At 42.0% G+C, this 72,089-nt stretch overlaps 2 long non-coding RNA genes across 4 annotated transcripts; one reads left to right on the forward strand and one right to left on the reverse strand.

Annotated features, from left to right (window-relative positions):
• The first annotated feature begins 4,247 nt into the window (after window positions 1-4,247).
• LOC128417881 (uncharacterized) lies at window positions 4,248-20,171 on the forward strand. Of its 3 annotated transcripts, none has more exons than XR_008331586.1 (3): window positions 4,248-4,600; window positions 13,265-14,025; window positions 19,914-20,171. It is a non-coding gene; the product is annotated as an uncharacterized LOC128417881 (long non-coding RNA). The 3 variants fall into 3 exon arrangements; XR_008331585.1 differs by having other exon boundaries at window positions 13,265-13,452; XR_008331587.1 differs by lacking the exon at window positions 19,914-20,171 and having other exon boundaries at window positions 13,265-13,452; window positions 13,801-14,581.
• A 15,765-nt stretch (window positions 20,172-35,936) lies between these two features.
• On the reverse strand, window positions 35,937-40,600 carry LOC128416903 (uncharacterized). The gene is made up of 2 exons (XR_008331344.1): window positions 40,347-40,600; window positions 35,937-36,628 (listed from the first exon to the last, which is right to left on the reverse strand). It is a non-coding gene; the product is annotated as an uncharacterized LOC128416903 (long non-coding RNA).
• Between the last annotated feature and the right edge of the window lie 31,489 nt (window positions 40,601-72,089).

Below are 72,089 nucleotides of genomic sequence, written 5' to 3' on the forward strand. Positions count from 1 at the left end.
CAGAATTTTCAAAGGCTCTGTGCACAGGGCAATTAAAGTAGAGATGGATGAGTCAGTCTCTTTCTGGCCCATGTCAATTTCATATGTTTTCATCTGTAAGTCTACTCTATAGTGCAAGTCAATTGTATAGTCTGCATTTTTTAAAAAAAAAAATCCTTTGACATAGTATCTACATTTAAATACATATTTTAAAGGTATATTTAAATGTTTATGAACAAAATGTATTTATATACATATTTTATCTTGATGTCCACCTAGTTGTAGAATATACTTTTGATTCAGTTCACATTTAAAGGCAAATCTAACTAAAGCAATATGTGAAATGAAACACAGACAACCATCAAAATTCAGACTTATCTGAATTTTGTAATGAGCTCTCCAACCAAGCAATGAGGACAAAAATGCAAATACTTGTGTAAAGTGGATATCAAAACGCATATATTAGCTGCATACATTTAATATATCTGAAAACTGGTTTGCAAAATGAGCACATTAAGCAAAAAATGGATACAAAAATATGTCTAGTATTAGAGAAATTCATAGTAAAATGCTGATCAATTTTCATAAGGATATGATTGGAAAAAAAGAGAAATGAAAAAATGCAAGAGCCCTGGAATCCTTTTTTTTTTAAAGGAATATCAGATACAATGTGATGTAGCTCAAATGAACAAATGTTATGTCAAGAACCTGGTTATCTGGGAGCAACAATCTCTTGAATTCACTTTAGATACCGCTTTATTAAACATTTAAAGGAGAGAATGATGAACTTGCTTGTAATTAACATCACATTCCACATCTCAGTTCATCCCTCTTTTAGTTGGAATAAGGAGTCTTGCATGTAGTACAAGAGTTGGTATTATTTCTGATGGACTGGTGGATTTCAAAGCTTTAGTGAACATTTTTCTCTTTGGTGATCAGTAAAGCTTAGGTTGAGAGACAGGTTTAAGGTCACACAATGAGATTCATGGCTGAGTATAGGGTTGAACCCAGGTATTCCCTGTCCTAAGCTTGTACTGTCTTCACTAGGATTTACTTCCCCAACGTAAGCTCCCTTTGAAGACAATTCAAAAAGGCAGTAGAATTTGGTAGTCAAACTTGTAACTGGAGCCAGAAGGGATCTCATTCTCTCTCTCTCTCTCTCTCTCGTTCTTTTCCATTTACCCTACCTTTGATTTACAGAACAAATTCAAAGTGCTGGTTTAAACTTATAACACTTTATATGGCTTGGGACGCCATTGCCTCATGGAGTGTTTCCCCCCCTCTCACAGTATGAACCTACCTGAACCCTCAGCTCATCTTCAGAGATCCTTCTACAAGTGCTCCCTTTAAATGAGTTGTGGAGGGTGGCTAAGTGAGAGAGGGCCCTTTTTGTATCCCCCCCCCATCTTTGTTAGAGCTGGGAGATGCACTTGGCCCCAAGTCTAACAAATTTTCATCTAAAATCTTTTTAATACACCAAAGCATTGGAACACTGATATTTGTCTGGGGATGTTTAGTGTGAACATCTTTAGTTATTATTGTACATTCTGAATATTTGTTTGCTATGTAAACTACCCTTAGACCTCTGGGTATAAGGTTTAATAATAATAATAATAATAATAATAATAATAATAATAATTAATAATAATAATAGAAATGTGGCATGCTGTTCCTTCAAAGACTGCAAACCCACACATATAAATAAATCCACATTAGTGGGAAGACGGTATATCAATCTTTGGATGTCCTACATTTACATTAGGCGAAGCTCTGCTTCCTAATTTGTGGTCATCTTCTTGGGGTGGGGGGGAAGTAGTACAAGTGGCTAAGGTCTTTCTTTCTCTTTGTCATGTCTGAGTTTAAAGGCATAACATATCCTACAAATTGTGTTTCAAGTAATTATAATAATAGAGCATTGAACTTGAAATCTCTTTGTTCAATGCTCATCCTGTTTCTGCTCAGTGCTTAGGAATACACAAGCAAGCTTGACTCTTAAAGACCTTCATTATATCATTCCAAACAAAATTATTCAAACGTAATGTTGAAAAGCTGGGGGGGGGGAGGGAATGGCTATGCACCTTCACCATTGAGGCAGTATGCCTCTGAATGTCGGTTGCTAAAAACGACAAGAGGTGCTTGTAGTCTTCCTGTCAAAAAAATAGCCTCGCCTCCCCAAAACGTATTAGTAAGAAATACCCTGGAAGGAATTTTGTGTTCCTCTTTGAGGGGAAAAAAATGCCTTGTGTAACATTATTCACTGTCATATCAGGACACTGAGAATGCTTGCCAACACGAAAGGCTGGGAAGGAAGGAAGTGATTTATCTAATTTAATTCATGCTTAGCCCCAAGCCTCTTTCATTAACGAAGTACAGTCCATTTAAAGAAATGTTTGAATGTGAAGCCCGTTTCCTTCAGAGGTATCAACACATCTGATGAACTATTACGCATTCAGAAAGCTAATGTACAATAGTGGCAAATGTGTTCCTACAGCTGTTATTACAAAGCCCACTCCAATTTCCGATGCACAAGATAAAAATGACAACTGCAAAAAAGAAAGGGGGGAAAAGGATATCACCATAGAAGTAATCTGCTGCTCTGAGAGGGACAAAGGAACAGTTACAGACAGATAGCTATAGCATTTTCTGGATGGCCCTTTAAACAGAAGTGGCTTTCAAAATGGTGTTCTGTATCAAAGAAGCAATGGTGGTGTATGTGAGGTCAACCCTTGGGTAGGCAAACTAAGGCCCGGGGGCCCAATCGCCTGCTAAATCTGGCCTGCGGATGATCCAGGAATCAGTGTGCTTTTACATGAGTAGAATGTGTCCTTTTATTTAAAATTCATCTCTAGGTTATTTGTGGGGCCTGCCTGGTGTTTTTACATGAGTAGAAAGTGCATCTCTGGGTTATTTGTGGGGCATAGTTCACTATTATTTTTGTCAAAATATAGCCTCCCCCCCCCCAATTCTGAGGGACAGTGGACCGGCCCCCTGCTGAAACCCTACCCTACCTGCTATTTCCCTACTCCATATTACATTCACTAATTAGCTTTCTGGCCTGCAGGTTCTAACATTTATGTTTTGTCCTTTGTGCAAATGTGCAAAACTCTGAGAGTAAGTGACAGTATACCAAGTTGAAGCCAAAATCTTGGCTTTAGTTCCAGAAATGTGCACATGCACATGGTTACACACAGAAATACAGAGGACTGTTTATAATACAAATACTGGAATGAGAAAAGAAGAGCTTTGATATGTGATCAAGAAAATCTGAATGAATGGCTTTAGAGTAAATTAAAACTGTACTCTACCAAGGATCAATATGTTAAGACTATTATTGTGGCACAAAACTATTGGACAAAAACAACATGGTTTTTGCTGATAAGCAGGGAAATTAATGGACTTAAGGGCACTAGGGACTTATACAACGTGGAATATGGCACAGGGAGAGGGGGAAATATCAGAAATGTACCAGTTGAAGATCCAGTGAAATTCTAGAATTTATGTTCTGAAATGATACAAAGATCACTTACATTATAAAGAGTCATTAGCTATAAAAACTAGGGAGGAAAACTCCCAGAGCTTCTGGATTTGTATATGTCATGAATACTTTTTGTAGACTTATCTGCTTTCAAATATGCACAGATATACAATGATGTAAAGACCCATTTTGGATCATGTAACCTTTAGCTTTGGTCAAACTCATGTTAGTAGCTTTGAGAACACTGTCCAACCATCTCGTCCTCTGTCATCCCCTTCTCCTTGTGCCCTCAATCTTTCCCAACATCAGGGTCTTTTCCAGGGAGTCTTCTCTTCTCATGAGGTGGCCCAAGTATTGGAGCCTCAGCTTCAGGATCTGTCCTTCCAGTGAGCACTCAGGGCTGATTTCCTTCAGAATGGATAGGTTTGATCTTCTTGCAGTCCATGGGACTCTCAAGAGTCTCCTCCAGCACCATAATTCAAAAACATCAATTCTCCGGCGATCAGCCTTCTTTATGGTCCAACTTTCACTTCCATACATCACTGCTGGGAAAACCATAGCTTTTACTATACAGACCTTTGTTGGCAAGGTGATGTCTCTACTTTTTAAGATGCTGTCTAGGTTTGTCATTGCTTTGCTTTGAAGAAGCAGGTGTCTTTTAATTTTGTGACTGCTTTCACCATCGGCAGTGATCATGGAACTCACTTGCTATACTTATTTTGTTCTGTCTCCATAGGCAAGACCCTTTTGTTGTCTTGACAACTGCCCCTACCAACAAAACTACTAAGCAGTGCACTGCACTAAGCTAGAACCCAAACATTGTGACATAGGAGGCAGGTTTCCTTAGCAATGAACAAGAGGATCCTGCTTCCTATGTCACAGTGTTTAGGTTCTGGTTTCTATAGGGACAGAAATGTATAAAGTATGCTCCACAGACCTTCAGGCTCAGATGGAGTTAGCGGGAGCTTGAGGCTGGACATAAGAGAGGTATTGCTGGGTTCTCTTTGTCCTTCAGAAATGGAAGGAGACCCTGGTCACACTCAAGTATGAGGAAGAAGATAAGGGCCTCGGTTCGGCAGGGCACCAAGTATATTTAAATAAATTGATGACTGAGGAAGCTAAACTGGCCGAGAGGTGATGGGAAAGGTAGGAGACTTGTTAGGGGAGGAAGGAAGAATTGATTATACAAAGCTGCTGGGGGTGAGGGATTAATAAGCAAGGAATGATGGAACTTATTCGCGACTGGACTTAATTGTCAGGGGTGCTTTTACCTTTACCTTTAATGATAGAGGCAGAAAAAACAGTACTGAATCAAGGGAAGTTGGATATTTTGGCATTTGAAGAACTGGGATGCTGTTAAACCCGAACATGTGTGAATTGATTGCTGAAACTGCAGCAGGGAAGGGTGATTTACTTGTTAATGACGGCACAGGAAAACTTCCCTCCTTATTTCAGTCAGATGAAGGATTTAAGAAGCATTCAAAGGAAATGCCCAGCCTGTTACTCTGACACCATTTGACACATGTAGGAGGGTTTAAAGTTTCCATGTTTAAATAAGGCAAGTCTTTATGTTTCCTCTTGGGTGCAATTTAGGGAAGTTTACTTAACTGCCATCCTCCTCCTTTAACTGTCAGCTCTCAGGATTCTTTCACTCCCCCTCCCATACTGGGCACCAGTTTCTTGAATTCTCCAGATTCTAGAATGTAAGAATAGGAAAGTCCACTCCAGTGGATAACTAAGGCTTGTGTCTTGGCAGTCCAGCTCAGCTGTCCATAGAAGGCAGAGTCTACCATCAATGGGAGATTAAATGGATACTATGAATAGACAAATCTGTTGATTTCAGTTTTTCATCTTTCCATGCTTAAGTTCACCACATTTTTGCATCAGTTTGAGTTTTGTCTTGCTTTGCTTCTCAAATCCTCACAAAATTTTGCCAGCATTTTAGAGCATATTTTGCTAATATGGGTGTGGTGTTTGCCCTCCTAGTTAGGTCATAAGGAAAGGGTTAAATGAGTGTGAAGTGATTGGCCAGTGGGAACCCAAGGGGAGGAGTAGAGTTAGAGTTGGTGTTGTTTGGAAGTCAGTTGAGAGTTGGGAGTTGGAGAAGGGGGGATAAGTCTGTGAGTTGGTTGAGTTGTGTTGTGAGAGAGTGAGAGAAACTGATAGGAGGAGTCAGATATATAGTTGAGATAATCAGTTTGAAGTTGTTAGGAACGCATAGGTCAGTGAAGAATCTAAAATTAAGAAACTGCCAAGATATATTAACTGAAACCATAAACTTGTTCATGCTTATAATAAACTTGATTGTTTGTTAATGTTAACAACTGTCTGGACTCCGTGTGTACCCGAGAGAAACGGGTTGGTGGCAGCGGGAAAGCAATCACAGTGGTGGCACAGGGATCAATAGACCGTCAAACGTCCGGGGACCCTGTGTGATCGCCACAATGGGTTAGAGTAAAAATCTGCAAATTCTGAGGTTTTTTCTTTGGAGGAGAATGTTATGCTGCCGTCTTTTTTGGTGATACAATGTTTTCTCTCTTTTTTTAGTGATTCCCCTCCCACACACACACATGTTTGCTAACAGTCTGGAGTTTTTCCCTCCATACTCATAGAAGCATTGTTTAGAGTATAGAATGTTGATCATTGTTTTGCTGATTTCTAGGGAATCTAGTTCCCTCCTTTTTTGTTCTATAAGTTTAAGAAGTTTTTTAAGCTCCTGTTTGTAGCATGATGAGAGGGCCGTGGTCTTGTTCTATTTTGCTAATTTTTGAGGATTGTTTTTTAAGGGATTTTCTCTCTTTTGTTCAAGCTCCATTGATGACTGCTTTCATTGCATCCCATAGGAGGGGAGTTGTTATAGTGTATGTTTTGCTAATATATACATTTTTTTGCCTAATATGCAGATTTTTGCAAGCCGTTTCCTCTAATACAATGCATTTCTGCATGTTATTTTCACTATTGCAATATGCTTTGGTTAGCATACTGTTTTGAGCCGACCTCCCGCAAAAACAAAAATTTAACCTTTTGCTGTTAGGCAGAGATCAGAAGAAGACCTGGATGGTCACCAGATTCTGTGTACAAATCTGTAGGCGCAGACCATCGCCCAACTCAAAATAGTCCGGCATGAAAATCCCCAAACTTGGTTCCATGGGTGACTCTGAGCAAACTCCCTGGGATAGTTTATTGTTGCACATTGTTTCTAAATTTATTGTTGTACATTGTTTTAATTGTCTGTTTTAACCATATTTGCACATCAGTCTCTAATGCTGTGCCTGTCATCTATTTCAGAGGCTTCTACTCTGCAGCCTCTTATAGTTGTTTTAACTGCGAGTCTTTTAGTTCTTACGCTCTTACAGTTGTTTTAACTGCATGTTTTTATTTGTTTTTTTAGTTCTTATCTGTTTTAAATATCAGTTTTTATCCATCCATTATCCGTGTTTAATCTTGTATTTTATTCAGATGTTTTACCCTATGCTTGTTTCTTTGTCCTTATTTGCTCCAACATTTATTAGTTAAAAAAAAAAAAATCCTAACTGCTATTTTATTTATATGTTGTTGATTTTTATCCTGGTCTGTGACCGTAATAAAGTTCATTCATTCATTCATACTGTTTTGAGAAGTGTGACTTGGGTAGGGTCACATTTGGCAGTAGTGGTTAGAATGCTGAAAAAAGACCTGGGTTCAAATTCCCACTTGGCCATGAAGCTCTCTGGGTGACCTTCTGTTAGTCGCTCTCAGCCTAACCTACCTCACATAGTTGTTTTGAGGATGAAATGGAGTGGATGAGAACTATGTTTGCCATTTTCACCTTCCTGAAGGCAAAGCATGATAGAAATGATTTAAATAAATAAGTAAATATGAAGCAAACCAATTTTTTTCCTCCATCCCAAACATGCAGGCCATAGAAAGTGCTAGGAATTAATCAGCTGTGTACTGCATTTTTATTCAGTTTGTTGTTGTTGTTGTTGTTGTTGTTGTTGTTTAGTTGTTTAGTTGTGTCCGACTCTTCATGACACCATGGACCAGAGAACACCAGGCACTCCTGTCTTCCACTGCCTCCCACAGTTCAGTTTGTTACAAAACAACAAAAGCTTTTCTAGAGGGGGTACAAAAAGGATAAGAGCTGCAGAGGTCTTACCTAGATTATGGATGAAAGCAAAAGAAAGTAAAATGTAGGAGGAAAAAATAAAGCAGGGGGGGAAAATAAAGATGTTTTAGGAAAGCACTGAAATGTAAAAACACAAGAGAGTTGAATGTCACATTCCAAAGCATTTCTATGATAGGGCGCTGATCAGCAAAAGGTAAGTAGATGTGCAATTCAGAAGGCAATTTAGGCTGAACAAGAAGACTGGTGTCTGTAGATTAAAAGATGCAACGAGGAACATACAGAGAAAGAGGAGAAGATCGATATGAAAGAATAAGACAGTGGGGGCACTTGCAATTAAGGGCATAAAGTTTCAGGTTAATAGAAGATGTGTTAGAATTCCTCATATGATCAGCAAAAGGTGCCAAGCCAGCAAGATAATTTGGAACGGGGCAAAGAGATAGAAAGTAGAAACTGGAAAGCCAACAAAAATAATCTTAGAATAATCAGTGCAGAAAATAATAGGAGAAGGAACTAAAGAATTGATACTGACCATAGAAAGGAAAAAGCAGACTTTGGGTATGTTGACTGAAAATGAGAAGAATTGGCAAGAGCCAGGCTATAGGGAGAAAATGAAAGAGAAAAATCAAAAAGAATTCCAAGATTTATTGCTGGGAGAACAGAAAGCAACCACATTGTCGAGAACAAGAGAAAGTGATTTTGCAAAAGGAATGAAAAGCAGTAGGAAAGACTGAAAGCTAGCAGTATTAAGTCTGAAAAAAAATATAAAGGGCATTCGTCCAATGAGTTTAGAGAAATCAGCAGGTATTTGGGCAAGTTATGAGAGGGAAACATCAGTAGAATAGTACTTCATTGGCTCAGCAGTGGGGTGAAGATCAAATGCACTTATTGTGGGACCAAGTGTAAGATGTTTTAATACTGATCACTGAGGAACTCCTGTACAAAGGAGAAAGATGAAGAAAGGGATCTACAGAAAGATTTCTTAAAGGAGAGATATGATTGAAACCATGGCAGAACAGTACCTGAAAAAGCAAGGGAATCATGAAAAGAAAGGAAGAGCATCAAAGACCCAAGAACACTTCAGAAAAAGAAGTGTGAGAACCAAATCAGAAAAGACCAATAAGATAACAGGGAGAGAAGAAAGTATAAAATATTGGTAGAAAAGAATCTGGCCAAGAACTTTAGAAAGAAAGTGAAGGAGTGGGATGAGATGCTGGATGAGAGAAGGTCAAAGGATCAGAAGACTTTTAAAAAGGGGTGGAATTGCATAACATAGGCAGACTTAAAAGAAGGGTAGAAAAACAGAACAATTGTTGACATGAAATAAAGAAAGAATAATTCATGGGGCAATGCATATATTTTTTAAAGGACAGGGATGAAGCTATCCCACTCAGCAGAAACTTTCAGAAAAGAATTTTCTGATACACTTTCTAAGAATTTAGTTTTTGAGTTCAGTTCCCACCAACTGTTGAAGTTTACCCCTCACACACACACAAATAAAATGGTGAACTTCAGTTGTACTGATGTTTCCGTCCCAATATAATTATTGAAGGAAGTCATGGGTTATGCTTCTTTGGTGGAGAAGGTGAAATGCTGCTACAGGTCATCTCCGAAATTCTCCTCTGAATTTTTTTAATTCACTTGATGATGAATGGAACTCTATTGTTAGTTTGTGTTTTTGGATGAGGGAAGCAATAGACTAAAGGATGGCGAGTGAAAGGAGCTTCCTTCAACAAAAAGAAATCTATCTTGAAAAATATATAGTAAACAGTTGTGTCTGAAAACAAATAGGTGGTAAAACAGAGAAGGTCATATCACTGAATATTCTTTTCAATTCTTGGAAATTCTCCAACAATTCAGGAGGAGCTTGGTGAAATACGATTTGTTTGTTTTTTTAAAGTCAGAAAATCATTTTCTGAGGCATTTTGGCTCATTCTAATTCACAAATATTCACTGTACATAAACAATGCCTGTAAAGACCTTTTATTTTTCTATGCATACACAAAACCACTTATAACAGATTGGTGATCCTGTAACTCCCATTACCTACCTGGATATGTTCAGTATCAGTCTGGTTAAGCTGGCGTTTCCTACCCTTACACTGTCAGCTGATAAAACCTGCATTCATATAAATTAATGTTTTATACCATACTGTATGTTGCCTATGGGCTCTTTACATGAGGCAACTGGGGGGGGGGTGGCATAAACAAACAGAAAAAATACACAGTGGTCATTCCCCCCCCCTCAGGATTGGGTGGATGCAGAATCCGATTTACTTCCCCAAAACTAAAAGCCATCATTTTCCACCATCTATTTCCATTTAGAAATGTTGCTCAAAGCACTGACATTTATAAAGCATGTCTCATTTCCCCTGCAACAGCAGATGCTTGATGAATTGCCTAATGATTTGGCCACATGCATTCTTTAACAACGCTAAATAAATTGCACAGTAACATAACCTTGATAGCTCAAGCATAGTGGCTTAAAAATGATCAGCTGTGTACAGTCTGGAAGCTTTGCAAAATGAGATTCCATGAACATAAGATCATATTTCACAGCTGTTAGACCATCTACTGAATGGCTTATAGAGTTTCATAATTAAAACAGTGTTAAAAGATGCTAAATAGTTAGGAACCAGTTCCCTATTTGGTAGCTTGCAAAAGTGCTTTCTATGAAGACAGGATTCAGCAGCAGACCTGAAATTTCAGCAGGATCCTGTGCAATGCCAAAATTTGGCAACCCTGCCTCTCATCTTCCATTCTACATCATAGTTATGGCGCTCCCCTAAATCTGCTTCTGCAAGATTAAACAAAACAATTGTCTGCAACTATGAAGTACTCATGAGTTACTTTCTCTATTGCATCCCATAACAAATATTTATCACAAGAAGTTACACCACTGAGAAACATAGCTGACTTGATCTTCTGCACAGCTTCTATAAGACTTTATCCTCTTTTTCATACAACTGACAAACAATTACTTTATGGTGAAGGTTGGCTTGTTGCCTATAGACACTAAATAATATGTGAGTTATAGCTAAATGAATTTTCTGCATCAGTAGGAATCGGTTAATGTCCTCTAAAGCATGGACTTTTTAGCTTCCAAAAAGCCACAATTGCTTTAAGATTGTAGTATGATGCACACATGCTTGAGAACATGCTCTGTTGAACCTAATGGGACTTATTTCTGAGTAAATATGAATAGTATTGGGTTGTAAGATACTAACTGCATGATCCTACTCAGAAATAAGCCCCCTGCCTTTGTGGGAGTTATTTGCAGGTAAGGATGTATAGGATTACAGATTAACATTGGTTTATAATCAGCTTCAACTTTCATAGGGAAAACACACCCTGAAACCGGACTGAAAAATTATGCAGCTCATTACTCGCGTATAGTGATCCATCAGTGGCTATGTAGATTTCCTGGTTTTGCTCCTCAAATAAGAAAGCAAAAATGGGCATTGTTTAAAAATTGACCATGGCAGAGTGCCTAGAGTCAAAAACAAAGGCTCTGGTGCCTTTGATATTTGTTTATACCAGGAAACTTCAGAAGCTGCTTCTTTCATGGCAAATCGTATCTGCTTAAATTCCTTCTTCTTTACAAAGGTGCATCATCCCTGTCCTCTTCAGCATCTGGCATCTCGTAATTTGAGCGCATGCATAGTCTAAGGTAGGGTTAGTCAATAGGTGCCCTCAAGAAGTTGTGAATGACAACTGCTGTCAACCCTGGCCATTCCAATGCTGGTTGGAGCTGATGGGAGTTGGAGTCCACAACATCTACAAGGCACCACATTGGCTACCTTCTGATCTAAGGACATTGCAACACTGTAGATCAAAAGTTGTTTAATAGCCAGTCCCCGCTACTCAGGGAAATCTGGCTCTCTGTAGGGATTATTTGGACTTTGTGGACCACAAGCCCTGGGATAGCTAAATGACAACTAAATGTTGGAAACAATGGTCAGTTCATGATAGGGCTGGACACATCTGTCATATTCGATTTCTCTCTCCCCCCCCCAATCTTCAGCTCAAGTCTCCACATCTCTGCATCAGTTTGTTTTATTTGTTTTTAAGTAAAAAGTGTCACCAGCATTTTTGTGAAAATTTCTCCCGATGTACATATTTTGTATGCAATTTTGCCTCATGTATGCTTTTTTGAAAGCCGTTTCCCTAATAAAATGGATTTTATGTTATTTTCCCTAATATATGCATTTTTGTACATATTGCAAAAATCTGCAGCCCAAATTGTGTTTTAGTTTGCATATTGTTTTGGGAAGTGTGAATTGGATTATTGTTGTTTGTTGTTTAGTCGTTAAGTCATGTCCGACTCTTCGTGACCCCATGGACCAGAGTACACCAGGCACTCCTGTCTTCCACTGCCTCCCGCAGTTGGGTCAAACTCATGCTGGTAGCTTCGAGAACACCGTCCAACCATCTCGTCCTCTGTCGTCCCCTTCTCCTTGTGCCCTCCATCTTTCCCAACATCAGGGTCTTTTCCAGGGAGACTTCTCTTCTCATGAGGTGGCCAAAGTATTGGAGCCTCAGCTTCAGGATCTGTCCTTCCAGGGGGCACTCAGGGCTGATTTCTTTTAGAATGGATAGGTTTGATCTTCTTACAGTCCATGGGACTCTCAAGAGTCTCTTCCAGCACCATAATTCAAAAGCACCAATTCTTTGTCGATCAGCCTTCTTTATGGTTCAGCTCTCACTTCCATACCTCACTACTGGAAAAACCATAGCTTTAACTATATGGACCTTTGTCGACAAGGTGGTGTCTCTGCTTTTTAAGATGCTGTCTAGGTTTGTCATTTCTTTTCTCCCAAGAAGCAGGTGTCTTTTAATTTTGTGACTGCTGTCACCATCTGCAGTGATCATGGAGCCCAAAAAAGTAAAATCTCTCACTGCCTCCATTTCTTCCCCTTCTATTTGCCAGGAGGTGAATTGGGTAGGTTCACATTAAAATCCAAACCAAACAAAATTTCATCCCATGATGGTTAGCATGTGTGAATACGTTATTACAAAGCAATCATCACCATCCATTGTCTTTTGTATCCACTCAAAACACAATGCTTTTCAACAGAGGTGATTATTACAATTATTCCTATTCAGCTGTGAATCGTCCTGTGTTTAAAGATCAAATGATAAGATGATTTCTGCTAGGAACTGGGTTTGATCTAACAGCTGAAACTGCCTTGCTTAAACCCATTGTTTAGAAAAACGTATTGAAAAATAAATGAACACAATGCTTTAGTTGAACTGTATCTGGCCACTATGGAATAGATAATTTTCAAAATTAGCAAAGTGGCAGATCAGCCATCATATACAGCAGGGATGACAAATGCACATTAGAAAGTTCAACTTAAAGTATCCTGCAGCATAATTAATGGAGAATGTGTTTGGTGAAGAGTATTTTAAAAAGAGAATTATGTGAATGGTGTCCTTCAACTTAAGCTATTGTATCAGTGACCTTGCTTTTAACATTTGCTGCAGAAAGCCATTAACATGAATTAATGGAAGTTCCAATGTCATTCAAAAACACTCTTCACCCCATTCCCAGAAAGGAAAGTACAGGAAGTCTTTAGGGGTGACTATGGGGTAACATTAAAAAAGAAAGAAATGTGAGATTTACTTCATTAATTCTTTTTCTACTTTTTTTTTGCTCCTGAACTGGCATCACTGGACTCTTGAACTTGTATTTGATCATAGAAGAAGCTCAGATAAGTATTCATATATACAGGAGCTAAGATAATGGAGTGCTAAATGTTGCAGGACTCTAAAACACAGAAACCAATTTAACTGTTTTAGAATCACGGCTTTTCCATGTGCTGCTGTTTTTTCTTTGCTATGCTGAGAACAAATTTTGGACAGTTTCCCACACTATCTCATTGATCTGCAAGGTAGGGATATTCCTGGGGAGTTATAGAAATGTTACTGCAGTAGTATTATGTACAAGCAATCCTTTAAAAAATAAAATACACTTTCATTACCAGAACTGCAGTGGAGAAGAGGGCAGGCTTTTGACCATATAATTCTAAATTCAACTAAAACCCCCTGTGATTTGGCAAAGTAATTTTAGGCCCTTTGTTTAATAGTTTTATGGGATTTAAACAAGAACGAGGGTAACACTGTATACAACAGTGTTGTTTTACATAGAATGTAACTGATCTGTAGAAAAGTATGAGCTGAAAGAAGAGACAATGCATTAACTTTTCTAACACAAGAAAATCTTTAATATTTTTTTCAAGAAAACAACAATAAATGGCAATACTTTAGGGGAAGTTTAGAATGCCAACTAGGAGTTAAGCAACAGAGTTACTAAGCAGTGAGCTGAAGAGAGGACAACAACATGTAAACTAAGGAAGAAGCAGGATCAGAAAATGCTGCTGTCGGTTTTGAAGGCAAAGCTGTGCCTATGGGAGAAGCCAGAACCTCTTGGAATTTAATGCTGGAAATCCCTCCATTGGATTCAGGTTGTACATATCTGTAAATAAGCCACATATCATAAAGACACCACAGACTCTGCTGTACCTCATTGTCCAAAAGGGAATACAGTCCTTGGTAAACATGCCTTGTACCCTTGGAATCTCATGCCACATGGAGATTGAGGTGGCGTGTAGCAATGTAAATAGTTTCTAGGGGAATGGCCTGGGACTCCTACTTTGACTAGTAGGGCAATCTTTATGAACTGCGGGGGGAAGTACTTCCTTTTCCCCAAGCTGAAAACTGCCACATTGAAACAGCCCATCAGAATGTTGCCATTTGGGCATGGGCATAACAGAACAGAACGTTGAAGTTTTTTCTCCATTGACAGTACATAGGAAGCTACCTTACATGCATACTATCCCTTGCTTTTTCCTGTAGGACTAATTGCAGTCGTTTACAGTCATCAACAGGTTTCCCGTACCCACTGAGTCAATCACCCATCTCCTACTACCCTTCTGAGAAAAGCCCCACCCCACCCTCCCACTATATACAAGGGTCTGTATCAGTGTATTTGAAGAAGTGTGCATGCACAAGAAAGCTTATACCAAGAACAAATTGTATTGAACTTTATTACGGCCATTGGCCCATCACACGACAGTTTCCCATACCAACATAATGTACTTAAACCTCCAAATTTAAAACCGCCAAAACTTACAAAAAACAGACAAGAACCAAAGCAAAACAAAAACAAAAGACCAACATCCTACATTACAATAAATTTGTAACATAAACATCGCCCTCTACTCATAAATTAGTAGAAGACATCAATGGTGTTATCACCTAATTACATCCTAAAACATAGATCATAGTTTAGAGGGATTATCCGAGCCACACAGGAGTCCGTTTCTCTTTTTTAGGGATAGAACGCTGATCAAGAATCTGGCAACCATGAGTGATCTTAGGGGGTCATCATCATTTAATAGATATCTCAGTTTGGCTTCATTCGTATCATCGGCAATTACCTTTAGATATTGAGCAAGAAACTTGCTCCTGGCCGATGAGTGAAATGCACAATCAAAAATTATGTGATGCAACGATTCCGGTGCCCCACAATTACAATCACATAAGAGCGATATCTGTCCATTGGAGAATCTATTTCTCAGCACGTTCGATGGGAAGGTGTTGAATCTTGCCTTTACAAAGGCATATCTATGAGCCGAAGAAGTTAAGGAATTCAAATAGTTTGGGAGTCTTAAGAGGGGTAATAAACCAAGGTTTAGAGGTGAGCAGGTACCATTGCCCAAGACCATTTTCTGCTGCAAGTCCATCTCCTCTAGTTTACAGGTTACTGTTCTTTTAGCTGGAACTATATCCTGCTCTAGTAATTTGGATGGGGAGATTCCCATTGCTGTAATTTTCAGTTGTAAATTTTTTACCCATGGGCTCTGGAAATCATCTCTCCACATGCATTGTATCAAGTACAAGTTTGGGAGATTGTGCCATAGAGATAACCAGTGACAAAGTATGTGCTTCCACAGAGCGTTTTCCAGGGATACAATATTAAGTTCCATGCGTAGCGCTGTATTACTTACACAGTTGGGCAGTTTCAATATCCCTCTTAAAAACTGATTTTGAATAACCTCTAGGTGGGATAAGTTGACAAAAGTCCCCCAAATTGAGATGGCATAAGCAATTGTCGGGATCACCTTGGCCTTGAAGACTTTCAGCGCTGATGGGATATGAAGGGCCCCATCGGTGAAGAAAAATCGCAAGATCGCCAAGGAGATAGCTTTGGCTCTATTTGTAACATAGGCTACATGGGCCTTCCATCTAAGGTTATGTTGTAACCAAACTCCCAAGTATTGGAATCTATAGACTTGTTCGTTGACTCTCCCATCAATTCTCCAATTATGGAGTTTCCGGCTCTTTGAGAAAATTAGAATTTTAGATTTCTCATAATTAATTGTAAGGGAATTTGCGTTACAATATGATCCAAAAATTTTTAAGGCCCTCATAAGACCTACTCTAGAAAAAGAAAGGATGACTGCGTCATCCGCATATAGTAACAAAGGGCAGCGATAAAGTGCTAGGCGGGGTGCATGAATCCTTTCTTGAGCCTCTATTAGGGGAGTCCTCATGTCGCTTATGAACAAATTAAACAGGAATGGAGCCAATATACAACCCTGTCGGACACCTCTGTTAATGGGAATTGAATTGGTGAGATCGCCCTCCGGGGTGAGTCTCACTCTAGCTGCTGAGTTCTCATGGAGTTTGATTATTAGCCAGAGAAGCCTTCTGTCGATGCCCCAGCGGGTGAGTTTTTCCCAGAGGATGCTCCTGGAGATACTATCGAATGCTGCCTTTAGGTCAATGAATGCCACACAGAGTTGGCCACCCTTTGGGGTGGAATATTTCCAGGCAAGATGCTGTAAAATTAGAATATGATTTATTGTTGACTGTTTTGGGCGGAATCCAGCTTGTTCGGGCCCAATTAATTTTTTTCTCTTCGGCCCATTGAATAAGTCTGTTCAACAGGAAGCGGGCATACAGTTTCCCCACTATTGAGAGCAGACTGATATTTCTGTAATTCCCCGGGTCATCTGGTGAGCCCTTTTTGTGGATTGGAACGATAACAGCGTCCTTCCATACTTCCGGGATCATTCCAGAGTTGTTAACGGCATCGAAGATGGTTGCCAGGGCTTTGGCCCACCAGTCCGCGTGGTATTTTATAGCTTCAGCCGGGATCAGGTCTGGTCCAGGCGCTTTCCCTGTTTTAAGTTTAACGATCAAGTCATGGATGTCTTCTGGATCGGTGGGGGGCCAGAGGGGAAGCTGATCTTGAGATTCATCTCTTGTGTTAAAAATACAGTCAGTTGTGGCAAAGTAGTTTTTAAAGTAAGATTCCCAAACCGGGGCAGGAATAATAGTTAAAGGGTATCTTTTAGTTCTTTTATTTACCAGGAGCCAAAATTGTCTGGAGTTCCGTGATGATGAGGCTTCTATGATTGCCCGCCATTGATTCACTTGCCATTCCTGTCTGGCTCCCTTTTGAATTTGCTTGTAGGCCGATTTTGCTTGGAAATATTCTTTTGGCAGGACCGTTGCCCCGGAGGCTTTATACTCTTTGTATATGTTACCAAGAAGTTGTCTAGCCTGTTTACAAGCACTATTGAACCACAGTGCACCTATCTTCCTTTGTGTTCGATTTATTTTATGCGTCGGGACAGAGAAAAAAGACGTTAGATCTTCCGACAGGTTCGAGAATAGTCTTAGAGTTTGATCATGATCATAATAATCCTCGATTAAGCCTGAGTATGCTTGTTTTAGTCGTTGTTGGAAATATGCTGAGTATTTTTGGGCCTGTAGTTCGGACCATTTTATACTTTTGATTTGCAATGCTGAGTTCGTAATCAAATGTGTTGGGTGTCTATCTCCATCTGGGGTCCAGTCTATAGTCATTGTGGCGACCAATGGCAGGTGGTCGCTCAGTTGAATATTTTCAACTTTAAAGTGGGAAAATTTGGGGAATATATCATGAGATACTAACATATAATCCAGGACACTGTTTGCAGAGGAGCTTATGTGTGTAAACTCACCCGGTACGTTACCAAGAACAAACTTAGTTGATCTCTAAGGTGCTACTGGACAATTTTATTTTTTTTAATTTACTCCCAAATTATCCTCAATTGACTGCATGGCTGGCATCTGCTACCATGGGATTGGCAGTTGGCCATGGCGGCTGCGCCGGAAGTCAAACCTGGAATATTCTTTATGCTCTGCATGTGCTCTCCTCTGCCTTCCATGCAAAACATATATTGGATGGTTTAAGCCAGCCTTCTCCAAACGGATGACCTCCTAATGTTTGGGACTACAACTCCTATGAGTCCTAGCCATCATGGTGAATGGTCAGGGAGAGTAGGAGTTGTGGTTCAAGGCATTTGGTAGGTACCAGATGAGGGAAGGCTGGTCTATTTAAGAAAAGACGCAAATTTATGTATTAAACGTGAATAGTACTTTTTGAGCACCCTCAATCTGACCTTCACGGCTACATGCAGTGCCAATGCCACATCACAGTTTGTATATTCCTTGGTACGCTATGTATAAAGCTCTTGTTTGCTGCTGCAGCAAATTTTCATAGTGTAGGGGAACTTTGTATCTTAAGCCTAGCAAATGTCTATATATTTTGAGTCCATTATATGACTGGAGGATCCCCATAGAAAAAGAAATTACTTATCAAGGATATGATGCATGAAGAATGAGATTTGCCGATCAGTAAAATGTAAGCATTAAAACAGCACAAGAAAAGCCAGTGTGATTAAGCCAAACTGTAAAGAGACTAAGAAAAAAAGATCATTAGTGGCATGAAGAATTTAGTAAATAGGATGATGGGACAGATTTTGTGAAGGAGCTGAAGCCAGCAAAATAGAATAATTAGAAACACTACTACAAATGAGTGTTAAAATGGTAAGCATCTTAGCAATAATTGCTTCAAGAGGATGCTGAATATGGGTTGTGTGCATAGAGTGCTTTCCTTTTAGAACTGAGGAGATAAATTAGAACTCAAAGAACACTTGGTGTACACTTCTCCCCCTGTCACTTGGATCTTATGGAGTGCTTCAGTTCTTATGATCTGCATTTTGTAGATTTTATGCTCCAAAGCAATGCATTCTGATTATTCTTGAGATGTCTACATTAATTCTACTGCTGACAATATGCAAAATAAAGCTTAGGAAATGACAATACAAATGTGCAACAGTGTTGCATATTCTTTCCTCATCAAATCTGCTTCAGGTTTTGATGCCCTGAAGCAGAAGAGTGTTCTCTGCCTGCCTGCTTCTGTAACTATCTGGACCTTTCAGAAAATCAGGTTTGCTATTTATTCCAGTTTAATGCTAAAGAGGCAGGAGAAAACCCTTTAGGCCCATGCTTTCTAGGCATGAGACAAACAGAAGTATGGACAATCCCTGTTAGACTATTGATCTGTTGAAGTAAGAGTAGGGAAATCACAACTAAGAAGCTCAAATCATGTATAAAAAAACCCAACACCCTTTTTTGGAAATTAATGCCCCGGCTTTAACATTCAAAAGCTTTACTTGCATAATATTTACAGTCCCATGCTTCTCTCAGCATGGGCTTACAGTCTCTTCCAAACAAATGTATTTTCCTCCCTTTCCAGAGCTCAGCACTTTCAGCCTTCTGTATCTCAGGCCATGCCTTGGAACTCCTATGAGAGATTTCCACCTTTACCTTCTCCTGCAGCTTTGCTCTCTTTCTTTCAAGCAGAGAAGAAGCCCTCCAACACTCTATTCAACATTAGCAGTGTTCACAGTGGATTCCAAAATAGAGTCACATTGCTTCACATAAAATGGAGTCTCTCCTTCTCTAGATAGGTGAAGGTAAAGATAAAGGACCCCTATATGGTTAAGTCCAGTCAAAGGCAACTATGGGGTTGCGGCACTCATCTCACTTTCAGGCCAAGGGAGCAGGCATTTGTCCACAGACAGCTTTCTGGTTCATGTGGCCAGCATGACTAAACTGCTTCTAAACTGCAATGGAACACCATGACAGAAGCCAGAGCGCATGGAAACGCCGTTTACCTTCCTCATGCAGCAGTACCTATTTATCTGCTTTCGAACTGCTAGGTTGGCAGAAGCTGTGACAGAGCAATGGGATCTCACCCCATTTTGTGGATTCGAACTGCCAACCTTCTGATCAGTAAGTGCAGGAGGGTTAGTGGTTTAGATCACAGTGCCACCCGCGTCCCTCTTAAAACTAAAGCACTAATGTGTCTTTATAAGTATACTTCTCGCTTAGCTTCATGTGCCTGTCTTACATTCAGAGGTTAGTCTTTGGCATAAGACTCCCTGTTTCCCTAACATCCTATATGTTGGCTTTAATTAATGTTGTTATTTGTTCCTGCTCTTTTGCTGTTCAGGTCCCTCACCCAAGCCCTGAACTTATGACCCTGCATTACAATGACCATCTTGAAGAAATCAGCTCTGATTCAAGATGCTCTGCTGTTAACTGTGTGGGCTACTCCCTGCAAATAAGGACATGACCTCTCCATGTTGGAGTTTGATCTCTGTGGTAGGATGGAGGTAGAGGGTGTATGTGTGCTTGCTGGAGAAAAACATGTTCCAAAGTGTCTAGGCCAGAAAAAAAACTCAGCGAGGAATAAAACAAGCTTCAGGGAGCTGAATTTTCTTTTAAAGTAAAAACACAATGAACATGAGATTGTCTATTAGAGGAAACAGTCCCTTGCGGACCAGGTCTTTTAATGAACTCAGATATCACTCAGTGTGGTTCATGTCAACTGAAAAAAGTGAGCTTTATTGATTTTCTTGAGAGCAAATGTCCTTTTGTATCTTAGCAGACTGCTTGTCTCCATTGGAGACAGTAAAATGCCTTTTATGAATATATAGAGAATTTATTTGCTTTGGCTGTAGCCCGATCCTGCAAGACTGTTTGGTAGTCCCTTAACTATGGCTTTCCTATGGACCTTCCCTCCTGTAATGTTGGGGAAACAGTTTAAACACATGGTTAGGCCTTGGTTGCAACCTAAGCCCTTAGTGTCCCCAACGCAGGGCAGACTCAAAAGTCATTGGAAGCTCAAGATGAAAGTGCCAGTATTTTCATTCTCCCATTGCTGATGTAACATGATATCCATGTTTACTGTTATGTCTGGGAAGAGGAGGAGGAGGAGGTGGAGGAGTTTGGATTTGATATCCCACTTTATCACTACCCTAAGGAATCTCAAAGCGGCTAACAATCTCCTTTCCCTTCCTTCCCCACAACAAACACTCTGTGAGGTGAGTGAGGCTGAGAGACTTCAGAGAAGTGTGACTAGCCCAAGGTCACCCAGCAGCTGCTTTTGGAGGAGTGGGGAATCAAACCTGGTTCACCAGATTACTAGTCCACCGCTCTTAACCACTACACCACACTGACTCTCTCTCAGTGAAGTTCTGTAACTTCCGCTCTTTGTTCTCTTTGTCTCCGCTCTCAGACAGAGAAGATATGTGTGAGACACTCAGCTCACACTAGCCATGTTTGGTTGTTTTAATTCACTGTAAATATTAAGGAAATTCAGAATGCCCCATATCTGAACAGTCTGCTACCTGCTGCTACTCTGCTGCAGCCCAGAGGGAGGTTATTATACCTCCCCCTGCACATGGGGGGCTGCCAGTAGAAATTGGCACTGCCTTTAGTTGTCATGGTTGTATTGCCCTTTGCAACATCATGGGGCTAGCTTTGAACCAATTTGTAGATAATTAAGCTACAATAGTAAACAAAACTGTTGGTCTCAGAGCATGGTCTGAAGACACCAATGGTGTAACCTTGCTGAAGCTAGCAGGTCTCGATCTGGTCCCTGCCTGTATGGTAGACTCCTAGGGAAATACATGTATGCTACCATGAATTCTATGATTGAAGAATGACAAATTACGAATGAACTAAATAAACAGGAGTAAATCTTATCATACTCAGTGTAGGATCTTATTGGAGGTGAGACAGTCCGAGGTGGGTGCATTCCCTGCTCCCTCTACACAAGTATTCTGATCCCCAAGTTTTATTTCCTATTGTGCTCCCCATTTATTTCTACCATCTCTCATTACACACCCCATGAATCTGCTATGGTCATTTTGAGAACAATTGTCCAGCCTCACTGATCTATTGATATAGGTACTTATATTTTACTATGAAATACTATTGGCAAATGCTTCCATTATGCCTTTGGAAGTCTGTCTCTCTTAAGTTGTAATAATGTGAGGTGAATGAACCCCGCACACAATATCTTCTTGTGCAATCAGAATCAGGCAGTCTTCCTTTATACCTCATTAAAAGATTAATCAAGGACTCAGAGTGTAACCTAGTGTGTCAGTTCCACAGATACACTCCTTCCCACCTTTAACAATTGAATAATAAAGCGCAAAAACCAAGGCTTACAGTGGAAGCTCTGAGTGACCTTCTACTTATAAGAGTGGCATTGGAGGCTGCAAGAATCTAATTGCCATGGTGATTTTAAAATGGCTTCAATTTGAATTGCCTGATGACATATTGTGCTCTGTGATCATTTTAAAGTTTAATCAGAACAGATTGTTTCCTATTAAGTGTAAGATAGCATTGTTTTTCTTTTTAAAAAAAGAACAGCAACCCCATAATACTCCTGGAAGGAGCATCTTGCTTATTATTTATGTATTTTGCATGCTCCTTTTTCTAAATTCAAGCCGATTATTCATGAGCATAAATAAAAACAGACAAAATATGCAAACATAGCGCAATATATAAACATTCCACAGCTTACTAATAAAATTCAATCCAATATGGGGAAATCCTATGGCAAGATTTGAAAGGATGATAGCTTAAGATACAGTAGATCTAGAGCTCAGATGGCTGACTCTCAGCTTGCCAAAGATACACAGACATAACTTAGGGTTGCCATATTTCAAAAAGCAATTGTTTACAAAAAATTCACCTTTGAAATCCCGGTAATGTCTGGGAAAATGGCAGCCCTAGCATAACTTGCTCATCCTGTCTTAACTGGAGCTCAGCTGGCCAAAGCCAATGTAAATATGAAAAAATGGCATTCTAGGACCATGCATGGCTGGACCAGAGAAGGTGAACTTAGGCTGAATCCTGAGCCTGTTCAGCTCAGTCATGTGTCAGAGTAACCCAGCATAGAAGACTGTTTTAAAGGCTAGTTTTCCCTCTATCAGGATTAGGCAGAAAAACAGAAGCCCTACTGCTGAGCAAAGTTTGGATCTGGTACGAACAGATTGCTTGTACTGCCCTAAATCTACCACTGTGAGGAACCTTGTGGGCCCCTTGGACGTTAACATATGAGAGTGCTGGAGGTGAAATAGTTAAACAGGTTGCCCAATCAGGACCCAGGGGGGTGGAGTCAGAGGGACTCTAAAACCAGCTCTGGGAGAGGCCGAGGGAGGAGTTTGTTGAGGAGTTTGTTGGGAGTTGGGTGGTTGGTTGGAGTGGGTGTGAATTGAGATAGAGTCTGTGGGTAGGTTGAGTTAGTGTAGCGAAATAAGCTGAGTCAGGAACAGTTAGGAGCTAGGAAGACAAGTAAATATCTGAGAGGTGGTTTAGTGAGGGAGAGCAGGTAATGGAAGTTATAGATCTGGATAGGTACCCTATGATTGTAAATGACTGATACCGTTTATGAAACCACACGCTTGTTAAACTGCAATAAATAAACAGAAGTTTATGTTCCAATTTAAACCTGACTGGACTCAGTATTGTACCAGGTAGGGCCTGGGTGGTGGCAGTGAGAAATCAAGTGGTGGCACAGGGATCAACAGACGGTGAAACGTCCGGAGACCCTGTCAGATCGCCATAGGCCCAGGAATGGGAGAAGAGTTTCTCAAAATCAGACACCAAAGCGTATTTGCCTGATTTGTTCTGGGCAACTCATGAAGCAGATTGGATTATGGATTCACTTCCGAGAGTTGTGTGCTGCCTCCATTTCTCAAAAGTGGAGCATCTCCACCTCCATCATCAGCATCCTCTGAGATTCAACTCGGAGGGCTTTCTGGTGGTTCCCTTATTGTGAGAGGTGAGGTTGCTGGGAAGACAGCCTTTGCAGTAATTGCACCCACCCTCTGGAACGTCCTCCCAGCAGATGCCAACCAGATACACAGTTTGTTTGGTTTTTAAAAGACATTTGAAGGCAGCCCCATTCAGGGAAGTCTTTAGTGTGATGTTGTGTTGTGTTTTTACTGTTGTTGTTGTTAGGAGCTGCCCAGAGTGGCTGGGGCATCATATAAATAAATTAGGATTATTAGGACTAAGATTAGGATTCTTACCACTGTGTGCTCTGAGTGCACCTGCAGCAAATCCCTTTGGGAATGATGGGACATACTTAGTTCTGGGTCATTTATTTATTTTTAAAATGAACTTTTTAAAGATGGGAAGGCTGGCGTCGATTTCAGTGGGCCAATTGTCCAACTATGATAGGTGCTGATGCAACACACGAACCTCAAACAACAAACTATAGACTCATAAGCACATACTACTGGCAATTCACAATTTCTAATGAAGAGGAAGGTAAAGGTAAAGGGACCCCTGACCATTAGGTCCAGTCGTGGCCGACTCTGGGGTTGCGGCACTCATCTCGCTTTATTGGCCGAGGGAGCCGGCGTACAGCTTCCGGGTCATGTGGCCAGCATGACTAAGCCGCTTCTGGCGAACCAGAGCAGCGCACGGAAATTCCGTTTACCTTCCCACCGGAGCGGTACCTATTTATCTACTTGCACTTTGAAGTGCTTTAGAACTGCTAGGTTGGCAGGAGCAGGGACCGAGCAATGGGAGCTCCCCCCGTCGCAGGGATTCGAACTGGTGACCTTCTGATCGGCAAGTCCTAGACTCTGTGGTTTAACCCACAGTGCTACCTGCGTCCCAATGAAGAGGAAACCCCTCTTCTAATGCAGAGAAATTTCAAAAATTTCTTTGGTTCCTAAATTTAGAAATTGCTACGATTTTTCAACTCGCCTCTACTGAAAGCACTTTAGCAGATATTATGTGGACCAAGAGCAATAAGATCCAGCCTAAATACAGTTACACAGCATTTATATGGCTCACTTTAGTTAGCCTATTGGAAAGGGAGTTTGGGATTTTAAAGCTACAGCATCATATGAAGCTCTTGAGACTGTGGCCTTTTGATTAGATTTCTAGAAAGCTTTCAGCTGGAGACAAGTAAATCATTTCTTCTTCTTTTTTTAAAGCCAGCAATGAATTAGGAGTGACCTGACTGACCCAAGAAGATATGGAGAACTGTCAAGAAAGATACTATTTGTAAAACCCCATCAGTCCTGCTGATAATTAAATGTGCAGAACTGGGGAAGAAGTCGAACAGGAGCCAAGAAATGGTAGAGCAGTAGGAGGAGAAAGTCAGGGATGGGAAGGCACAGAAAGCAAACTTGGACTATGGTGGTTCTAAAAGAGTGAGGAATTAATTAAAAGATACCGGTAACCTTTCATTTGGCTTCTAAATAAAGCACTGCTGGAGCAGAGTGTGTGTCCCATGGCACATCGTTTGGCGTCCCTCTTGTTTTGCTCTGAAATTCAGTTAAATCTAGAGGCCTGCAGCCAAAGCAATATTTGAAAGCAATACATTAGGGATGGGGGACCCTCAATTCCACAGAAGTTATGGAGCTACAACCTTTATCATTGGATGGGGGCTATCTTGGCCGGAGCTGATAGCAGTTGGCATTCATCTGGAGGGCCACAAGTTTCCACCCCTGAAATATTGGTACCTTAGCTCTTGACAATACAGATCCCTTCTCTCTAGCCAATATGATGTTCAATGCTGGACTGCAATTCTCACCAGCCCCAGCTAGCAGAGACAATGTTCATGGATTATTGGAACTGTAGCTGACCATCTTTATGGTACCATAAAGAAGGCTGATCGCCGAAGAATTGATGCTTTTGAATTATGGTGCTGGAAGAGACTCTGGAGAGTCCCATGGACTGCAAGAAGATAAAACCTATCCATTCTTAAGGAAATCAGCCCTGAGTGCTCACTGGAAGGACAGATCCTGAAGCTGAGGTTCCAATACTTTGGCCACCTCATGAGAAGAGAAGACTCCCTGGAAAAGACCCTGATGTTGGGAAAGATGGAGGGCACAAGGAGAAGGGGGCGACAGAGGACAAGATGGTTGGACAGTGTTCTCGAAGCAGTCTGACCAAACTGCGGGAGGCAGTGGAAGACAGGAGTGCCTGGCGTGCTCTGGTCCATGGGGTCACGAAGAGTTGGACATGACTAAACGACTAAACAACAACAACAACAGCTGACCATCATCTGGATGGCACCACATTGACTACCTCTGCTCTAACTCATTTCCTCTCCCACTTCACTTCCTTCATATCCCCACTTTGTCCTTCCTCTCTGTCTTCTGGACAACTTGATTTTCCAGCCCTCCTTTCCTAGCCATACAGTTTCCAATAGCCTGGAGACTTCTCTGGATGCTGCTCCCACTTCAACCAAAGAATGATAAATGTCGGGTGGACTGATACCTATTGGGCAAGAAAGCTACGATGTTAGAAGGAAGCACAAGCTTATCCTGCATCTTTGCATTGTCCACCATTGTCCAAACTAAAACTTCTCTTTTCTCAGGGCCAGTGGGCTGTCACGTAAATCTGTAAATGCACCCAGCAGCTTGCCAGTGTCACAGGAAGGGCCCCAGTGTTACAGGAAGCCTTGCATATGGTGTCTGAGTCAAAAGAATTACAAGTTCTCCCAGCTACTAAAAAGGCCAACCTGCAGACTTCTGAGGCTGCTGGTTTTGGAACTACTTACTATTTATTTTGTCAAATGGTTGCATGTCTCCTGTGTGTATAGCCCGAGGCTTATGCCACAATCAATTGCAATGCATTTCCAAGTGTTGTGTTTTTTTTCCTGAGCTGCATTTGTTTGTTGTGATGAAACTGGGTGGTTCCATAGCTTGATAAAACACATGCTTTGCATGTCTAAGTTCCTATGCTAACTTGCCAGCTAGTGAACTTACCTAATCATAGGAGCCAACTCCTAGGGGCAACGGGTCTTCACCCCCTCTAAAATATTTGAGCCCCCCTCCCCAGTTGATAGACATTGTCATTCAAATGGTGTGTGTGCACCACATCACGGGATCAATTATGTGGGGTGGGGCTTACCTGGACCCCCCAATATTTTATTCAAGTTCGTACCCCTGTATCTAATCATTAGACTTTATAGGCAGGAAGCAGGCCAAGCCGAGCACTTTAAGGTCCTTCTGGTATAAAGAGGCCAGACTAACTCTTCCCCTGAGATAATGAGTCCTAGAAGTGCTTTACTTTGGCTGGGTTGTAACCAAGATGGCGAGATTAGGTGGGTGATAAAGAAAAGACTGTTGTTTGATGCGCTGTATAACAGGGATACAGAACCTGTGATCCTCCAGATAGCTGATGAAGTACAGCTCCCATCATCCACGGACATTTGCATGAGTGGGAGTCAGAATGCAACCACATCGGGAGGGCAACAGATTTATTTTCCATGATGATTTGATCACAACATTTGTAACGACATAGTCAACGAATGTTTCATTTTCAGTGTGATTATAAAGGGCAGAGTGTGCTATTATTTATTTATTTATTTATCTGACCCCCCCCCCCCCAAATTACACATTTAGAATGGAAAATCCAAGAGTAACACACACACAGAGAGAGAGAGAGAGAGAGAGAGAGAGAGATTTTGCAGATTTTGTTTCATTTCCCCATTCAACTTGTCCCTCTTGCTTGTCTTCCTAAAGCAGAGATAGGCAACCTAAGGCCCATGGGCCGGATGCAGCCCAATCGCCTTCTCAATCCGGCCCACAGACGGTCCGGGAATCAGCGTATTTTTACATGAGTAGAATGTGTCCTTTTATTTAAAATGCATCTCTGGGTTATTTGTGGGGCCTGCCTGGTGTTTTTACATGAGTAGAACGTGTGATTTTATTTAAAATGCATCTCTGGGTTATTTGTGGGGCATAGGAATTTGTTCATTCCCCCTCCCCCCCCCAAAAAATAGTCCGACCCACATGGTCTGAGGGACGGTGGACCGGCCCACAGCTGAAAAAGGTTGCTGACCCCTGTCCTAAAGGATGCTTTGCATAGAAGAAAAAGTGGAACCAAATTGCTACATAGAAGATATTCTGATAATGTTTGACTCCTGTTAAACTGGGTTAGGAACACAGAAGGCTGCCTTACTGAAAGTCTATTGGGCCATCTGTCTCAGTATTGCAAACACTGATTGACAGAGATTGAGACAGGAATCCCCCCCGGATCTGCCTGGAAATGCCAGGGATTAAACCTGGGACTTTTGCATGCAAAGGAGGTGATTTATTACTAAACCATAGCCCTGTCCGAATTCCACTTGCATTTCCAAAGACTCAGGTATTTACATCTAGAGGACTTTGCTCATGTGACTTTGGTGTTTTTCAGCTTCAAAATTTGTACTCTTACAGTGAATTGCATGCAGCTCTGGATAGTTCCTTGACATTCAAAATACATTTGGGGGAATATATTGGGATGTGGTAGAAAGAGGGCCTGAAGCCTTTTGATCCCAGCCCCTATGAAGCCACTCCATTATAAATTGAAGAATGCTTTGTGATTAAAAAACTGACAACAGCCTTGGCTAGTGTGGAAGGGGAAATAATGAGGTTACCTTCAGGCAGCACAAGTGGATTCCTGGTTGTGCTTTGAATGTTGAAAGCATTTAATTTTTAACTCCTAGACATGAGTTATCCACCCCAAACTGCAGTGCTGCCTCTAATCTTTCATCCCATTTCTTTGGGCCAAACCAGACACGGCTATTCCCTAAAAACCAAAACCAAATCAAAAACATGGTCTGCCTATCTAGTGCCTCTATCTTCATCACATTCAGTAGAACCTGACCAGGATTTTGGACACCATAAGCTCCTTTCTCACATGCCTTGTAAATAAAATATATGTGCAGAAGAAGGGTGAATGGCCCTACCTGTCATGCTCCACTCTGATTTTGCCTTGTCAATCATGCCCCAATGTATACTCACTGAGTGGGATGAGTGAAAGCAGTGCATCATGAAGAGGAACAGAGAGCTACTTACATGGTTTCCATTTAGTGGTAGTGGGAGAACTTGGGCTGACGACCACTTATTTAGGGTAAAGTCTAGGTTAACCCTAGTGGGACGCGGGTGGTGCTGTGGTCTAAACCACTGAGCCTCTTGGGCTTGCCAATCAGAAGGTTGGTGGTTCGAATCCCTGCAATGGGGTGAGCTCCCATTGCTTGGTCCCAGCTCCTGTCAACCTAGCAGTTTGAAAGCTCGCCAAAAAGTGCAAGTAGATAAATTGGTACTGCTATGGTGGGAAGGTAAATGGCGTTTCCATGCACTGCTCTGGTTTCGGTGTTCTGTTACGCCAGAAGTGGCTTAGTCATGCTGGCCACATGACCCGGAAAAACTGTCGGCGGACAAACGCCAGCTCCCTCGGCCTGTAAAGCAAGATGAGCGCCGCATCCCCAGAGTCTGGACTGGACTTAACTGTCAGGGGTCTTTTACCTTTACCTTTACTTAGGTTAACTCTGACAGGCTTAATGAAATTGTACAAGTAGAACAATTTCCACACACACAATGGAACTTCTCCTCCCTCACATTTCCCTGCCTGTCCCAAATCTGTTCCAGTGGGTTGGGCAAAACCCCAAAGAAAATTTTTGAGAGAGAAGAGAGAAGGGAAGTTCTATTGTGTAAGTGGAAGATGTTCTGCTTGTATAATTATTTCATTGGATTCAATCCAAATCTTCAAAACTTGACAGAGGATTGCATCAGTAAACACAACCATCAGCAGCACCCCATCAAATTCGGTGAGTCCTTTGAATACATCATTTTGCTTGTTGTTGTAAAAAAGGAATATCAATACAACTCACCATGTACATAAGATTTTGCATGTGAATCTATACTGAGACTACTGATTTTGTGTGAGTGTGTGGCTGGATGGGATATTTGGCAGATACAGTGGTACCTTGGGTTACATACACTTCAGGTTACATACACTTCAGGTTACAGACTCCACTATCCCAGAAATAGTGCTTCAGGTTAAGAACTTTGGTTCAGGATGAGAACAGAAATCCTGCTCCGGCGGCGCGACAGCAGCAGGAGGCTCCATTAGTTAAAGCGCTGCTTCAGGTTAAGAACAGTTTCAGGTTAAGTACGGACCTCCGGAACGAATTAAGTACTTAACCGGAGGTACTACTGTATAGAAAACACTGAAAGTTAGCCAAGGTATCTGAAGCCAAAATCTTATTGCAATTAAGATGAAGAATTTGCATTCTGACACAGAAAGGAAATGAATAAATCTTGTACCTTCAAAGGGCAATAAGGTATAGCATTTACGAAAAAAGCCATTCCACATTAGACAAGTTCCTAGGGTATTTTTTTAAAAAAAGGCATTTGACATTTGAAAGGATTACAATGTGTCAGAGTTGTTAGGAGTGACATTATACTTTGAATCTGGAGACCTGAGGAGCACAGTGAAATGAATAAGCAAGTGTTCCTTTGTGAAAATGATCAGACAATGAACACTGAATTTGTTCTGATTAAAGAAAATGGCCCAAGTACAGTGGTACCTCAGGTTAAGAACGTAATTCATTCTGGAAGTCCGTTCTTAACCTGAAACTGTTCTTAACCTGAAGCACCACTTTAGCTAATGGGGCCTCCTGCTGCCGCTGTGCCGCCGCTGCACGATTTCTGTTCTCATCCTGATGCAAAGTTCTTAATCCGAGGTATTATTTCTGGGTTAGCGGAGTCTGTAACCTGAAGCGTCTGTAACCTGAAGCATCTGTAACCCCTAGGTACCACTGTATTACATGGAGATGACAGCTTACAAAAAAACCCCACAATTTGTCCTATTAAAAAAAAAAGTATATGGAATACTAATTTGGGGCAATGAAGACAAACTAGAGATGTTAAAATCCTCTCCCCTAAGAAATGTCTTTTAAAATCACTGTTACTGATTAGCCAGTAACTTCAAATGAGGCCTTCCTCAGAAACACTGGCTCCAGACAATTTTGCCCTATTTCTTGAGCCCCTTACATTTTGTGAAGTCTGTTATGCTTAAAAACAGGAGTGGCTAACTCATGGTCCTTGGGCCATATACGTCCCCTGAGGAGGTTTTTTGTAAACCCAAAATTTGTTTATAACCTCCCTGCTGCTATGAGTTCTCCGCTGTGATGCTGTGATACCCCCTCCCAAGGCCCCTTACATTTTATAGTTTTTGCTTTGTTTTGTTTTTAGTTCTCACAGCTTCTAACACAGAACAGCACATTTAAAATTTCTGGCACACTCCTGGTAAAGTTCAGCTCCCTACCACCATGAATGCACAAGGAAGCTTATACCCAGAACAAACTTAGTTGGTCTCTGCGGTGCTACTGGTCAAATATATATATATAGAGAGAGAGAGGGAGAGAGAGAGAGAGAGAGACTGTGCCAGACCAACACGGCTACCTACCTGAATCATTCTCTGCATTTTAAAAAATCATTTTTATCCACTGGTCTCACCTTTACATTCTCAATTTCCTTACTACTTACAAGTGCTTAATCTAAACCTGCCCATGTGCCAACTTGTTTACAGTATTTCTGCACATACACAATACATTTCCCCCATTCTTTTTTAAACTTCTCATTGTCAGAGTCTCTGAGTTTTGCCATCAGTTTTGCCATTTCTGTATAGTCCATAAATTTTATTTGCCATTCTTCTATTTTTGGTAACTGTTCTTCTTTCCATCTTTGGGCTAACAGGATCTGGGCTGCTGTTGTAGCCTATACCATTGTCTCTCGAGACAGACAGATGCCAAGAAGGAGTCTCACTGAATATTTATTCCTTGATAACTACATATATATATATTTGGTCTGGATGTACTTAAACAAAAACCCAAATCACCAAGATGAGTGAGTTGTTCTTTTGGTTGTATAAGACCCTCTGTAGCATTCTGGAGAATCTGTCATGTTAATAAAAAAGGATGGTGGCATATTTTATCGTTACTAGATGAAAGTTTTTTTGTGTGCCTTTATTTCATTTTATTTTACCAATATCTATGCAGATGGAATGTAAAATATTCAGAGGATGGCTTTTCTTTTCTTGCCTGCTTTCCAGTTACTGATCAAGAACTTAGAGTGAATTATTGCTGGCAGCTTATTTGGAATTTTGAATAATTTAAATCTTTCTCCACCCCACATTTCACATGCAGATAAGCTGGTAATACAGAGTTCTAACAGAAAGCAATGCCATTAAATGAAAAGCAAGCCTCTCTCTCTCTCTCTCTCTCTCTCTCTCTCTCTCTCTCTCTTATTACAAAAACAATGAAGCCAAGTAAACTATTATAGGAAATGAGAAATCACACTCAACTGTGATTTTGGTAATGGGTTTTTAATATTCTAGTGTTTACCTTGCCATTTTTATAATCCTGCCTCACAATGTCATGTTTGGAATGAATTATTGCTCTGCTTTCAGTGAGGCTGCATACCAAAACATTTGCTCGTTGGCAAAGAGGTCTGTTCCTCCCTATGGGTTGTGTGACCAACTCACAAAATATTGCTGCTGTTCGTGAGCAAATGAATCAGTATTTGTTGTACAGCAATCTTCAAAACTCTATTTTATTCTTAGATGCAAAGGCTCTGAATGACCAAACCGCTCGGGAGGACTCCTTCTCCTGTGACAGGATTTGGAGGAACAGTCCCACCAGCAGGATGGGCTCTTGAGGGGCGCACAAATCACTTTGTTTCTGACCCGTATCACTTTCCCAAGTGCTGAGCCACCCACCAGCTGGTTGCAGCACATTTCTGCATATTTCTGATGTTTTAAAGATGATTTCATAGAGCACACTGGCCAACCTGTGGCCCTCCAGATCCTTTTGGTCTCCAAGCTGCCATTAACGCCAGTCAGTATACTTCAAAGGGACTCTCATCCACGCTGTTTGCTCCAATTCAGCGGTAGAACATGGATTTTCCTGAGGAAAGGATTGGGTCAAAAAAAGAAACCGCTGCTCACACCTTGTCAAGCGGTAGTGGATCCAACCCCCACAGCAGGTCGCCAGGAGTGGATAAGACAAGGAAAAGTTCTTACCAAGAGCTTTTTATTCAATATTCACAGAGAAGGTCTTGGAAATGCAGCCTCTTGAATAATGGCATTGCCCCGAGTGAGTCTCCACCTTCATGCATCATCGCTACAGGTGCTGAGAAGTGCCCTCTGCCTTTGAGCTCTCTGCTCTCCTACTTTCAATGCTTGCTGGGTTCTGGGAGAGGCGGTCCCACGGTGTCTGTCAGCCCCCACCCCCGGCGCTTCTTCCTCCTCCTCTCCCATTATTTCCCAGCTTTCCCCCTCATCTGCCTTTGAGCTGTGATCGCCTTTAAACCCCTGTTGTAACTCTGAATTGTCTTCTTCTCTGGAAGGGTCAGGCTGGGGAGGCAGTCTCCGCCGTTCTTTCTCTGCCTAGTCCCTGCCACACCTGGACCTGGAAAAGGAAGTGTGGACAAGTGTTGGGTCTCCTAGATGTTTGTCTAGCCCCTCTCTTCTGCTGGGCTCTGGCAGATGAGGGCAACTCCCCTGGGCTGATTGGAAGGGTGCATGGTTCCCTTGCTGTGTTCTCCTCACGTTGCCTTCTGTGCCCTCTCTCCCGGGGTGCCCAGGTGCGCCCGCTCTGGAAACTGAGAAAAGACTCTCCAGCTCAGAACCATTCAGAAATGATGCATACTCTGTTGTTCTGATGCCATTTCATGCATGAAGTCATACAAAAAGGCTTTAAAGCTTCCATGTTTAAATAAGGCAGTTCTTCACATTTCCCCTTGGGTTCAGTGAGGAAGATTAGTTAACTGTCGCCCTTTTCCTAAAGCTGTCAGCTCTCATCATTCGCTTGCTCACCCTCCAATACCAGACACCAGATTTTTGAATTCTCCAGATTCTTGAACTGGAGGGGGGACATTAAAGTCTGTTTCAGTCAAAAGCAGTCCAGTTCAGCTTTCCAACGAAGGCAGAAACTACAGTCAGTGGGAGATTAAATGTACAGTGGTATCTCGGGTTACATACGCTTCAGGTTACAGACTCCGCTAACCCAGAAATAGTGCTTCAGGTTAAGAACTTTGCTTCAGGATGAGAACAGAAATCGTGCTCCAGCGGCGCAGCAGCAGCAGGAGGCCCCATTAGCTAAAGTGGTGCTTCAGGTTAAGAACAGTTTCAGGTTAAGTATGGACCTCTGGAACGAATTAAGTACTTAACCCGAGGTACCACTGTATACCAGGGATGGAAATATCTGTCAATTTCAGGTTCTCTCCCCAGTCAGCGTGCATCATCACATTTTTGCAGCAGGTCCTTAGGCAGCTATAGGGGAGGAAAGGACCAGAAACTTTGATGGAACTCCTTAAGAAAAGTTACCTTAGGATTCAAACCAATGTTCAATTAGCTCCTGGAATACAGAACTCAGTAGCATCCCAGCTCTAGTCTTGAAGTTAAAATAAAAAATAAAAAATCTAAAAGGAGACATTCAGCTCCCCCCTTTTTAAAAAAGAAAAGAAAAGAAAAGAAAGAGTATAGATATGAGGAAAGACTAATTAGAAAACAAGAGGTCACTGACTTAAGAAATTGGCCTTTGTGGAATTGGAAGCTCCCTTGCCAATTTCATTTAAATAAGAATAATTCTTAGCTAGCTTTCAAATTAAAATGGGGAGAAAATACCAAGGAGCTTAATAGTTTAGTTTCTATCTGTGGGAATATCTATCATTTTACAAAAAGGGAGGTAAACATCTATTTTAATAAATCCTTTTAGTCAATGCATTTTTGCCAGATAATGCGTTTCAGAGAATGATAACTGCCTCTGAGCATCCAACCCATTTATAATGTGATTTTTGCCAGCTGAGAAATATGTTAAATTCCTTTCATAGCATCTGCTCCTTCTTGAGGAAATTAAAAAACCCCACTACCACCACCACCCTTTTCCTCCTCATTTTCTCAAAGATATTTTCTTAATATTTTTATGGCATTTCCTGGAGAACAAACTTCTGCTTGCTGCTACCATTCCTTCAGCAGGTACTCAGTATTGGATGGGCCTTAACAATTTTTCACCGGTCCCAGAGTCTGGAAGAATTCAAATAGTTAAATGTACAAAGTCAACCTGGGTAAGTGTACAGCAACAGATTAATTCTAAATGAATTTCACACTCATGATCAGCATCTATGACAGACCTTTCATGTCCCCATTTTCTGTGAGAAAGTGAAGTTTGACCAAGGCTACCCAGTTCACCCACAAGGGTCTTAATTAGTCTCCTCAGTGCAAGACCAATTGAATCATATTTGCTGTGATTGGCTACAAATTCCATTTGCTGTGAAAAACTGGGGATGCTTCCAAAATCTCATGATGAAATATTTATGCTTAATCTGTCTTGAATATTCGGGAGGCAAATGAATGCCAGCATTTATTTGAATCGCAAGGTAATATTTATATTGCTTTCTGAAATAAAGCGACAGATCTTGAGTTTTGAAACAGCAACAGAAAATTTTGAAGGCACTTTCCAGGATATAGCAGAGAATAGCACAAGGCTGCATTCATACAACAGTTTGTTCCGCTTTCCTTATGTTTCCCTAACTGATATTTTGTTTCCATCTTCTCTTTCTCAGTGGCAGGCTGGTATTAGAACCTTGATATGGTTTATTTGATTGCTGTATTCGGGGTTAAGAAGAATTGTTTTCCAGCAGAAAAACTGGCCAATCTGCTGGGTTTTTTGCCTGCCTCATATCAAATGCCACAACTTTGTCATATAAGGCATTGGGATGGATCCTTAGCTGGTCCCTGTGAGAGGGATCCAGGAGGGATATCTTTGTCCAAGAGTTCACACAGGGGAACATGGGCCATAGCACCCTTCCCAATGGCGGCCCAGGTGTGATTGTATCACCTGGTGCATGTTAGGGGAAACCCCCAAACCAAGGGTCAACTCCACCTTCCTTATCAACCAGCAGTTGGGTTATTTGATAGTGTATACATAGCCAATGCATTGGCCAAAGCCTATATTCTTTGGTTAGCCCCTCACCATGCTGCAGGCAATATGTGCTTGGACATGTAGTGGCTAAACAGGTGCCATGAGAAGTCCACAAGCAGGACCTGTCCACAAACAGCACTCTCCCCACTTACAAATTATAGCAATTGGTATTCAGAATTATGCTCCCTCCAATGATGGAGGCAGAACATAGCCATGGTTTTTGTGCTTAGAAGCGGTATGTTTCTAAATATCAGTTACTTGGGGAAGGGCATCAGAAGAGGGATTTTGCCCCTAAGCTCTGCTACTAAGCTTCCCAGAAGAATCTGACCACTGTTGGAAACAGAATACTCAACTAGATCAACCTTTGCTGTCACCCAACAAGGATATTCATTAATTCATGTGCAGCTGCCCCTTCACCACTCAAAGTGGGGGGAAGCATCCAGGTGAATATATAAGCTGTCTGTATTGTGATTTATTCTGAAATATAAACATTATTTGGACATCACTAGCTAAAAAACAAACTTTGGTTTCCTTTTCTTGTTTGCTTGTTTTGTACCCACCCCCAGGACCAAGATTCCCAGCACAGTTCCATTGCACTTTAGAGTTCCTAACAATCTCCAGTTTGAATAATTTACTTCTCCTTTGTTTGGTGAAAAGACACATTTTGGGTTGTTGGTGTTACTTTGTCCTGTTTTCCAAGTAAAATGGTTAGCTCCCCACCCTCCGCAAATGTTGTGATTTTCCTCTTCAGCCCAGACATCATTATTCCTTGATGCCAGCTTCCCTGAGCAACTGCTTGATAAGCTGAATATTTTTTCTATCAGTAAGTGACTTCTGTCCTCAAATTAGATGATATCTACTTGAATGCTGTCACACTTCCTGGACCTGTCAGGAGCATTTGAGGAGGGGAGGGAGGCGAAGAGAGCTGAAATGAAGGATCAGTCCCAATTGGTGAAACCCTTTTGGGTGGCATGTGAAGCGTTTATAATAAAACTCCATGCTGGAAGAACTCGCTTGCTTTTCAGCTTCCTTCTCACAATGAGCCCAGGTTCAGCAAAGTTCATGAACCTTTCAGCAAATTCAGCTGAGCTTCCAGTAGCTGTGCCCAATTTGCAGCTCCTGCTATGCATCTCGTTCTGAGCTGGTGCTCTCTGAAAGGAACACAAGGCAAGCTAGCCTGTAGGAAATACTGAGATCCTCATGCAAGATGGAAATAGAACAATTTCTTCAAAGCTCTCCTATTACGTGTTTTTTTCCACTCAGAAAAGCAAACTGATCAATAAATCCTCCCCCACCCACTCTTTCTTCCTAAAGGGCATCTAAATATTACCGAACAGCAGTAGCTGCTTTCAATTATATGCTCAATTCATAATGGAAAGAAGATGTGTTGTTGCAAGTCAGTACCCATTAAAAACCTGGAGGTTTGGGAGGGATGAGATTAGTTGCTAGAGGTTCTCATACGAGTTACTTTCATTGCGAATTGTACGTGTGCACTCTCAGGCCCTCTCATTCAGCGTTTGAACAGAAAAAGATTTGAAAAGGAAATTCCCCTTAAAGCACTGTGTATAATGCAAACCTGAAATTAACAGAAACCCGGATTATGGTTTGGGCACAAGTTATCCACCTATCAAGGGTCATCAGTTTAGTGAGCAGAGGTCCACAAGTTTTAACTGGGCTTGATAGACAGCCATTGTACTTAATAGCCAGCTAGAAGCTTAGACTTTTCATTGCCTGCTCTGCAGAGGCGAAGCAAGTGCACATTTTTCAAGCTGAACCTCCTCCTTCCAACATTTTACTTCTAGACTCCCATGGCTGCAATCAGAAGACACACCTTTTAAGAAAGAAATAGTTTGGCTTAAATCTCAGACCCAGTAACGAGGTTGCTCCATTTTGATTGGCTCATGAGTGGCAAGGCTGCATTCAGACAATACTTTATTCCAGCTCTCCAACATTTATTTACCCAATCATTTCTGCATTTTATGTGATCTTTCACATGACCAAAAAAAAAAAAAAAGCCTTCTCAGAATCTCGTGGAATCTACTGGAAGTTTAGCGCTGATTCCCATGTTAATTGGTTCCAGGAAAAATAGGTTTGAAGCCTTGTTAAACAAACACACAAAAAATACAAATCCAAAACAAAATGGGGGGGGGGAATATCCCAGCATACACTTACTTCCCTTCAAATTCATGGTAAATCATGTGGGCGCAGAAATGCACAGACAAAGAGGGTTGGAGGGGGTGGCATGTCTGATGACACCTGCAGTTGTGTCACACCACACCCATTGATGTGAATGAAAGTTAGTGTGAAATGGCAGTATTTTGGTCACTAGTTCTTAGTTGCAGAGTTCTTATAAGAGCTAGCTAGAATTCAAAGAGTCCAAGGACAAAAGAAGCCAGATATTGCTAGTATTTTAACTGCAGTCCACTTCCCCTCTCTCTAGAGCCTGATGGGATGACTGCTGCTAGTTGTAGATCTACCACATGTATACATATTAATACCTATTTGTGTCTTCCCACCCCCTAAAACAACAACAACACTTGGCCTCATAATAACCCAACAGCCAGGGATATGGAGAGATTGAAAGTGGGGGGGGGGGACCTGACAAATAAATTGAAGAGAAATTGAATGGAGAGGTTGGACCAGGAGGACAGATAAACATAGGTAGGTAGAATATTACATTTATATCCCATATTTCCTCTAAGGAGCTCAAGGTGGCAGACATGGTTCTCCCCATAGTTCTATCTTCTGCCTTTTAGCCTAGTACACAAGTACACAAGGTAGCCTAGGCTGAGATACGGTCACTGGCCCAAGTTCATTCAATAAGCTTCATAGCTGAGTGAGGATTTGAACCTTAGTTTCCCAGGTCCCTGCCCAACACTCTAACCCTCTCAAAATACGAATGATAGAGGCAGACAGATCCATCTGAGTGTTTGGATTGGTCAGTCCTTAGTTCACAATGACTAGCTATTTTTTTTTTAAAAAAGGGGGTCCAGAAAAGAGATGTCAGTGGAGAAATTGAAGAATGTTAACAGGGATTGGGTGCATGTGTCCAACCCCCCCTCCCAAGACCATGGAAAATACCCCCAAACACCAATAAGGACTGAGCATGTTACATGTGGACAGAATTCTGGCTGGCTGTTGCAGAAGAATGGAAAGCCTGGAATCCTGACCACTTGCCTCTTCAATTCCTAACATTTTATTGCTGAGCCCTGTATATGTATCTATACCACATTTTAGCCCATGAGGGGTTTTAATATTTTTTGCCTACAGAAATGTACAGAAATCTCACAGGAGCCCTCTTACTATTCCAAACTGCATATTCCAGATAGAAGGTAGGAGTTGGGGTGTATCCATATATGACCTAAGATGGTCGACTCTGTTGCAACTGACTTCAACCCGATTCCCCACAGAGGGCAAATTCACAGGATAGAATGGTGAACCGTACCTTGAGCTCCTCAGAGGAGAGGTGGCTTGTAAATAAAGATAAACAAACCACCAGATGTCTGAGTGTGTACAGCGCATGAGCCAGCAATTCATCTTCCGATGTTTCCAACAAAGCTACCTGCTACTCATTCCTTATGGCGTAAACCGAAGCAGAATGACACAAAGTGTCTCTTTTATGTTGTTATACGTGCTTTAACAAGATTACAGGTTTCCGTGGACGGACGGACATTAAAGTTGAATTAAAGTGATTGCTGCTGAAAGGGGCTGAACAAACACAATGCACATTATCCTGTCACGCTGTATTTTCGTACAGCAGATGCACGCACACAATTCAAAGGAGCAGTTCTGCTAGTTACAGTTAGTATTTATGATAGGTATAGTACAGATGTGCATTTTGTGATTTTCAAGGGGGGGAGAGAGCAACCATTTATTCTTTTTCTGATGCACATACTCGCAGACATATATTTATAGAGGTAATTTATCATTTTCTGATTAATCGAGGGGACTCGAAATTATGGGGACATAGAATAATGAGATTAACACAGGCCTGTGGACAGCAGCAATTAGGACAGAATAAGTTTAAGCAAAGCTTAGGCCATTGAGCAAACTTAGGGAAGAGTTTTAAATACACAAGTCAGTGTACAGTGGTACCTCGGGTTACATACGCTTCAGGTTACATACGCTTCAGGTTACAGACTCTGCTAACCCAGAAATATTACCTCGGGTTAAGAATTTTGCTTCAGGATGAGAACAGAAATCATGCTCCGGCGGCGTGGCAGCAGATGGAGGCCCCATTAGCTAAAGTGGTGCTTCAGGTTAAGAACAGTTTCAGGTTAAGTACGGACCTCTGGAACAAATTAAGTATTTAACCCGAGGTACCACTGTACTGCAATAAGGGATCAAATTTGCTTATCAAGTCTGTGACAGGAAGTCAAGGAAAGCAACAAGATAAAGATCTGGAAAGCCAATCAGAAAAAGAAAGTCCAAGTTGGATGGGGATCGGAAAAGCAGAAAAAGGCTTTGTTCAGATTGATACAAGTAGCAGGAATGGAGGTCTTCCTCCCTTAAAACTCTGTACTAAAAATGCTGATGATCACAACAAAGTTGCTTTGCAGTACATTTTCAAAGCACACGTGTACATTGATTGGCCCCAACCATCTGCACAATTTAAGGAGATCTCTCCAATGTGTTGCTGTTTCTGGTGCTGCCAAATAAGAATTGTTGTGCTTTAATGAGACAATTTAAAATTGCCAACAATAAAGGGCTTAGGGTAGATTTATTAACTTCTGTGTCAGAGCAATGCCAACAATGGCAATGAGTTGTGCCAGCAGGGAAACAGATACTACAATAGTTTTTCTCCCCTTCTCTTAGAATCTTAATGCCATTTTAAGAAAACCTCAAAATTTACAGTCCTATTCTACTTACTTTCATTTTTTTAATGTCTCCCAGCTGAGTCCACTACTATCCTCCAACCTAAACAATTAAAACCACTTATCTTAGCATTTCAGTTTTGTCAATTTTTATTCTCCTTCATTATAACATTCTTCTCTTTAGAGGGCTACACTATGGCAGGATCCACTGGAATAAGCAGCATATGATTCAGGAGATCTCCATTTCAGCCAGTCTCAGCCAGTGTTAAGTCCCCAACCCAGCTCAAGTGAAGATATGCTGGCATAACTTGCTCACTCCAGCTCAGCTGGGGCTTATATGGCTGAGCCAATGCTGGCTAATAATAATAATAATAATAATAATAATAATAATAATAATTTATTATTTGTACCCCGCCCATCTGGCTGGGTTTCCCCAGCCACTCTGGGCGGCTTCCATAGAAACCAAAAATACACTAAGCTGAGGCCTCTGTGATGTCACACAAGTGAAGCATATGTTTGTGATGTCACACAAGTGAAGCACATGTTTCACCCCCCCCCCGGTAAAATGAATATTGAGGGGCCAAAGAGTTGACTCACCTGAAAGCCATGTTTTCCCTCTGTCAGAATTAGGCAGAGTAGCAGGATGTTGGAATTCAAGCCCATATCAGGAGAAACTGGCAACAATCTCAGGCACCCGGCTTGATTCCCTGTTGACCTCCCTGGCTGCATTCCCCAGCAAGCGCAGGCAAGGTCTCGACAGGCGATTCTTCTCAAACGTGAGAAGAACACACACCCTCTTTCCTGCCCCCCCCCCGGCAGGGGAAAGAGATAGACAGAAACGTATTTACATGCCTTTATTTCTGTCTTTGCAGCATTACAAAAAACATGACTGCTCTCTTCAAACTCCAGCAGTGTAGTGACAAACACTTCCTGCACTTCCTGGACAGGAACAAACGGAAGAGCTCATATTACACTCTGAGCTAATTCCGGTGCTTCGCACTGTGAATTGACTGTCCCTCTGTTTCCCACGGACAGTCCCAACATTCCCATCATGTTTACTTTTCAAGCTAGCAGTTTGCAGCAGCATTGCATCCATATCGTAACACAGCCCTGCTGCTGAATGGGGTTTAGATCAAGTGTAAATTTACATCGGCTTGACCCTTAGTGTAACAGGCCACCCCAAAATGGATTTTTAAAAAGACTGCTCTGCTCAACAGGATTTCTGAAGTGACTGCACTAGCAGAAAGGTTTCCCTGTTGGAAATGCCAGTGCTATTTTGTCTAGAAAAAGAGGTGCTGGAATTCACCATGAATGCCTCCCTTGTTCTCTTATAATGGTAATAGTGTCTACCTGAAAAGTGCCAAAACCGAGTTCCGGTGACTTCCGGCTGAAAAAAAAGCCACGGGAAATGTTCACCAGTGGCAATAAACGCTCCCCACATCAAATGGGGGGCACCTTTTGCGCAGTCGCGCGCAGGCCCCCCCCCCGGATCCCATGCAGCTCCCAGCAGTAGAGCCTGGATTCACCCCCCCCAGGCTGGACACCTGGAGGCAGCTGCCTACCTCTGCCAGTTAACCAATCCCAGCTGGGAAGGCGTTGCCAGGAGAGAGTTGACCAGGTAAGGGGAGATATCTCCCAGCCCACACAATAGTGGGCGGAACTTACCTGGGAGTTCTCAGTCGGCTTCAGAGCTTCTCCCACCCTCCCCTCCCTCAGTTAAGCCTCCTTTTGCAGGTTAACCTCTTCTTCACAGGTATGTGGGTGCTACTACATTATGGTCGCTGTTGAGGAGCCGGAAAGGAATTTTTCTGCATTGGCAGGTTTTGCCTTCCCCCTAGCAAAATGTCACAACTTTGGTGGTTTCAGGCCTTGGGCGCAATCCTTTAGTCTGTCTTCCCTAAATGGGGGGGTGAAGTGGTGACCCCCCCCCCCTGTGGCGGCGATCCCAGGATTCTCCATTAAAGGGGTTTTTTTGAGGGGAGGAATTGGCTGTACGCCATTAGGTTGTCATTGCGCTCCCCTGTGATGGTGGCATAATGGAGGGCGGGCTCTCTGCTTGAACAGACATTCTCCAGAGCCAGCCCAATCCCCACACATTCTGGATAACCCTGATGTTCCCCAGATCCCTGGCTGGGGACTGGGAGGGATAAACGCCCAATGCCTGAGCCAAGGTCTACCCACATCTGAAGTTTTAATAAAGTTGTGGCCAAATTTTAATCCCATAACACATTGTTTTGAGTCATTATTCCACGTGGGTGTCTCCCAGAGTTGGGGGTCTCCGCCTGTCCGCACAAAAAAGACAACCACACTGATAGTACTTTATTCATCAGGATGGTTTCCTGTTCAAGCCCTGATGAAATGAATGGCAAAAGTACAACATAATACTGTATTAATGCCCTTCTCATAACTCAGATTCTTTTCAGTAGAGCATCATGGTTATTTATGTCCTGCTTGAAGATTGGTCTTGCTTATTAATTAAAGTTTTCTGGCCCCCACAGGCCTTATGTCAACCTGGATGTGATCTTGCTTTTATTTTTTAAAAAAGTTATGGCTTGGAGTTGTTAGTTATTCTTTATGCCTTTACCTGAAGCTTTTTAGATTAATTCACTGGACCAAAAATGAAATAAAATGAGGAATTGGCAGAAGCTAGGTCCTTTTTACCAACCACACACACAATTTCCTGTTGTTGTTTTTCTCCCCACATTTTTAACGAATGGCCTTTAGGAGGTTGGCAAAGAGGAACTACGCAGCTATCATTCTTCATTAAATTCACTACTGAAGGATGGCTGCAGAACGAAATGATCTTCCATTTTCACCTGCGATAAACAATTTCTGGTACATCTGCTATAATGCCATTAAATATTAACTTTAATTGCCTGCTCCTCCAAAGTTCTCCGTTTGCATAACATATTTAATATATGTCCAATTGGGAGAGGAGCAATTAAACAGGGATGGGAACCAGCTTTTTCTTTGATAAAATATTAATTAAGATGCCGTTTCTACTTTTTTGACAGCTAAGGCTGCAATTTGATACACACTTGGAAACAGGCCCCATGGATCTCAATGGGGTTTACTTATGAGTAGATATACCGTATATAGCCTCTCTCAAGGAATCTCAAAACTTCAGACCAACAAAACCATAGACATAATAAAATTATCACCATAGTCTCTTATATCCCAGAGGCTTGGACTATGCACATCTGAAGCTCTAGATGAACAGGAAGACAGATTTTGATCAAAGTATACACGCAAAAATCCCCCTGGGGGGGGGAGGGAATACCATGGAACCAATTAAACAGTGGTCAAGAAACTATAAGGCACTACACTGGAGTGGCCAGATGTTAAGAGGATAGGGCTCCAGTACTTTTAATAGTTGTATAAAGAAGGATTTGCTCTTCCACACAACTAGTAAGAGTACAGGAGCCTTGTCCTCTTTTGCATCCATCCGCCCTAAATGGCACGTAAATGTTCAACTCCAGCTTGGAGGAAACAAGCCCATACCCTCCAACATTTCTCTGATGAAAATAGGGGTGCCCAGTGCTATTTTTTTCTAGAAAAAAAGAAGTGCCAGAACTCACCATGAACACCTCTCTCATTCTCTTAGAATGGCAATGGTGGCCTACCTGAGAGGTGCCGGAACTGAGTTCTGGTGAATTCCAGCTGTGGGGGGCGGGGAGCCCTAGGAATATTCTATTCCATACCCTCCAAAATTTATCCAATGAAAACAGGGACATCCTAAGGAAAAGTGGGACATTCCAGAATCACATCAGAAACTGGGATGGCTTCTGTAAATCTGTGACTATCTCTGGAAAATAGGGACGCTTGGAGGATCTGCAAGCCTTGCTTTCTTTATTCTGCTTCACAAGCTGAACCAGCAAAAAAAAAGCAAAAAGCAAAAACAAACAAACAAAAAACAGCCCACAACACACTCTGCAGTTCTTAAAAGGTATAGGAGCCCTGTCCTGCTTTGCACTGGGCCATTCTCCCCCCTTACCGGTCCCCACAGATTAACAGCTTGAGTGTTGGCTTGGAATTAACTCCTATGGATTAAATGAGGTCTAAACAGGACTCTCCTCGAGAAAGTAGGATGGGATGGTGATGGGACTGTATCCTCCACCACATTTGAGGGCAGCAGGCTACCTTAGGTGGGGCAGGGTCGAGCTGTGTGGCACACAGTTCTTCAACATCTCACAGCCACTCCCAGCATCTACTGGTTGAGGCAGCTGCATGACACTAGCTAATGGTAGGGTTGGCCATGGTTCAGGTATATTAGGCCTGTGACATAATTCACATTATACCATTCACAGATCTTAGAAGGCTAAGAAGAAGGAGTGTTTTGGCAAACCAAATGAAGTAATTTGTCCTCGTGTTAGCAATATGTGACCTCAGGATTCATTAGCCAACAGAACTGGTAAAAAAATGTTTAAAATACTATCTGTTCATGTTGAGCTTCTTGAATAAAGGGCTTCTGAACCCTCCCTTCTACAAACCACTGGTAGGAATTCAATTGTGACCAACAAACTTTATTTTCAGTGTGTGGAATATATACAAATACAGTATTTAATGTGCCATGAGCAGTGTTACTCTCTTGACTGGAAAATCATTTTTACAGCAATTTCAGGTATTTGAAGCTTAAAGATGATCTTACAGGGATCATGAATATATATATATATATATATATATATATATATATATATATATATATATATATGGAACAATATTGCATTTGCAAGATGTAGGTCATTTTTCTACTTTAAAGATGCCTGTTCTCAGAATGTAAAAATATCCTTAGTGAATTGGAAAGGGCATAATAATAAAAGTAGCTGATCTGGGGAATGACTACAATAAGAAATAATTTCTGCAGGACACAATGGAACATAAATTGAAGGGTTGAAGTGAAAGCATTTCTAAAGCAAGCAAGCAAAAGAATATCCACACAAAGCCACAGCAATACCTCACAACCCTCAAAAATCCCAGGTTGCCACATACATGTAACATAAATCATTATCCCAGTATAACTGAGAGGAAGAAAGAGAGAAAAAACAGAATAGGAAAGCAATGGAGAAAAAAGGCCATACTGTTTGTATGAATACCCTTTCTATGACCTTTGAACAATTTTTAAACCAATCTACTTCCCCTGCCACTCCATATCAGTGAAAAGGTAATGAACCCTAGAAGGAAAATATAGTACCCTTTTGAAATTCAGCACGAAATAGCGGATAGCAATTCACAAGGTCCCACTTTTGACTGTATATGTAGGTTTTCATCATGATTGCATTGCTCTTTGATACGTGCTGCCTGATAGTAAATTCCATACAAACGCAATGTCTTGGGAGAATACAAATGGCCTGTTAACATGAAAGGTTGAGAGTTCTATGATTATAAATGTGTGCATTTGGATACATTTAAAGGATATGTATCGAGTAATAACAATTTGTGCGGCAAATTATTGCAGCAACCAATCTGTGTATCATCAGTGCTCCTTCACAATCCTGGACATTACAGGGAGAAGGCAAGAAAAACTAAATTGTTGCCCCTGAAAGGTATGTGGCACGAAAATGGTTGTATTAGATACACACAGTGTAATCCGACAGAAGGTGGTGGCAACTCTGTCCTGTTGCAGGAAATAACACTTGAGCTTTTTGTGACTAACCTTCATCCTGTTGTCTCCAACGTGTCTGATTCATGACAAACTTTTGCTGTACTGTGACAACAGAGAATAATAGAATTTGTTGTTGTTTAGTCATTTAGTCGTGTCCGACTCTTCGTGACCCCATGGACCAGAGCACACCAGGCACTCCTGTCTTCCACTGCCTCCCACAGTTTGGTCAAACTCATTTCAGTAGTTTCGAGAACACTGTCCAACCATCTCGTCCTCTGTCTTCCCCTTCTCCTTGTGCCCTCCATCTTTCCCAACATCAGGGTCTTTTCCAGGGAGTCTTCTCTTCTCATGAGGTGGCCAAAGTATTGGAGCCTCAGCTTCACGATCTGTCCTTCCAGTCAGCACTTACGGCAGATTTCGTTCAGAATGGATAGGTTTGATCTTCTTGCAGTCCATGGGACTCTCAAGAGTCTCTTCCAGCACCATAATTCAAAAGCATCAATTCTTTGACGATCAGCCAAAAGAGTTTAAATAGAGTTAGGGTACAGGGAGAAGTTCATGCAAACCAAGAATTGTTTACTATGATGCAGATTTAAAAGTGTTTTCAAAGTGTGTGCACATCCCATCAGAATAAGGATTACCACTTCTGCAATGGGATTTCCTCCACTATCCCTTCCCTAGACTAGATGGACAAACAGGCTGTTTCTGGTCTGTGACAATGACACTTTTGTCCACTCATTAGTTCCTGTTTCTACCTTTTTTGTGATATATATATTACTCGCACATTTTATGTTTACATGTCTATTTCATCACAACTCCTCATTTAAATACATACTTTATTTCAATGTGCAGATTTCTAAATATATATTTATCCTAAAGTACAAATCTGAAGACATTTGGGGGGGGGGTTAAGCCAAGAACTACATCACAACATTTTTAGAGGCACGTTGTCTGTCTGGAAGATAATTACATTTCCATTCTGCGCTAAACTGAGCTGCTCACTTTACATTGGAATTCACAGAAACAAATTCCTCAGGCCTCCCTACATAGTTTCCTACGTTCCTGGAAGGGCTCAAATGGAAAACCCTAGAAAAGATAATGCCAGTGATCGAATCAGTCAGGCACTTTTCATGCATTACTTTTAAGTGCTCAGAAAACACAGGTGTGGCAAGCAGGGATGAGTGTCCACTGTCACTCATCATCTTCCCCATCACCTTCCAATTTATGGATGTTGACTGTGTGAAGATGGCAGCCTTCTATCATTGTAGAAGCTTTCCATGCATTTTAGAATCCTGGAAAAGCACCTTCTGTGAGTACAAAACCAGAAGTTCAGCCTATCTGTATTAGAGGCCAATGGGAATGTCAATGAGGGTGCAGAACTAGTGTGTTCTTGCTGCATACCCTACACACACACATATGCACTCAAGTATGATGCAGAAGAGGGCTTACATGGTGGAAGAGCTTTCAAAAGACAATTACATGTCCCTGCAGGGATTTTCAAGTTTCTTCAAAGGCTTATCCTTCCTTCTCGCCTTTCAGCATGCATTACTGTTTCATAATGCAATCCTATATCGTGCTGACTCAGAAGTAAGTCCCAGGTAAATGTATATAGGATTGCCCATCCACTGACAGCTCACACTGAGGAGCCAATATGACTCCACTCTCAGTTGAACAGCTTTATGGAAGTCTGGCTGAATGAATCCTCTGCAGCACATGCAATCAATTAGTTACAAAAATGCTTCATCATGGGGCATTGGCTGCTTCCACATGAATCCATTTGATCAATAGTGTTGCTTTGGTAGACCTAATAATTTCATTCAGGCAACCTCTACCCCTCATTCCATGTAGACTGCAACCAAAGCAAAGGAAATTGACACAGGGAATGTTCATTTCATTTCATTTCTGAATGAAATGAAGTCCAAGGTTCAGGTGCTGAATCTCAGGAGATCTTCCAAGCTCAATATGTTCTCACATGGTGTTGGGGTAAATACATCTTGCAGTGGGAGAACTGACAAACTTGAGCTTCAAATACAAGGAAGAAGACTAGAGATTTGTACTTGCTATTGACACCCCCCCCCACACACCTCTGTAGATTTCTGAGGCTGCCCATGATGTACGGGGAATATAGGCATTTATAAGCAACCTTTGCTCATCACAAGGAAAAGGGCTCAGAGCTTGTTTAACCACAGCATTGATCCACATTCCACATGATCTGAATTTGTGCTGAAGATTCTGGAAGAAAAGAAAATCTTTTCCTCCTGTTTTCACAGTAAGATCTGGCAGTGTGAGCTTCAGTTTAAATGCTTAGTTTTTATTAGTATTACTTATTCATAGGGATAAGTTTCTATAAATTCTCAAGCCATTTATTTGCAAGGGTGTGTGTGTGTGTGTTTGTGTGTATGTGTGTGTGTGTTATTTCTTTCCCTTTGCAAAAAAGTAATGCATATCTCAGATAAATAGGCAACTAGATTTTTTTTTTTAAATGCTGACTTTATATTAAAGTTAAAGTTACAAATGCCTTGGAAGCAGCTAAACCCTTAAAATGCAGCCCTGGTTGCATTTTTGGCTATTTATAGTGATGAGGCAAAAAATAAGGCAGCCAACATAATGGCAGAAGCTGGTGGCAGTTGGGATTCGTAGGATAGTACCAAAGGAGCCTGACAGTAGGAGGAGCCACAGTCAATGACTGATGCAGGCAGAACCAGGACCAATAATAGATACAATCAACTAATTGTGGTTTCATCCCCATCTTCCTCCCTGTTGAGACTACAAGATATGGAATTAGCCAGCGGTGTAGATGATTTCCAAAGGGGATAAGATCAATTTATGGAGGATAGGCCTATTCATTATGATGGAATATTTCATTATATATTCATTATGGAATATTTATCATCTGCATACTGGTTCTCCTGGGTCAAGAAGCAGGGGAAGGCTATCACCTTCATGTTCTGTGTAGGCTGCCTGGACATATCTGGTTGGGCACTGAGGAAAAGAGGGCTAGATAGATTCTAATCTAAGAAGAGTCTTCTTATACGAAACATATCACTATTGCTACTGCCATTTATCTGTGGGGGATACACAAGCTTATACTACTGGCTGTGCATAGCTGTCTGAGGTGAGTCAGGAGTTCTGAACCAGGAGCTGGGTGGGGCAACATCAGTAGTCAGGACTGAATGGCAAGTCAGAACTGAAGGACATACAAGAGGCAAGATTGAAGACAGTAGATACTAGTACATTAAGGCAAGTGAGATGCTGCCCCACCAAACTGCCCTGAGCCAGCCCTCACCTGCCTACCTCCTGACTTATGACCAGTCTAGGGGGTATCCCTGGCTGTTAGCCAGTCTCAATGTTGCCTTTATGGAACTCAGCGGGAAGGAGGATGGGGACAAAACTACAATTAGATGGTTCCCTCAATTGTTGGCTCTAGCTCCACCAGTCATTAGCTCTGGTTCCATCTACTGTTGCCCTCCCTGCCAGTCCTAATGGGCACCATCCTCTACTGGTTGAGGAGCACCCCTGAAGTCAGGACGGAAGAATATTCAAGGATTCAGGAAAACCAGAGCTTAGGAAGAACAGAATTCTTGAGCAAAGCTTGACTGGATCAGGACCCCCCTCCATTTTTTTCCAGTCCTTCCCATCCTGCAGGATCCAGTGACCATTCAGGCTGCAACAATTCATATGGGGCACCCAAACAGAGACCCAAAGGCTTCTGAGTGAGAACTTTGCAATAGCTACATGTCCAGCAGGTCACCGGTAAGCATGTGTGCAGGTGCATCAGTACCATTTTCTTTCCATGAAAAAGGCATTAATTCAGGAGGTTTCTAAATAAATATTAAAAGTTTCAGCACTCCTAAACACCTGGAGTTCTGTGTGGTTGCTTGAATACATCTGGAAAGGTCACTCTGTAAGCCAGTATGGTTGTTATGAAAATGATGTTTTGAACAGAGCAAAGTTCAGAGTTGTGCCTTAGCAGCTGAGAGAACTGTTATCCAAAATTGCCTATGCTGCTTTGTCAAAGTTTAACCCAGCTATTTCTTTAGCAACAAGAGTAAGTAGTTTAATTCAATCTCATGAAGCTTCTCTTCTTGGTAGATAATTGCCTGTTTTCACTACTTGGGCATCAGTCAGAGAAAGATATGTCAGAGCCCTAAATATATCACCCAGTTTAGTCTAGCACTTTGAGTCACAAAACACTAAGTGGTGTAATAATGTTGATAGCAGGTGCAATTATAGGAGTAAACACTCAGTGTAACGCATGTGGAGCTGACATGCAACTTCCATTAACTTGAATGGTTGAGCAGCAGCTAATTCCCACAGAGGCCTCAGAAATTATTGTGTTGTTGCAAATATATAAAATATTAGTACATTAGTCTGACCACTACCAAGCAAAAGTGTGAAGCCGAGCAGTATATTGGAGATAAATATGGAGGAAACAGGGCACTTTGAAAGGAGAGTGGACGTAATTCAAAAGTGACAACTGTGGTGGCTATGCTTGAAAAGCCTAAAGTATGACAGAGGGCCACTATGGTGGGCTCAAAATATGTGCACAACCCCTGTACCTTGTCATAGCTTTGCCTGAAGACTACTGAGCTAAGTAGCAGATGTGTCAGGCGGCAGAGGAACCAACCCCCAAGGCAGGATGCCAGGAATGGACAAGACAAGGAAAAATCCTTACCATCTGCTTTGTATTCAATATTCATAGAGAGTGTCTTGGAACACAGCCTCATGGAATAATGGCGTTGTCCCGAGTGAATCTCCACCCCCTCCACCTCTCCCACTTCCTCATGCGTCATCGCTACAGGTGCTGAAAAGTAACCTTTGCTTTTGAGCTCTTGCTCTACTTTCAATGCTTGTTGGGGTCTGGGAGAGTGGGGGGTCTGGAATGCTTTCTAAAGACACTGTCTCCATCAGCTGTTGCCCCCTGGTGCTTCTTCTTCCTCCTCCTCTCCCATTATTTCCCAGCTTTCCCCCTCATCTGCCTCTGAGCTGTGATCTCCCTCAAACCCCTGTTGTAATTCTGAACTGCCTTCTTCTCTAGAAGGGTCAGGTTGGGCAGGTGATCTCCACCATTCCTCCTCTGCCCAGTCCCTGACACATGACATGGTATAGGCAGGCACTGATACGCTCAATTTGGATTCCCCATGATGACTCAAGTTTGCAGTTTGGGTTTATGTGCTCCTGGATTTAGCCCAGAAACTAAATGTTCAAGGCTCAGCACTAGCCAGGAGCACTTGTTCCTAGAAATGTCAGATCTGCCCATTGTGACACACAGCATCATTACATCTCATTTGTACCATTGTAATTCACTCTACATGGGGCTGCTTTTGCAGAGTTTTCAAAGGTTCAGAATGCTGAAGACACCAAGACCAGTGATAGGAAGCATGTGACTGTCATGTCACAACAGTTTTACTGGCTTCCACTGTATTTCCAAGCACAGTTCAAAGTGCACAACCTGGCACCAGGTTATGTCAGCTGTCCGCTATGATCTAGTAAGAGCCTACTTGGGTTTTAAGATCTTTGGGAGATGCCCTTCTTTCCATCCAGCAACATCTGAAGCTCCTTGGTGGCCTTCATATAATGCACATTTTAGTGATTTCAGCACATCACTGTAACAATTTGCAACGATTTTAAAAGCAGAATGGTACATCAACAGTTAATAATTTCCATGCATTTTTGCTACCGTAAATGTGCCTTTGCTTATAACCAATGAGAAGGTCCTTATTTAATGCATTTTCTGCCAAGAAAAACATGTCTGGGCATGTGTTCAACTCCTTTTATGGCTCTGATAAATGCATTTAATCATTCAATGAGTCCAATGAAAATAGAATTCCTTCAGTAAAAGGTAAGGAGCAAAAGGAGAACAGTCACCTTTAATTATACAATTCCTGCTTTAATAACAGTTTGATGCAGCTATATGGAGAAGTCCCCTCTAGGCCCCATTAATGATAGATCAGCCGATTAAAGCATAAGAAAAATGATCTTAAACCAAACTGGCTCTCGTCACCAGGTACTTATTTGATTTTTAATTTGGATTCCATTTTATCAATAGCCGGAATTAAATCCTTAACTTTTACAAAGTTTTTTAAAGTAGGCATGGCTTTTCTTCTAGCTGCTGTTTAGCAGGCGGTACTAGGATCACACATTCAAGCAGAATGCCATTGCTTACAGAACAAGCAATGATGCCATTAGATCACTGTAATGCATTGTAAATGGGTGTGCCTTTGAAGATGGTTTAGAAACTGTATCTAGTACAGAATTTAGTGGCCAGGTGCTCACCAGGACAAGACCGTTTGAGCATGGACACCGCAATTTAAGAAGCATGTTGACAAGCTGAAGTGTGTGCAGAGGGTGGCGACCAAGTTTATCATGGGTCTTAGAATCAAGCCTTATGAGGAATGATTGAGGGAGCTGAGTACGTCCAGACTGGATAAGAGGAGCTCTGATAGCAATCAAATATCTAAAGGGCTATCACATGGAAGATGGAGCAAGCTTGCTTTATCCTGCTCAAACCAATGATTTCATGTTACAAGAGGTTCTGACTCAACTTTAGGAAGAACTTTCTGATGGTAAGAGCTGTTCGACAGTGGAACGGTCTCCCTCAGAAGGTGGCAGAATGTCCTCCAACTGAGGTTTTTAAGCAGAGGTTGGGTGGCCATCTGTCATGTTTGCTTTAGTTGAGATTCCTGCATTGCAGGGGTCATCTGTTCATAGTATTGTATTGTAAACAAGTCATTATAGGCCCATATTCCTGCCGATGCATGCTAGAGTTCCCGACAATGTGCGACACGCTCGCTTGTTAAGACCTGTTGGTGGACTCCACCAATTGATTGGTTATAACATGCAATCTGTGTGTTTATTTGGAAAATAAAAGAATCACTGCAACTTTAACTCTATGTTACATCGGTAAGCGCCATTGCACAGCAGATGAAACATGTACAAACGGTTTTGCAAAACTGGAGAAGAAGGTGGTCTAGGCCCCGGGATTAAAATCCATGGGAGTGGGGGACTAGAGTGAAGCCTGCCAGCTCAATTCAATCCACCCCAGGGGTGGGGCCAGCATTGCTGCCCACTTGACATTGTTCAAATAGGCAGGCAAGCTGCAATCCATTTCCCAGCCCTGAGTGAAGCCAAAAATGGTTCACCCAAGCCTGGGGAAAACCCCTCACCTCTAATATGACTGCAGGATCCAGGAGAGGCGTTGTTACCATCCTGCAATGGTGCCCAACCTGACGGTAAGCATCATTACACAACAGATGAAACATGTATAAACAGGATTAACATGACTGCGAAAAATTTGAACTTATTTAAAGATAATTACGAGAAATGTTGGTCAGAAGTAAAAAAAGATTTAGAAATTTGGTCTAATTTGAAGCTTTCCTTGTTGGGTTGAATTGTAGCTATAAAGATGAATGTTTTGCCAAAAATGTTATTTTTGTTCCAATCTTTGCAAATTTTGGACAAGATGGATTGTTTCAAGAAGTGGCAGAGAGATATCTCTAGATTTGTCTGGCAGGGCAAGAAACCCAGAATAAAGTTTAAAATTTTAACTGATGTAAAAGAAAGAGGTGGATTTGCCCTGCCAGACTTTAAATTGTACTATGAATCAGCAGCATTTTGCTGGTTAAAAGACTGGCTGCTTCTTGAGAACACGGACATTCTGGATTTAGAAGGTTTCAATAATGTTTTTGGGTGGCATGCATATTTGTGGTACGACAAGGTTAAAGCACATAAGGCATTTAAAAACCATATTGTCAGGAAAGCTCTGTTTAATGTCTGGACAAGATATAAAGATTTGTTGGAAAGTAAAACCCCAAGGTGGCTGTCACCTATGGAAGCTAAGTCCCAGAAAAAGCTCAATATGGAGGCCAATTGGCCAAAATATTGGGAAATTTTGGAGCAAGAAGGGGACAGATCGAAACTGCAGAGTTTTGAGAAACTAAAAGACAAAGTGTGAGATTGGCTTCATTATTATCAAATAAGAGAGGCCTACAATTTGGACAAAAAAATTGGCTTCCAGGTGGAGAAATCAAAATTGGAAACAGAACTGTTAGAACCAAAAACTAAGATTTTGTCAAAGATGTATAACTTGCTGTTAAAATGGAATTCACAGGATGAAACGGTTAAATCAGCAATGATTAAATGGGCACAGGACATAGGTCATAACATTATGTTTGCTGACTGGGAGCAGTTGTGGACCACCGGTATGAAGTTTACGGCATGTATTGCCTTAAAGGAGAATATTATGAAAATGATTTACAGGTGGTACATGACCCCAGTTAAGATTGCAAAAATTTATCACCTGCCTGACAACAAGTGCTGGAAATGTAAAGAAGCTGAGGGAACATTCTTTCACCTTTGGTGGACATGCCCAAGGGTTAAGGCTTACTGGGAAATGATATATAATGAACTGAAGAAGGTATTTAAATTTACCTTTCCTAAGAAACCAGAGGCCTTCCTTTTGGGCACAGTTGGCCAATTGGTGCCAAAGAAAGACAGAACATTTTTTATGTATGCAACAACAGCAGCAAGAATACTTCTCGCCAAGTATTGGAAGACACAAGATCTACCCACCGTGGAAGAGTGGCAGATGCAAGTGATCGAATACATGGAGATGGCAGAAATGACCGGCAGAATCCGTGACCAGGGAGAAGAACTCATGGAACAGGACTGGAAAAAGTTTAAGGACTATTTACAAAAATATTGCAAAATGTTTGAGTGTTAACATGATGTGGGAAGTGAAGGTAACAGGGCATGTGGGATTTGGTTAAAAGTGAATGAAAAGAAGAATTTTGAAAAGGAGAAGGGGGTTATGAACAGAATAATATTATGTCATAGTATATAAGATGAGGAATGGGCTAAGATGAGGGAAATTTGGGACATAATAACTAGAAAAATATAATTTTAAGTATGATTTGAATAACGGTTTGAACTTGCTGAATTTGATCGGAATAAAGAGGAACACAAAAAAGAGAGATGTGAGGAGGTCAGGACAGAGGGATATGGAATTTTGTAATTTAAAAAGTGGATTTTTCTTTTTCTTCTTCTTCTTTTTTGTTATGTATTTTTGTTTTTTGTTTTTTCTGTGGGCTCTATCTAATGGATTGATCTATGTGAAAGGATGAACTTTTTGATTTGTAAAATTTCAATAAACATTTATTTTTTTAAAAAAGAAACATGTATAAACAGGGTTGTTCCCCCCCCCCATATTTTCCTTCTCGTAAATTGTAAACAGTTGAATACCTTTGTAGGTTTAAGTTGAAATGTTTGGTAATGGGAAATTAAGGAGCTGATTTACTTATAAGAAGGTGATTGTTAAAAGATTGATTTAAGGTAAAAAAGTGAATTTAGGAATGTGGAGAAATTGGTAATGAGATATGGAAGTCTATTAGAGGGAAGGAAGGAGGTTGATGCTTTATTTAAGCAGTGATTTAAGTCATGAATTACTATTATTATTTTTTATTCTTTGAGACTGAAGTGTAATAAAATATGGAAAACTTAATAAAAATTATATTTTAAAAAAATTCCTTCTCGTTTCTCCTTTCTTTATGCTTCCACCACCACTTATTTTTATTCAAGCCCCCCCCCCCATTGCACCCAAGGCTAAATAAGGTTACCAGATGTCCCCGTTTCCTGGGGACAGTCCCCAGATATACAAATCACTCCCCATACAAAATCTATTGAAGTTGAAAAGTGTCCCCGGATTCATTGAAAAAAAATCTGGTAACCTTATTAAGACCCATGGGTTGTTCCAGTGCCCCGATGGAGATGGTATCACCCACTTTGGGAAACACTGAACTAGACGAATGAATGGCCTGACTCAGGAGAAAACCTCTTCCCATACTATGCTCAGGCCAACCCAATGGATTCAAATTTGTGTTGGCTTGTGACCAGCATCTCTTCTAAAAACAAACCCAGTGGCTTTCAAAACAAAACAAAACAAATTTTTGACAGCTGTATTTAAAAGCTGCATCATTCTTGCATGTACTTGTTTTGCATGGGCAAGAATATATTTGTAAACTGCTTTTTAGCCCAAAGGAACCTAAAGCAGTTATACCTATAGGATTAAGATAACAAGGAATATAGAGTTCAGGTGATTTACTAAAGAGTCATTTGTGTGAATAAGGAAAGAGAACCAAAGGATCATTCACGTCCTTGCCTTTCTGGCTCTTAATTAAGCATTTACTCCTGTGGGCTTTTTTTTTTTTAATCACAGGTTTTGAAATTGCCATCCTAGACAGGCAGTCCCCACTCACCAATCCAGCTCTCACACATGCAAACAGTTCAATTAGCTTTAATGAGACTCTTCACAGAGATAAAAAAGGGAGAAGGATCATTTCCTGCCTTATTTATTTGCAGTCATATTAAGAGTACAATTTGTGTGGAAGCTGCCATGCAGAATGGAGCCATAAGATCGAAAGGTGATGCAGTTTCTAAATATGGCAGTAAAAAAACCCCAAGCACCCCCCCCCCATATTAAACTATATCAGATTTGGCAGCAGCCAAGCCTCAGGTGAAACATGCCGTTATTCATGCACTGAGGATGGAGTTTATAATTAGGTAATTTTATCGTATGTGAGAGCTATGGATATAAATAAAGGCCTAAAACTGCTTTGCATGGCATCACATAAAGGCACTTCATAAACAGCTCCCACTAACAATTACTTTGAAGGTTGAATATTTGAATGTTGGGATAGCAGTCTTGCATCTGCTGCTCACAGAAAGGGTGGCATCCCTTTGTGAGCAGGGGGGGAGATCTTTGAAAGTCGGGGAAAAGCTCAGAAAAAGAGCAACCAAAATGATAGAGCAACTCCCTCTGGGGAAAGGTTGCAGTGTTTGGGATATTTTAGTTTAGAGAAAAGGCAAGTGAGAAGTGACATGACAGAAGTTTAGAATAAGGTTACCAGATATTTTCAATGAATCAGGGGACACTTTTCAACTTCCATGGAGTTTGTATGGGGACTGATTTGTAAATCCGGGGACTGTCCCTGGGAAACGGGGAGGTCTGGTAACCTTGTTGTTATTTAGTCGCTTAGTCGTGTCCGACTCTTTGTGACCCCATGGACCAGAGCACGCCAGGCACTCCTGTCTTCCACTCAGTGGCGTAGCGTGGGGGGTGCAGGGGGGGCCGGCCACACTGGGCGCAACATCTGGGGGTTAGGGTTAGGGGGCGCAAATCCACGGGTTAGGGGGCGCAAATTACTTGCCTTGCCCCGGGTGCTGACAACCCACGCTACGCCACTGCTTCCACTGCCTCCCGCAGTTTGGTCAAACTCATGCTGGTAGCTTCGAGAACACTATCCACCCATCTTGTCCTCTGTTGTCCCATTGGCCTGATCCAGCAGGCTTTTCTTATGGAAATGATATACTAGCGGGGTACAAACTATAACTTAGTTGCAAGTCAAAAGGGAACAGCAGGAAGACTACTCCTCACACAGAGATGAAAACAACAGGATATTCCGACAACTGAAGAATGGCAACAGAAAGTATTGGAGTATGCGGAAATAGCAAGGCCGACTGGAAGAATCCGACAGCAGGATGATGAGAAATTTCAAAAAGAATGGTCCAAATTTATGGTATACTTAGAGGAAACTGTACATAAATAAAAAAACTCACAGGACTGAAATAAAACTCATAACGTTTATTGTAAACATTTGGTTAGACCACAAGATGTAATGCTTAATATAATAAGGAATGTATGTCTAAAGTATAATACAAAAAATTATTAAGGAATTATAGACATTTATAGTATGTATATATAGTAATCACGCTTAAGTAAGAGCAATGTAGAGAAGCCAGAAGAGGCGTGTAGGGAGGTTAATTCGGATAAGATATAGATTGAAAGGAGAATAATATTGTTAAGATGTATTGTATTTAAGATATTTGGGAAAAAATAATAAAAATTGTGGGGGGGTGAGCAAATGTTCAAAAGGGCTAAAATGAGTGTGTGTGGTGAATAATGGGCAGTGGTTGCAACCCATCGCATCTGGCTCCATGATACCTCAGAGCAATGTCCATTAGGTAGCCTGCCATTGGTAAATTTCTGGGGTGGCCGCAGGGCACACCAGGAGTTCCCACCAACCACTTTATGAATTTGGGCCAATCTGGCCAGACCTGGGGGATGGGGATCATGAGAGCCGACCGGAGTGCAGCAGTCTTTACTCTGGTCTTCTCCCACCCCATATAAAGCTACCTGCGCTGCCCTCAGCACCACATTTGGCCAAGGAGCAACAGGAGGAGCAGCACAGAAGACAGAAGACAAGTGATGAGTGACAAAGACGAGTGGCAAAGATGACAGGAGAGCAGTGAGCAATGATCGAAGGAAAGAAGAAACACAGAGCACAGACAAAAGAGAGAGGAGGCAGGAGGCAGAGGCAGAAATCACAGGACAGAAAGCGGCAGTGAGAGGGGCTGTTGGGCAGCAGTGGAGCTTTCCCTGAAAGAGCTGAAGGCACATGGGCCATGTTAGCTCCCTTGTGTCTGGCACGCTGCTAGTGTAGGTGCCAGCCAAGGGGATTGCCCCCTCTTGCCCCTGCTCTGTTTAGAGTAAGATGCTCCCCAAACCAGATGGATGCAGGGAACTGCTGTGCACATAGTTATATATCAGAAGGTCGGCGGTTCAAAGCTTCGTGATGGGGTGAGCTCCTGTTGCTCTTTCCCACCTCCTGCCAACCTAGCAGGTTGAAAGCACACCAGTGCAAGGAGATAAATAGGTACCACTGCAGCAGGAAGGTAAACGGCATTTCCGTGCCCTCTGGTTTCCGTCATGGTGTTCCGTTGTGCCAGAAGCAGTTTAGTCATGCTGGCCACATGACCCAGAAAGCTGTCTGTGGACAAATGCCGGCTCCCTCGACCTGAAAGCAAGATGAGCACCGCTACCCTACTGGACTTAACCGTCCAAGGGTCATTTACTTTTACCCTTACCTTACATTCTAATAACCATGCATTGATTGGGGTGGAACCATAGTGTGTGCTTATGTCTGATTGACTTCAGTGGGGATTAGCTGTCACTGACTTTTTCTGGATTAACCCATATTTTCTTAGATCTGGGCCAATGTATGAATCTCACTGCATATTACGATTCCCTCCAGATATTGCAGCGTAAACATTTCCTTTTGGCTCTTGAAATGATATTTCTTTCAACAGGAAGACAAATTAATTGCTTAATACAGATACTTTTTTTTTTCAGTATGCGTGCACGCATTGCGCACACATGCTGAAGCCGCCTTTTGAAAAGGCATTTATTATTTAATATTCCTCAAAAACCAGTTGCTAAAATGATACTTCTCTTGCTGGTCACATTCTCTCATTGTAAAGTACCTCTTTCACTTAAGGGTATAATGGAAACGATAATGACTACTGAGTTACATAAAAAGCAATCCACTAGCTAGGGCAAAAATAATTCCTTCTGTGAGATGATAGCACCGCAGGTTTTCTTACAGTGCTGACAGACCAGGGAAGGTGTAGCAGTAGCATTCAGACAGCAGAGAATGAGCTCCACAGGCAAAACATAAATGACACAGAGCATACCTGGTATTGATTTATTTTTTCTTTAGGAAGAGTGAGGCTTTCAACAGAGTAAAAACAACGCCATCGTCACATAACATCACAGTGCTTGGGTTCTGCCTCTCTGTCATGGTCTGGTGTGATCAAGAGAGAAATCATAGGTCAGGTAATGTAGATACGTTTTCCATAACTCCAAGCAAATACAGTGGAACCTCTACCTGCAGCCATATCCATTCTGGAGGTCCGTCCAGAGGTCCAAATGGGTCACTGGGAGAGGCGCCGTTGTGCGTAGGTGCGGGCGGCGATACCACTTCTGTGCATGTGCAGATGTTTATTGCCACTCCTGTGCATGCACGGGCGGTGAAAAACCTGCCAGTTACTTCTAGGTTTGCTGCGGACGTTGGGCGAAATGGATGCAAGCGGAGGCGGACGTAAGAAGAGATTTGACTGTACTAGGAGACACAGTGGAATTTGAAGCAGTCTCTGAGGTGCATATCATATGCTACAGTTGCGGTCTACTGTTTACAACTTGAGTGTGGGAACCCAGATGTTCACAGATAATATTTGTCTTTTTAGCAGAGGAATGATTTGTGTTTGTCAGCATTTATAAAACAAGTTGGTTTGTGCAAAGCAGATTGCTGTTTAAGAGATGCAATGACTTATCACATGTTATTTACAATTAAGAAGAAGGAAATAAAGCTTTGAGACTTCAATCCCAAACCTTTTGCACATCCCAAAGCAATGGCATTAAATCTTTTGATGATGGTTGAAAAGAATTTTCTTTGCTTTGAAAATTATGATTAATTTATGGTTGGTTCAAACTCTGCATTGTTATTACTTTCTGATGTTCTCCCCCTTTCCTTTTTAACTTTTTGGAGCTCATGTGTTCTGATTACTCCAGGATTAGCCAAGATTCATTAAAATATCCCTGTATTGGCATTTACTAATCTCTCTCAGCATTTCTAAACCCTTGCATTTGGAATTAAACATGCATGAAGTCAAAGCTCTCTGTGGCACTAATTAGGATCATTAGTGTTTATTCAATTAGGTCTCTTTTGTGGTAATCATGGACAGGTATTGTTCTGGGGTTTTCATCGCTGGAGCCTCTTTGCAGTAACTCAGATTGTGCAAATGTATAAAGAAATTCAAAACTGCTTTGTCCTTATTATGAAAGGAAGTGAATATTAATGCACCTTTAGATTCATCATTATCAGTTTTCCATTTGAGTGTTACCAGATTTAGGCCTCACGAACACCATGCATTTAAAGCATCACTTCAGACATTCATCGCTTCCCACAAAGAATTCTGGGAGCTTTAGTTTGCTAAGGGTGCTGAAAGTTGTTAGGAGACAACTATTCCTCTCCTAGAGCTACAATTCACAGCATGGTTTAACAGTCAATTCTTCTCTGGGGATATTAGCTTTGGGATAGGAATGTGGATCTGTGACAACACTGTTTGACAGGACATCTGACTTTCTCAGAAAGTATTCTGAGCTCGAGATTGATGTGACCCACTTCAGACTGGTCCAGAGCTGTATTTTTTAAATGGTTTTTTATTAAAGAATTTGTGGGGTTACAAAAGTACACGCATCGTCTCTACTTGCAGATCATAAAGTTCTTTCTACAGATCAGTTCTATTTGACATGTATACAGAATGAGGTTGGGGGGAAAGAGAGTTATGGGGAAAGAGTGGGGAGAGAGCAGGTGGGTAGTGAACTTTCAGTCTTTTACATGGTATATGTGTGAGGTTTCTCTGTCAGCCTCATGTGGGTAGGTTCTCTTTCTATTCATTTATTAGTTTTCATTAGCATTGGAAGAGGTTGAGGTGCCCAGGGCTATAGTTGACTGCAGCGAGTTTTGTTCTCTTATGTGAGAAGGGGCTTGTTGGGTCAAGTAAGCCATATTGATTCATATGCTCTTGGTGAGTTCTTGTTGTTGTCTTGTTGGGCTGTGTTTGTAATGAATGGAAACCACACTGGAGTGAAGTCATCCTCTTTAATTTGTCCCTGTGTTAGTTTCAGTCTGTTGGTTAGCTATTCTAGTAAGGATGTTTCCCATATGATTTGGTACCAGTGGTCCATGTTCACACCTGAGCTGTATTGACCTGCTCTGCACCAATTTCAGTTTGGTTCAGAATCTGGGATTTGTCTCAGCCATACTGAGAGGTAAAGGTAAAAAGGTAAAGGACCTCTGGGTGGTTAAGTCTAGTCAAAGGCGACTATGGGGTTGCGGCACTCATCTCACTTTCAAGCCGAGGGAGCCGGCATTTGTCCACAGACAGATTTGTGGGTCATGTGGCCAGCAGGACTAAACCACTTCTGGTGCGACAGAAAACCGTGGTGGAAACCAGAGGGCACAGAAATGTTGTTTCCCTTCCCTCTGCAGTGATACCTATTTATCTACTCACACTGGCGTGCTTTTGAACTGCTAGGTTGGCAGGAGCTGGGACAGAGCAATGGGAGCTCACCCCATCATGGGGATTCAAACTGCTGACCTTCCGATCGGCAAGCCCAAAGGGCTCAGTGGTTTAGACCACGGCGCCTCCCGCTGAGAGGTACCAAATTATAGAAAAGAATTTTCCTGTTCTGTGTTCACTGTAGCACAAAGAATGATCTTGTTAAGGAAAGGCATTAAATGATAAAAAGGACACAGGTACTGTTTTCCTTCACAGAGTGGCAGGGAGAGTACTAAGGTAACCAAAATGAGCAGCCAGGTGAATTAGGGTGTTTCTTGTGAGCAGTCCTATTTTTTCTAGAAAAGGAGGCGCCAGAGCTCACCATGAACACCCCCCTTGTTCTTCTATAACTGCAGTGGGGTCTACCTGAGAGTTCCAGTGAGTTCGGGCTGGAAAAAAAGCCATGGTTCTCACTAGTATGGAGTGTCAGCCCCTCTTCACCCACCCCCATGTCCATGAGAGCCTTTTTGTGCAGGAACCCACAACAATTTTATCAATATATGAGTAGAAGCATCTCATCTTTTACCAAAACAAAACCAAACCATGGCATATGGAACCTCCTCTGAGATATGACTCCAGTCTAATAATAACTTTCTAGGATTTCCTTAGCTATTTCGCTGGAGCAAAAGCCCCCACATTGCCCCCCAATTTTGTTTCAGAGGAAATCCAGTGGCAGCTCTTACTGCTTCTTTCATTTTAGCGAAAGTAAATGTCCATGATCTTGAGCAAATCATTGAAGAAAGTGTGTTCTCCCTCATGGAGAGCACGGGTTGCGGGCGGGGCTGACGAGACACCTCACTGTTGCTAGGCAAATGGCTTGGCCATTCTTTAAGCAGGGGCGGGCTGTTACTGGGGAAATCTAGATGTTGCCATTTGCTGATTGACAGCCCTGTTTGTTAAATACAATGCACGCAGTGATGAACTTCCTCTTTTGGCTGCGTGCTTCGGATCGCCCGCCCTCCCTTCCCTAATTTTAGGCTGTTTGCTTGACCTTGCTATGCCTGCCATGGGGTCGTCTGCTTTGGGGCAGGGGCCTGGTAGGAATTTTGTCCATTTGGCTGATTAGTGTGTGCCACTTGGTTTTTTGCCTACTGCGCAGCAAATCGTCACAACTTGTAAGGTTTGCGGTTAGGCATTGGTCTTGGAATTGGTTGGTGGAGGGCTATGGATTTGGCTGTGCCTGCCCCTCCAAAATGCTGCTGCTGCTGCTGCTTCAAGGGTTTTCCGTTAAAGGAACCCAGGGGCTCCCCATGCTTTTGTCCGAAACCCCCTGGCAAGGGGCTAGGGCCACGCAAGTCCCTGGGAGCATTCTGGGGAGAGGTGAGGCATGATTCCCAGTCCCGTCTCTCTCCCCAGGTGACTTACCCTTGCTGACTTCACGGGGGGTGCGAATGTCAGAGCTGTCCCTGTGCGGGGTCAGTTAACGCTACCTATGCCTAAGCAACCCCTCACATTGCTGTAATTTGTATAAAGTTGTGGCCAAAATTATGCCAAAAACCTTAAACAAAATTTAAGTGTCAATTGTGTTTTTTTTCCTTTGGGGGGGGTGTCTTGGGGACCTCGACGCGCTAACAGAAGAGGACCAGAAAAGTTTGCTGCCTTCCTACTGCCATCTACACAACCTTTTCAGCCATGCTATGTGCTATTAAGGATGTGTTCTTAAAAGAACCTTCACAGCTTTTCAACACCTTGCAGAAAACTCTCCAGCATGGCTTAGGTGCTGCTGACAGGTGTAACTGAACATGGCATTATTCAAGACAAAGGCAAAAGTGATGTTTCTTGAACTGCGATTTGACTAAACACTGAGAAAAGTCTAGCAAAATGTTGGTGGGAAGAAGAGTCAGCTCAGCCTAGCTATGGTCCTTTTATTTCCAACTCACGCTTTACGACCTTCTCTCAGCAGTCATCACCACCCAGAGATACTTACCCAACCTGGAAAAGCCATGGAACAGTTGTTACTGGGAGGCTTGGTTCACCAGGAACTCTGCACATGCTCCAAAATGCTCTGAGCAATTAGACTTCTGAGTCAGCGCCAACGACGAATGGCGGAGTTCCTCCGATTGGAGGAACGGGCTCCGTGGAAATTGGGTCTTCCCACCGCGGCGAAGGTGGGGACCCGCTAGAAATCCCAGGCGGAGAAGCCTGGGAACGTGGGGTTCGGCAGAGCACCAAGAGCGCCTCCCCTACTCACGAGGAAACCCCTTTTTGGGGCTCCGGAGTGAAGTGGGGTGAGCAGCGCGGTGCTGCGAACCGATCGCTATTTCCATGGAGGGAAGCTGCGCAGCCATCGCCGGAGAGCGCTGACTTTTTCCTGATGACATTCGGACTCTAAATCAAGTACCCGTGAGTAAAAACGGAGAATTGGATCAAGAAATTTGCAAAACTTTTGAATTAGGCACAAGCGGGAAGGTTTAAACAGGAAGTCTGCCTTCCGCTTTTTGTATTTAGATTGAAGCAAAGACCTTGCAACCTAATAGCCTGGAAAACTGCTTTAAAGTTGGAAATTTCCTGCATCTACAACTGATAAAACCCCCTTGGAAAGCAGGAGAAAAGGGGGGGGGATTTGACTGTCTAATCCTGCAGGAGGAGAGTAAAGGAATCTAAGTTTCCATCGTCCCAAACCTGGGGACGGGGTGTCGGGACAGAAATTGCTTGTGACGTCCATTGATTGAAAGTGGAGTATTTTGACAGATAGGTAAAAAAAGAGAAGAGAAACAAATTAACTTCAACGCTACCTTCTGCATTTCTGTATTTTAAAGATACAAAGTATTTGAAAATTGAAAGGACTTGAAATTGAAAGTAACTTTCTTTGTTGGATACTTTAAAAAAAAAGTGGATACAAATTGTATCCCCTAGAGGGAGCCTGTCAGTTTGCTGTTGCTGTTTATCTGGGATCTACAGCTGCAAGTTTTTGGATCGTGGGACTTGCTGTCTGACCTTGAACAGAAATGAGTTGGAAGGAATGTTTGGTGTCTGCCCTTGGTATGACAAATGCCCTGCTGCAGCAGCTGCAGGACAAAATGAATTTGATGCATGAAAAATTGGACTTGATGAGTGCTGTCGCCAGTGAATGTGATTTAACAGGGAATAAGGATAAAGAAGTTACACAACAACCAATTCAAGAAACTGGCTTGACAAGACAAGTCCAAGGGCAGATGAAGAAGGAAGAGGCAGTAATTACTCCTCAAACAACACAAAAGGAGGGATTCAAAGTCCTGCAGGAACAAAAGTTACTGCGCTGGAAGATTGAACTTAGAGAGTGCTGGGATGGGTTTGAAGTAAATGAAGCTCTTAACTCTAGAGGGACTATGAAACAGGTGAATAACTATCTTTTGGAGAAATATTTTTTGGACTACAAAGATGACAGGGAGTGGGACTGGGGGGAAGGGGCCAGTCTGACAGAGGAAAAGGGAAACTATTACTGGATGGAAACCTCCGGAGACCCACTCCCTAAGAAATCAACAACAGACAAAGAAGTGTGTAAGCGCAAACAAGGACAAGAAATCGTGCAGAAGGGGCCTAGAAGAGACTTAAGGGCCTCGGATATTAGAACACCAGATTGATAGACTGGAAGTAATGGACTGAAAGGACTGACATGACCCGAAACCAGGAAGAAGGGACGTTGGATAAAAATTAGAGATATCAAGGGAAATTCTTTTGTTAATTTTGGAATTAGTGTAACATTAATGAAACACCAGGGAATATGCCGGAAAGGAACTAAATTGGCTTTAGTAGAAATGATTTAAGGAGATATGAATAAATAAGATGTAAACTTTGAAATTTTAAGATTTTTAAGATAAGATAAGGTTAAAGAGATTAAGGTAAATTGAATTACAGATTAAATTAAAAGAGGGAAAGGTTATGTTGAATTAATAAACAAGATAGATTGTGAAGATTAATTATTTAAATTAAAATTGAGAAACATGTGAAGAATTTGCTGGAATAATGAATTAAACTAGAATACAAAAAGGGAGGTGTGAGGAAGTTCAAGAAATAAGCAAATGAAAAGTTGTAATTTGAGATTTGTATTTTTCTTTTTTCTTTTTTGGTTTTTTCTTCTTGTTTTATTTTTTTTGCTGTATTTTTCTGTTTTTCTTGTTTTTGTTTATGTATTGATGAAATTTTGAATAAATATCATTTAAAAAAAACAACAACAAAATGCTCTGAGCAATTAATGCAGCACCATTGCAAGGAAATAGAGGAAGCCACAGTGTATCTTCTCCATAACAGTGGGCAGTGCCAGGAATTATCCCATTTCAACAGCAATAGCATGACTTTGTATCTTAGTCCCCAGATCCCTCACCACATCTAATGCAAATATCAACATTTACACCTCAATTCAAGTATTAATTAATTCTAAGGAACTAGCAATAAAGCAACCTCTGGCAAGCATCCTCTACCAGTAATTGGATTAAATCTAAATTTACATGTCCTGAGAAACATCTCCACCTCTCTCACAAGCAGGGGATGTTTTCAGCTGGGACTCACCGGAACTCCTTTCCATGCACCCCTCAGGTGGGCACCATTACCATGATAAGAGAGCAAGGGAGGTGATCATGGTAAGTTCAGGCACCTCTTCTTCTAGAAAAAAAATTGCACTGGTGAGAATTTTCAGAGCGGAAAAGCCTTCCTGTAGGTAAGAGCAATTGGGAAGATTGCATCAGTCACACCAGCCTAAAGACATGCTTGCGTGCCAAGGCCCCCGTGACCCACAGTTCCCTAATGGACAATAAACACACAGACACGGTTATTCTGGTTTATGGGTTCAAATAGGCCACAACTTTATTGCTTACAGATATGACCAATTTGGCTTAGGCATTGGGTGAAGCCAGGTTGTATCACGACTCCAGACCATCTGCAGGGAGTCCAACTAAGGGTAAACCACCAATAGGGGGAGCCCTGTGACTTAAATCAAAAAGGGACACTCTGAAGGTTCCCCTTAGGGGTTGTGACATGGCCCTAGCCCACGTCTGGGCTTCAGACAGAATCCACACCACTAGATCCCTTTAATGGGATATCCTTACTGAGGAGGCGCAGGTGAAGGCTACACCCACCCCTCCATCCAAACAAAGGCTTAAAGGTAAAGGTACCCCTGCCCGTACGGGCCAGTCTTGACAGACTCTAGGGTTGTGCGCCCATCTCACTCAAGAGGCCGGGGGCCAGCGCTGTCCGGAGACACTTCCGGGTCACGTGGCCAGCGTGACATTGCTGCTCTGGCGAGCAGAAACGCCGTTTACCTTCCCGCTAGTAAGAGGTCCCTATTTATCTACTTGCACCTGGGAGTGCTTTCGAACTGCTAGGTTGGCAGGCGCTGGGACCGAACAACAGGGGCGCACCCCGCCGCAGGGATTCGAACCGCCGACCTTTCGATCGGCAAACCCTAGGCGCTGAGGCTTTTACCCACAGCGCCACCCGCGTCCCTAAACAAAGGCTTACCCAATGCCTAACCTCACAAAGCTGTTATGATTGCTACCAGGTAGGCAAAAACCAAATGGCTGGTGCCAATTTGCCAGGTGGGAAAATTTCTACCTGGCCCCATCAATATGGCAGTTGACAATTGTCCATAGCAAGGTCATATCAGAGCAAAGTATGAAAAGAAGGCGGGTGGGTTGGGAGATCTGGAGAAGACGAAAGAGGAGGTCCCACCTGGTCCCACCACAGCTAAATCTCCCATAGCCATGCCCCTCCTAGCGCTGATTGGTTAGTGGTGCCACACAGGGTGGACCCCTCCCAGCACTGGCAACATGGCCGGGACAACATAGAAGGGGGCGTCAATCTCTGCCCCCCTTGCCGGATCACTGTAGGGTCTTGGCTGCCCGGCTGTAATGCCACCCACCGGAAAAAGTGAGCAGACTTGCATGCAGTTTTTTTTACAAATGGCACTTGAGTTCAGAACCAGTCAAAGTGAAGGAAGGAAGCAAGGTGAACCAGTGTTAACGTCAGGCAAGTGGAGAAAGGCCAGGAGGGGAAAGGGATGTGTACAGGATTCCACCCACTCTTTTCGATTCTCCCTTCCCCCCCCGCCCAGTTTTCCATTCTTCCCCTCAGGCGTAAGTTAATATTCCACAACCACCGAACTTGCTCCGTCCCCATTTGGGCATTTCTATCAAGATAAGAGATGTACTTCTGAAAAACTTGGGGTTCTCCTGGTCCTGTGTTGGTGGTGATGTTATGTTATCATAAATGATAACATAATATGTTATCACTAGAAAGCATGATATGTTATCACTAGAAAGCATTCCAGACCCACCTTCTCCCAGAACCTGGCAAGGATTGAAATAATAATAATAATAATAATAATAATAATAATAATAATAATAATAATAATAATATTTATACCCCACCCTCCCCAGCCAAGACGGATAACACCCGATATAAAAACAAATTGATTAAAGTACAACTTAAAAACAAGATTAAAATACAACATTAATATATTAAAACATTCAAATACAGCATCATTTCAATGGAAACTCAAAAACTTTTTTGGGGATGAAAACGTCAAGTCAAGTAGGAGAGCAAAGGGCTCCGAGGAAAATGGCCATAAGGGGGTTGGTGCTGTTGATGGATGAGTAGAGAAGGGGTGGGTGGAGATTACTCAGAGCAATGGCATTATTCCAAGAGGATGCTTTTCTAAGCCCCTCTCTGTGAATACTGACTAAAGGACATTGGTAAGAACTCTCCCTGTTATCTGTTCCTGACAGCCTACCGTAGGGGGATCAGATTCCCTGACGCCTGAGAGCTACATATGAAACAGACTCTAAGTCCGCACCTCGGAAATGCAGGAAGAATATCCACCAACAGGAGCAGTGCTTCTCACACTCACCCGGTTCCTCAAGCTGCTGAACATGTCTGACCCTGATGCCTTCAACAGGAGTCATGGAGTGGTGGCATAGTTGTTGAATTCCTCCACATCATTTTGAGGTTTCAGGTGAAGAAGCCACACTGGGCTTGACTCAGCTCTGCTATTTTCATGACTCTTGAGTGCAGAGACGAAGGGCAGGTTCGCCTTGCACCCATACGACCAAATCAATGGCCGATAATGAACCTGATTTTACGCACAAGATGCAAATGTGTCACTTTGAACCGATGAAGATTTCAATCTACCTTTATTAACCTTGATTTTTAAATACAGAGTAATAAGCCAAGAGATCATTGCTTCATGGAATAGAATTATAGTCACCCCGTATTGGAGTGATACTGACAAGTTCATCTAGACATGTAATAATACTTCTCTCCCCCTTTTTTGTCTATGTTCATCTAAGCTTTTATTAATCTAATTCTGAACTGTGTTTAGTATTCCAAGCAGCAAGAGAGAGATGATGTCTTTCATTTCATAAAAGCCCAAGATGAAAAAAGAAACGATACTGGAAGTGAAAGCTTTATTATCATTTTCTATCATACAAAAAGCCCTTAACATATTTCAAAATAAACACGAATGGATTTAAAGCGCGGTCCCAGGGCACACATGACTTTGAATGTGCTTTGTTCCTGCGTCTCCTTCAGTTTTGTTAATTGGAATTAAGCATTCTATTATGATAGTGCTGTACTTTGAAGTGCTTCCCCCCACCCCCAGATGTCATGGACTGAAAGTGCCTCCCAGATGGCCCAGGAAGTTATTGCGCATGAGAATCCTCTGGTGATGAAACAACAGGCTTCTGCAAGACAGAATGCCATTGAATTTCCCTGCCTTTTGAAGCAGCACCAGAAATTTGGAGTTAATTGAGATCTTTTTTTTCAGAAAAGGCTTGAAAATATGAAAATATGGAGAGTGGGTGCTCAGCTACATTAGTCAAGAATCAGCGTTCTGAATGCATTATAAACATGCAACACCAGACGGCGCCAGAGAGCAGAGAAAATTCGAAGTGATTTTCCATAGTGGTTTTTCCCCACTGTGTGTAGATCCACCCCCAATCTGGTATAGTGGTTACAGGGGCTAGGACCTGGGAGACCACGGTCCTGACCCCCACCTTGGCCATGAAGTTCACTTGGGCCAGTCACTGCCATTCAGACTAACCCAACCTAAATTGGGAGGAGAGAACTGTGTATACAAGCTCAAATGCTTTGGCGACTAAGGTGAGATACAAATGCAATGAATAAATATAAAGGGAATGATCCAATAAGGGTGATCTATGCAAAGAGCTCATGGCACATGAGGATGTAAGTCTGCCAGCCCAATGCTCAATGAGCTGGATGGATGCATTTGTTGATTCGTGCAGAAAAGGGCACACATCATCTTCCAGAGTTGCAAGCTGCATGCTCAAGTAGCTTGCTCTTGCGGTCCTTCCATGAGTCAGCTCCTGGACTAGACAGACCTGTGGTTTGATCCTGATCTTAGGAGTTATTACATGATCTTTGCCTGCTTTTGTGTACAAGTCAGAGGAGCGCCTATCAAAACCACCCTCATTGCACTATTTAATGCTACATCCCCTTAGATTTCTTTGTATGTCTGCTGTCTTGCTAAGAACAATTTTTAATATATAAACTGCTGTAAAATCTACAGGGTGTGTGTAATCTGCCGTGTTTCATATTTATATTTTAATTTTAATGACTTTTTTGTACTGATAGAGGGAGTCACTGGAATGAACGGCTTTCTAAAAATGATGTGCAGCAACTTACTGCCTTCTGCAGCCCTCTTTGGGGTGATGAAATTGGCCGTAAATGTGTATGAACAAAATAAAATTGATAAATACATTGTAGAAGCTGAAGAATAACAGTCAGTGGTGCACAGAGGCACAACGCAACTGGTTCAGTGTGAATCCTGCCCCTACCTCCAACCCTCTGTGCAGTGTTGGACTGTATTGGGGAAGGCAATATTGACTCCATGTCGTGCTTTGAGGACTGCTAGCAGTATCTGGCCAATCACGTCTGAACACAGAATACTGGGCTAACTTGCTTTCTCTCTGCACTGTTCCCACCAAAGCAGATGCAGGGAAGTCTTCACCCGATGACTTCGTTCCCCATGCCACAACGGGGCCTTGGCTTCTGCTTCTGAATTGCATATAATCTGGCTTGAGAAGAAGTACAACAAAGAGGAGTATTTCTGTAAAGGATACAGGATACACATGGATTGTGGCTAACATTAACCACTACTTTGATGCCATACATTTAAAGCACCATAATGCCCCTTTAAACAGTCACAGCTTTCCCCAATGAATTCTGGGAGCTGCAGTTCATTAAGGTGCTGAGAGTTGTTGTTTAGTCGTTTAGTCATGTCTGACTCTTCGTGACCCCATGGAACGTCAGGCACTCCTGTCTTCCACTGCCTCCCTCAGTTTGGTCAAACTCACGTTAGTAGCTTCAAGAACACTGTCCAACCATCTCATCCTCTGTCGTCCCCTTCTCCTTGGGCCCTCCATCTTTCCCAACATCAGGGTCTTTTCCAGGGAGTCTTCTCTTCTCATGAGGTGGCCAAAGTATTGGAGCCTCAGCTTCACGATCTGTCCTTCCAGTGAGCAGTCAGGGCTGATTTCCTTAAGAATGGATAGGTTTGATCTTCTTGCAGTCCATGGGACTCTCAAGAGTCTCCTCCAGCACCATAATTCAAAAGTTGTTAGAGTACCCTTATTCCCCTCACATGTGGCCATTGTGTGAAGCTGGTGGGAGTATTCTGGATCTGCAATGAACAGTAATTTGAACACATCCTTAGGATCCATGCACACCATACATTTAAAGCACATCTATTCCCCCTCCCCCATCAAAAGCAAAAAAGAAAAAAGGAACTTTTTGGGGGGGAAGCTGTAGTATACCTCTCACGGAGCTACAAATCCCAGAAACCTTAACAAATTACAGTTCCCAGGATTAATTTTTGGAGGGCTGTTTCAGATGTATGAACTAATTTCAGTTCATCTGCTTTGCAAGTTTGAGGAGACATTATTTTAGCTTAGAAGCCTATTTTTGTGCTGAGATTCCCTAGATAAATGCAGCGTCTGGAATTGACTATAAAACAAAACACCCTGTAAACCTGTACATTTGTCTTTTTTTTTTTTTAAGGCACTGGGTAAGACTTGAAAAGGCATTACAGAGACGGCTTTTCTTTTTCCTTTGCTCTTTTGTAAAGGTTCTGGGGCCAAGTTGGCTTAATTATAATTTGATGGATAATTCCCAATACATTTTAAATACTTTTTCTTTGGGGTAAGGGGAATTGTTCAACAGTTTAATAGACATGAAGTTGGAGATAGAGCATCTCTAGAAACAGTGTGCTAAAAGAAGATGCAACTTTCTGCTTATTTAACTACTGAA

Source organism: Podarcis raffonei, chromosome 7 (assembly GCF_027172205.1).
Source record: "Podarcis raffonei isolate rPodRaf1 chromosome 7, rPodRaf1.pri, whole genome shotgun sequence".
NCBI classification, from domain to species: domain Eukaryota; kingdom Metazoa; phylum Chordata; class Lepidosauria; order Squamata; family Lacertidae; genus Podarcis; species Podarcis raffonei.